This window comes from Ailuropoda melanoleuca, chromosome 10, assembly GCF_002007445.2.
Source record: "Ailuropoda melanoleuca isolate Jingjing chromosome 10, ASM200744v2, whole genome shotgun sequence".
NCBI classification, from domain to species: Eukaryota; Metazoa; Chordata; class Mammalia; order Carnivora; family Ursidae; genus Ailuropoda; species Ailuropoda melanoleuca.
The window spans coordinates 3,676,363-3,740,005 of NC_048227.1; the positions used below are offsets into that span (position 1 = coordinate 3,676,363).

Consider the following 63,643-nt stretch of genomic DNA (forward strand, 5'->3'; position numbering starts at 1 on the left):
TTTCCCTCCTCCATACTGCTGGCCTGCATTCACCTCACTCCATCTCCTCTATGCCTGGGCCCGGGCCAGCCACCCCTCACCTGGGCGGCTGTCACCCCTCACCTGGGCGGCTGTCACCCCTCACCTGGGCAGCAGTCACCCTTCACCTGGGCGGCTGTCACCCCTCACCTGGGCAGCTGTCACCCCTCACCTGGGCGGCTGTCACCCCTCACCTGGGTGCCTGTCACCCCTCACCTGGGCGGCTGTCACACCCCAGCCCCGGGCCCTTGCTCTTCTGTGGCCTCCAAAGCCACATGTGTGTGTGCCCCATAGGGAAAGTCCCAGAGCCTCCCTCAGGCCAGCCACACAGGCCTGCTTTTCCCACCTGGGGGCTCTGAGCAGCCTATCCCCCTTCCCAGAATGTTTTCCCCAGTTCCCTCTATTTCTATTCAGCAAAGCCTTCCAGGACATTCCACCAGCTGTGACCTCACTGGGCCCTGCCGTTACCTGAGGACTGTGTCTCCCCCTCACCATGGTGCCCCAGTGGCGCTGCCATGATTGTGGGGTCCCCATGGTCCCGGGCTGAGGCCAGTGCCGGCACTGGCAAGTGTTTGCTGACTTGGTGGCCTCCTGGCCTCTCCCGCCCCTGCTGGCTATGCCGTATGGGATAACACAAGCCTGACACCACATGCACAGCACATCCTACCCGGGGCTGCCTGCCCCCAGGGCCTTGCACTGGACCTCAGTACATAGAAATGGGGAGCTGCAGCGACCCTTCTGGAGGCCTTCTGAGACGGCCACTCCATGGTGGGGGCTGGTGATGGACATTGGGCCACCTTCTTTATTGGTCCCTTAGGATGGGGCAGTGGGCCAGAAGGACAAAGATAAAGAGCCCTGGTCTTGCCCCAAGGTGGCCTGGGGTCTTGGGTTGGTCCCCACCTCCAGGGCCTCAGTCTCCCCATCTGTATTCAACAGATTGGGCCCATCTGGTTCTGACAACTTGGTGATGCCTGGGCAGACCGTGGTGGCCGAGGGGGAAACCAGCCCTTCTCAGATGCCCACCATGCCCTGGGTACCACTCAGACCCTGCAGGCCTGGTCCAGTGCCTGCTCCCAGTCCTGCACCCAGAAAGCTGATGGCAGCCCCTGCACCGGTGCCCAGAAGGTCCCTAAAGCTCAGCTGGGCCTAAAGGGGAGGCTGGGGCCGCCTCGCATGCCCCTCCAACGGCAGCACTGAGTGCCTCCTGGCCCTCCTGACCCAGAAAGACAGCCAGGATGTCAGGGCATCTTGGCCAAGTCTGGCCATAGCCATGGCCATGGTGACCAGAAGCCACGTGTCAGGGCCGGGGAGGGCCCACGGACTGCTCAGCAGACCAACCTAGCCTCCTAACACACTGTGGGCCTCTCTTCCTCCTCTCTCCACCCCGTTCATCTGTTTGGTTTGGGTTTGTTTTAAAGATTTTAAGTCATCTCTCCACCCAACATGGGGCTCAAACTTCCAAGTCCAAGATCAAGAGTGGAGCGCTCTACTGACTGAGCTGGCCAGCCGCCCTGCCCCTGTTCATCTGTTCGTCTGATTTCTCTCTGCTTCTCTGTCTCTCTCCGTCTCTGGCACCCCAGGCAGAAAGAGCAAACTGTGCAAAGGCCCTGTGGTAGACCGAGCACAGCGCAACAGAGGACTTGAAGGGAGACAGGTGTGGCAGAGGATATACAGAGGCAAGGGTGTGAGATGCGGAAGGGACAGCACTGGATGCTGAGACCTAGAACAGGGTCAGCCCCTCTAAGAACAAAGACTTGCAACTCAGACCAGATCAGATCAGCTCAGGTAAGATCCACAATAGTCATCATACCTGTGGGTCAGAAAAGGATCTAGTGGACACCATGTGCTCCATAAAATCCAATCTGTCCCACCCCCATTCTGTAGTAGCCCCCATGGTTTGGGTGGGCCCTAACTGGTCTAAGCAAATCAGGGTGTTCTCATCTTCCTGGTCATCATAATTGGTTCAGGGGTAGGAATAAACAAGGAATCCCACAGCCCAGTTGGCCAGTCACCATCCTAAACTGAGTCCTTGGAGACACTACTAAGCTGCTAGATCAAGCCTGACCTGAAGTCTACCCATACCGTTTCTTTACTGAAATAAATTCCCTTTATTATGAAGCCATTTTGCACTAGGTTTTCTATTATTTTCTAGTATCTGCTACTAAAATACATCCTGGGAATGTGTCCTCCCAGAGACTCAATGTAGCAATGAGGCCACCTCAGAAGCCAGACAGAACAGTTTCCAGATGGCAATAAACCAAGGAATGCCTCTCCAGTGTCAAGGAGGACCAAGCTATATTTTAAAAAGCAACAGAAGGTCTGGGAAATTTAACCCTTGGAGAGCAAAGCCCTGTAATGCTCTGAGTGGGCGGGGGGAGGGGGGAGGTGGCTGGTTTAGCGATGGGGTCCAGGACCCCGTGCTCAGCGGATCTCCAAGTCATGTCCCGGTGAAATGCCACCCCAGCCACCACGCCTGGCTGGCCTGTGCCCACAGTCCGCCGTCCAATTCTCCGGCGACTGTGCCACCAGCCTCCACACCACCCCAGCCATGCTGGAAAATTGCCCACAAGTTAAAAGAGATTTCTTTCCAGCAACATCGCTCTGGCGGATCTGAGCCTTATCTTCCGCTTCCAGAATGAGTGTTGTTCATTTCACTTCCTAAAATAAAATAAAAAAACCCTAAACCACAAACTGAAAAACAGGTGGGGCCGTTTCAGGATTTGGCTGGAGCTTGTCTGGGAGCTGATAAGGAGCAGCCAGTTGCCCGGCAACACGGCAGCGAGCCGAAGGGGAGAAGTGCACGGCATTTCCGGGGCACCCCCACTGCCCCCCACAAAGATAGCTGGGCATGAGCAGGCCCAGGGCTTGGTAAGGCCTTTCTCATTCTAGAGAGGTTTCATCCCTAAGTATTCAGGAGCCCAGACGGACGAGGACCAGAAGAGAGGAGCCTGCCTGTGCGGAAATGGTGGGAAACAATGTGTTCTTGGGACAGAACGGCCAGCAGCAACTGCCCCGGGGGTCGGGGCCGGGCACCCTGAAAGCAGTCAGAGGCAAATGCACATCTGACCTGGGAACCCCGACTGGCTGATGGATCTCCTGGAGGCAGGTCTGCAGAGGTAGGCTACAGGGCTCTGCCTTGACCCAGCTCTGGTCCACGAATTCAACGGTAATTGGCACAAAGTACAGAAATTGCCTGATGAATGGGGCGCCTGGGTGGCACAGCGGTTAAGCGTCTGCCTTCGGCTCAGGGCGTGATCCCGGCATTATGGGATCGAGCCCCACATCAGGCTCCTCTGCTATGAGCCTGCTTCTTCCTCTCCCACTCCCCCTGCATGTGTTCCCTCTCTCGCTGGCTGTCTCTATCTCTGTCGAATAAATAAAAATAAAAATCTTTAAAAAAAAAAAAAAGAAAAAANTTGGCCAAGTCTGGCCATAGCCATGGCCATGGTGACCAGAAGCCACGTGTCAGGGCCGGGGAGGGCCCACGGACTGCTCAGCAGACCAACCTAGCCTCCTAACACACTGTGGGCCTCTCTTCCTCCTCTCTCCACCCCGTTCATCTGTTTGGTTTGGGTTTGTTTTAAAGATTTTAAGTCATCTCTCCACCCAACATGGGGCTCAAACTTCCAAGTCCAAGATCAAGAGTGGAGCGCTCTACTGACTGAGCTGGCCAGCCGCCCTGCCCCTGTTCATCTGTTCGTCTGATTTCTCTCTGCTTCTCTGTCTCTCTCCGTCTCTGGCACCCCAGGCAGAAAGAGCAAACTGTGCAAAGGCCCTGTGGTAGACCGAGCACAGCGCAACAGAGGACTTGAAGGGAGACAGGTGTGGCAGAGGATATACAGAGGCAAGGGTGTGAGATGCGGAAGGGACAGCACTGGATGCTGAGACCTAGAACAGGGTCAGCCCCTCTAAGAACAAAGACTTGCAACTCAGACCAGATCAGATCAGCTCAGGTAAGATCCACAATAGTCATCATACCTGTGGGTCAGAAAAGGATCTAGTGGACACCATGTGCTCCATAAAATCCAATCTGTCCCACCCCCATTCTGTAGTAGCCCCCATGGTTTGGGTGGGCCCTAACTGGTCTAAGCAAATCAGGGTGTTCTCATCTTCCTGGTCATCATAATTGGTTCAGGGGTAGGAATAAACAAGGAATCCCACAGCCCAGTTGGCCAGTCACCATCCTAAACTGAGTCCTTGGAGACACTACTAAGCTGCTAGATCAAGCCTGACCTGAAGTCTACCCATACCGTTTCTTTACTGAAATAAATTCCCTTTATTATGAAGCCATTTTGCACTAGGTTTTCTATTATTTTCTAGTATCTGCTACTAAAATACATCCTGGGAATGTGTCCTCCCAGAGACTCAATGTAGCAATGAGGCCACCTCAGAAGCCAGACAGAACAGTTTCCAGATGGCAATAAACCAAGGAATGCCTCTCCAGTGTCAAGGAGGACCAAGCTATATTTTAAAAAGCAACAGAAGGTCTGGGAAATTTAACCCTTGGAGAGCAAAGCCCTGTAATGCTCTGAGTGGGCGGGGGGAGGGGGGAGGTGGCTGGTTTAGCGATGGGGTCCAGGACCCCGTGCTCAGCGGATCTCCAAGTCATGTCCCGGTGAAATGCCACCCCAGCCACCACGCCTGGCTGGCCTGTGCCCACAGTCCGCCGTCCAATTCTCCGGCGACTGTGCCACCAGCCTCCACACCACCCCAGCCATGCTGGAAAATTGCCCACAAGTTAAAAGAGATTTCTTTCCAGCAACATCGCTCTGGCGGATCTGAGCCTTATCTTCCGCTTCCAGAATGAGTGTTGTTCATTTCACTTCCTAAAATAAAATAAAAAAACCCTAAACCACAAACTGAAAAACAGGTGGGGCCGTTTCAGGATTTGGCTGGAGCTTGTCTGGGAGCTGATAAGGAGCAGCCAGTTGCCCGGCAACACGGCAGCGAGCCGAAGGGGAGAAGTGCACGGCATTTCCGGGGCACCCCCACTGCCCCCCACAAAGATAGCTGGGCATGAGCAGGCCCAGGGCTTGGTAAGGCCTTTCTCATTCTAGAGAGGTTTCATCCCTAAGTATTCAGGAGCCCAGACGGACGAGGACCAGAAGAGAGGAGCCTGCCTGTGCGGAAATGGTGGGAAACAATGTGTTCTTGGGACAGAACGGCCAGCAGCAACTGCCCCGGGGGTCGGGGCCGGGCACCCTGAAAGCAGTCAGAGGCAAATGCACATCTGACCTGGGAACCCCGACTGGCTGATGGATCTCCTGGAGGCAGGTCTGCAGAGGTAGGCTACAGGGCTCTGCCTTGACCCAGCTCTGGTCCACGAATTCAACGGTAATTGGCACAAAGTACAGAAATTGCCTGATGAATGGGGCGCCTGGGTGGCACAGCGGTTAAGCGTCTGCCTTCGGCTCAGGGCGTGATCCCGGCATTATGGGATCGAGCCCCACATCAGGCTCCTCTGCTATGAGCCTGCTTCTTCCTCTCCCACTCCCCCTGCATGTGTTCCCTCTCGCTGGCTGTCTCTATCTCTGTCGAATAAATAAAAATAAAAATCTTTAAAAAAAAAAAAAAGAAAAAAGAAATTGCCTGATGAAATGTACAGCCAATCCAAAAAGCCAGGGGAGACAGAAAAACAAAAAAATTCGTTTTGCCACCACCCCCAACCCAACCCAACCCAAAGAAACCCGCTAGGGATTTCTTGGTGTCAGGTGGGGGTCCACCGTCCCGCTGTGGGTTGTGTGACCGCGCAGGCTGGTGGTCAGCTGGTTAGACTGGGGAATATGACACCACCCACTTCACAGGTCGTGTGGTTGTGTTAAAACAGTTCATGGAGAGAGGGCTTCAAACGGCACCCGATTCACAGTGAGGAACCCACAAACACAAGCTACTGCTACCATATTTACGATACCAGCTTCATGAATGTAATAGAATCATAAGAACATTCCTAAAATAAAAAGGCCGAGAGCTGAAGACACACGCGCAATGACATCTGTCCCTGGCACGCCTCTGTCCTACCCTCTGTCCCAGCCCACCCTCATCCCCCCTCCCAGTGACCCTGCCGTCCTTGGCTTTAGGGCGGTTAGTGATCTCCCCTCTGTCATGAAGCCTCCCCTGATTCCTGCGCGTGGAAATCACTGCCTCTCCACTCAGATCCTATAAGGACTTCCTTGCCCGTCTCCACTGGCCTTCATCATTGCCTCCCTGGGGATGGATATTTCCGTAGACACCTGCCCGAGTTCCTTGTTAAATTCAGCAGCTCCACACAGGAAACATGGATGATCTCACACTGTTCCGGTGGGGGGAGGCAGCCAGAAGCCCCTTAACCCAGTGGCCCTCCCACAAGATGGCAGTCGAGTTGTTGGCTGGGGCTTCGGTCATCAAAAGGCTCAACTAGACCGGAGGCTCTCCCCTTCCAAGAGGGGTCGCTCACATGGCACTCGGTGGAGACGATTTCGGGGAGCCAGACAGCTGGAAGCTGTGAGGAATGGGACTAAGAAAGGATCGTCACCCCGACAACAAGACATCTTGATTCAAAAACTGACAAAAACCTTGCATGGACATTTCTCCAGAGAAACATACCAATGGCCAATAAGCACGTGAAAAGAAGCTCAGCATCGCTCAGCATCAGGGAAATTCAAACTGAATGGGTAGCACTTCACACCCAAGCGCAGCTAAGGATGTGGAGAAATCGGAACCCCGTGCACTGCTGGGGGGAATGCAAATGGTGCATTCGCTGTGGGAGACAGTATGGCGGGTCCTGAAAAATTCAACACACAGGGGCGCCTGGCTGGCTGTCAGTAGAGGTTACGACTCTTGACCTCGAGGTCATGAGTTCGAGCCCCACGTTGGGTATGGGGTGTACTTAGAAAAATGTTTTTCAACATGAAATTACCCAATGATCCAGCAAAGAAGATGCCCAAAGGAATTGAAAGAAAGGACTCAAAGAGAGATTTGTACGCTTGTGTTCATAGCAGACACAGACACACACACACACACACACACACACACACACACGCCAATGGCTAAAACGAAAGACTGACCCTACCAAGTGTTGACGAGGATGTGGACAACCTTAGTTTACCCAACATACCCCCCGAGGAGCCTGAGGATGGGCAGCTGACTTTCTGCTCAGGGGGTCAGGGGCGATACCACACCCGGGGGGATCTGGAAATGTTTGGGGGCTTTGGTTTTCCTGGCACGTGGTGCATCCCTGGCACTGAGCAGGGGCAGGGGGGCAGGGAAGCTAACATCCCAAGGGCATAAGATGTCACCCCCCGTGGTAAACCGTCCTTCCCAAAAGCCAATGTGGAAAATTCACCAGGAAGCCATGAAATGAACTTAGTGGGTTCCATCCAGCCAAAGTTTAGTTTTTCGTGAAAGACAAAATAATAGGACAAGAGACGACAAGATAAAACATGAGCGTGCGTCCCTCGTGCTCAGGGTGAGTCCTGCCTCCCGACGATCTAGTCCGGGTTACTAGTCTCTGCTCTCCGGCCCAGGTTATGATGTCAAATACAGTCTTACCGGGGATCCAGGAGAAGAAAAGTGTGACAAACACGAGGTGCTCTCACAGGCTCCTGGGGGTGAGACACCCACAGTGCTGCCCCCCACAACCCCCACGGTGCCGAGTGAGGTCTGAAGGGACAGTCCGGGGGTGCCCGAGTGACCGGGAGCTTGGCTGAGGGGCGCACAAGAGTCCACACGAGGAGGCCGCAGCCCTGGGGCATGCAGTGTGGGCTTTGGTCGGCCCAGAGAATGTGTGGTGCACACTAGGGGCCCCACAGGCCCTGCCTGCACTGGGACCGACCATGGGACTGAGCAGGGCAAGAACCCACACACCCACCCCCAGCAAGGCCTTTCACGGGCAGCCTGGAGACCCTCCTCAGTGTGGGGGACCCAGCACTGCCCCCGTCCCCCAAGTCGTCCAGAGGTGCAGGACTGTCTTTGCTGCATGGACTCGGCTTCTGGAAAGAGGGCTCAAGACCCCAGCTGTAGGGCCTGGAGACCCTGAAGTCCACCCTGCCCAGCCCTGGGCTCACTGTCATTTTACCTCCCTGAGCCTCATCTGAAAAGTGGGGGTCACGGGGTGTCCCTGTGGGTCTGCCAGGAGCAGGAGATGAACATGTGTGACCATGCCCCAGTGGGTGTCCCCAGTCCGACCCCCACAGTTGTCCTGCATCCCTCGGGGCCCACAGCTGCCCGGCAGTAAAGGAGACCCTAGGCTGGGACTTGAAGGGCACACCTTCGAAGGGACGGTGCCCCTGAGCTCAGTGGGAGTAGTGTCTCCGTTAGGCTCTCCCAGAATCCCGCTGCCTACCTGGAGGAGGGGGCTGTGGGCTGGGCCAGGCTGGTCCCCACATGCTGAACGGGGGCAAGCAGAGGAGGTAAGGCCTGGGAGGTATCCAGCCACAGGCTGAGGACCAAGATGGCAGAGCCCCAGTGAGGACCCAGGGGGGCGCGCACAGCACCCGGCGGCGGGCAGGTGAACACACCTGATCGGGGGTGTGACCTCTGAGCAGACAGAGGTCAGGACTGGGACCCTCAGAGGCTCTGCCTCAGGCTTGCTGAGCCCCCTGCCATCCATCAGACTCTGGGGGCCACATACACGAATGGAAGGGACGGACACCTGGGAAGAGAGCCCAGACCTACCCGTGTCTCCTCCAGAGCTGGTCCCGTGGGGAGGGAGGGCCTCACCCTGACCCACCATGCCCAGCCGAGTCACCAGAGGCCACTGCCAGGAACCTAGAGCAGAGAGCAGGGCACACTCGAGTCCCTGCACAGTGGTGGCTGTCCTCATATGCCAGGCACCGTGCCCAGCTCAGGGGACACGGCAGACCCCACCTGTCTTCACGAGGGGTGGGGACACGTGGGACCAACAGGGCTGCAGCCTGGGGGGGAGCTGACCGGATGGTGAGTGTGGCCAGCGGGGCGCACAGGGCACGTGTGGGGCTCACAGAGGCCTGTGGCACCATAGCCAACAAGTCAGGGAGGTGACGGGAGGCCAGGCGAGGAGGGGGGCTTTTACTCCTGTGGGTGTGTGTTAGGACGGTTACGGACATAACTCTGCGTGCGCACGCGTGCGTTGTGTGTGTGTGTGTGTGTGTGTGTGTATGTGTTTACTAGGTTTTTTGGGGGAGGGTATGTCTGTTTCTGCTTCAAAACAGCCTGTCCTGCCAGAGTGGCAGATGCCGATCAGCATCCCTGGCCTGGTCCCCGTCAGCAGATGTGTCTGTGAGGGGCTCGAAGCCCCCGCAGCAGGGCATGGCCCAGTCTGACGGCGGAGGCAGGGGCCGCAGCCTGCCGTTCCATGCCAGCCCTGCCCTCTGCCCCTGCGTCCCCCTCCCCACAGCCCCCAGCCCCGAAGCAGCCCCAGAACAACTGGTCAGCCGCTGAAAGGCTTTTTCTTCTCCCTCGCCTATTTTTTCTTTCTTTATTGGGAGCAGTGATGCTCTGAGCTGTGGCGCTTCTGGAACCAGAGCCGAGAGTCTTGCTGGTGCAAAGAAACTGTCCTTACTCCACGCACGAGTGCTGTGTTTATGTATGAATCGCCCCTCATGCACAGTTGTCCTCAGCCCAGCTCTCTCCCGGTGACCATCCTGTCCCGGCGGGAGTTTGGTCCAGGAAGGGGTAGGTGGGAGAGATGGGGAAGCTGGACTGGGCTTGGGGCCCAGGAGGGGTCGGGGAAGGGGCCGCTCTGCATGCTCACCTGGGCTGCCGAGGCCCCGGGGGCTAGACATGCAGCCCCAGGCCCCCTCGGCCTGCTCCAGGCCTCGGTTTCATCAGCCCGAAGTGGGGGTCACAGACGTGGCTGGGGAGCTGTTCAGGGGAAACCACACATGTACGGTTACCAGCCCCAGCCTCACGTGGTCACTGACGACCCACCCTGGGCTGGGCCCCCGGGGCCATAAAAGGAGCTCAGAATGCTTCCGAGGCCAAGGGCAAGTGGAGGAGAGGGGCCTAGGGGGGGGCCTCAGGTCCCCACAGTGGTGGGAGCCTGGAAATCATGCTGCCCAGCCCAGCGGCCACACCCGGCCCTGCACCAGCCCTATCCTTGCTGAGGGGGTTAGCACTGCTGGGTCTGGACCCTTTCTTCTCTCGGCTGCCCCACGGGTCTGTGACTCACAGCTGACCTGGGCTTCTCCGCCCAGAAGGACCCACAGCTGTGTCAAGACAGGCGGTGGTGCATAAGGACAACTGCCTTACCGCGTCTAGAGTTCGCTGCCGCTCTTGGTTGTTGGTTGGTGTTTTTTTTTTTTAACATTTAGGGCTTTAAACACATTTTACGAACAAAAATCCTTAGCCTCAGATTTTTTTTTCCCCCAGACACAAGTGTTCCACGGAGACCGACTTGAACCAAACCAGACAGTATAGTCTCTACCTTCTCTCTCTCTCTGGACTGAATGCACGTCACCAAACATTCAACAGAGGGTCTAAGCCCGTGCCCAGACCGGGTGCTTGCACAGGGCAGACAGGCCAGCATCTTCCCTGGGGAATGTCCTCCCCCATGGAGGGAACACGTGAGCCACAAGATAGGAAGCCACACTCCTATTCGCTGCTGGGGGGCCAGTCCCTGTTCCTCCTGGAGCTGTACAGACACCTCAACTTCTAAACACCTCAGACCCTGAAATTTTATTTCTAGGAATGCCTTCTGTTCTAAAAAAAAAAAAAAAAAAAGACATACACATATTCCATTTACAAGAACACTCACTGCAGGTCTGTTTATAAAAACAAAAAATTGGGGTGCCCGGGTGGCTCAGTCATTAAGCATCTGCCTTCGGCTCAGGGCGTGATCCCAGAGTCCTGGGATTGAGCCCCGCATCAGGCTCCTCTGCTGGGAGCCTGGTTCTTCTCCCACTCCCCCTGCTTGTGTTCCCTCTCTCACTGGCTGTCTGTCAAATAAATAAATAAAATCTTTAAAAAATAAAAATAAAAAATAAAAACAAAAAAATCTAGAAGCAACCTAACTGCCCAATCATGGGGGAACAGTTAAATAACTCAGGTAAATAAAGCTGTCACGAGTCGTGTAGCAGATTACAGGGGGCAGGAATGCGTGCACCGCATACACGAGAAGCAAAAGGCACACTGGGCAAAGTCGTTTGTGGAATATAATCCCATTTTAACCTCTTTGATACCTATGTCCACATCTCCGCAGCCTGAAGACAAAGGCTGAAAATATGTACTCTGAAATATTAATGTTGGGATTACATTATTGTTCCTTTATTTATATTGGCTGTTTCTCAAATGAGCTTTATTTTATTAGGGGAGAAAGACTGCTTGCAAAAACGAAGGCAGGACAATAATGGCAATTAACAGGGACATCTGCACAAGATAACAGAGTCACAGGACGAGAGGGGGTTGCTTCTGTTTGGAAGGGCCGGGGCCAGTCGGAGAGGGCCCCCCAGGAGGCTAACGTCAAAGGTGGCTGGATGTTGAGGGACACGGGGGAGTCTCCGCAGTCACGGGCAGAGCAGGGCTACAGTAGCGGAGGGAACAGCACAGGGACAGGCAGGAGACACCTGGTGGGTCCCTGAGGCTAGCTCATCAGACAGCCGAGGCCCTCAAGAGGGCCCAGGGCCCTGGTCTTGCCCCCAGAGGGCAGGAACTGCTTACGGAATCTATGCTTCCATGGTCTCCAGGTCCCCTGAGAGCAAGACATGGGTGCAGTGAGAAGTGGGGCAAAACACTCCTTTTTTTTTTTTTTTAAAGATTTTATTTATTTGATTGAGACAGACAGCCAGTGAGAGAGGGAACACAAGTAGGGGGAGTGGGAGAGGAAGAAGCAGGCTCCCAGTGGAAGAGCCTGATGTGGGGCTCGATCCCAGAAAGCCGGGATCACGCCCTGAGCCAAAGGCAGACGCTTAACGACTGTGCCACCCAGGCGCCCCAGGGGTGAAGCACTTCTTAAGGATATAGAGTCTCTCATCTCCCTTATAGACAGGGTGTCTATAAACCAGTAAGAAAAAAATAACATAGGGGTGGCAAGGGGGCACAATCGGCTGGGCAGCCGACTCTTGGTTTTGGCTCAGGTCATGATCTCAGGGTCGTGGGATCAAGCCCCGCGTGGGGCTGCGCGCTTGGCGTGGAATCTGCTTGAGATTCTCTCTTTCTCCTTCCGCCCCTCCACCCCTGCTCGTGCGAGCGTGGCNGGTCATGATCTCAGGGTCGTGGGATCAAGCCCCGCGTGGGGCTGCGCGCTTGGCGTGGAATCTGCTTGAGATTCTCTCTTTCTCCTTCCGCCCCTCCACCCCTGCTCGTGCGAGCGTGTGCTCTCTCTCAAACAAATAAAATCTTTAAAGAAAAAACAACATAGAAAGGAGACTCTCAATGGCCTTTAAAATATATAAAAAGATGCTCAACTTCCCTCATAAAAGAAATGCTCGGTGAGATCACACTTAGATACTGTTTTGCACCACCCAACTGGCAAAATTCAAAAGTTAGAAAACAGGGGCGCCTGGGTGGCACAGCGGTTGGGCGTCTGCCTTTGGCTCAGGGCGTGATCCCGGCGTTATGGGATCGAGCCCCACATCAGGCTCCTCTGCTGTGAGCCTGCTTCTTCCTCTCCCACTCCCCCTGCTGTGTTCCCTCTCTCGCTGGCTGTCTCTGTCTCTGTCAAATAAATAAATAAAATCTTTATAAAAAAAAATAAATGGAATTGTTTAAAAAAAAAAAAAGTTAGAGAACACCCTCTATTGGCAAGACGGTGGAAGCAAAGACTGTCGGACATCGTTAGTGGGAATGTAAATTGGTTTAACCCACCCCTGTGGAGAACAACGCGGGCAGTACCTTTCTAATGACAAGTGCATATGCTCTCTGAGCCTGCGGTTCCTTCCCGGGAATTTGTTACAGACCCCTGCACATGCGTAAAGTGATAGTCAAGCGATATTATTAATATGCAGCACCGTATGGAAGAGCAGAAGACGGAAAACCATCAAAAATTCAGCCACGGGGGATGGGCTGAAGAAGTCCTAACACGGCACCAGTGGAATATTACCCAGCTGTCAAAAGTGACAGGAGGTGACAGGAGGAATAATGGCCAAGTGGGGACCTTTGAAAACTCACCCCTCACAGAAACAATGGAAAAAACTGGCCAAAAAAATGATCAGAATCCACTTTTTCAGAACTCTGGAAATCAGCCAGAGGCCTGCAGCAATCTGGGGAATGTTTATTCCGGTAGGAACAGCATTTTGTGGGGTTTTGACTGCCCCGTCCCATCTCTTGCTCGGCAGCTCAGCAGCGGCCTTGAACACCAACGGCCCGGGTTCCCAGTCCCGGAGGAGCCGGGAGGAGCAGAGGGGCTCCAAAGCCTCGTTCTCCAAGAACCGGCAACCTCGGACACGGCTGCTGGGTCCCTGGAGCCCCCATTGGAGAAATTCTCTTTATCTGACCTGACTCAGAGCTCACTTCCTGCTAAAAGCCTCTCGGGGCGGGGGGGGGGAGTCTGTTGAAAATATTCACAAACAAGTGTTTTAGTGTAGCGGTGGCCTGAGGCAATCAATTCACAGTCAGGGCAAACAATAGACTAACCAAAATTATAGATAAATAAATAGTAGACCAATCCAAAAGGAAAAGCTGGGGGCTGAGAGGTCCATAGGGGCTTTGAAAAGCGCCTACAGAGTTGGATCTTTCATCTTTGGTGGGGAAGGGTCTCTGGGGTCCCTTTACTAGGGCACTAAGGGTTCCCCCCTCAGCTAATCACCTCGTTGTACCATCACAGTAGGGGGCAGGATTTCAACACATGAATTTCGGGGGACGCAAACATTTAGACCATTGCACCGAATCGTTCCTCTTCTAGGAGGTCCCAGGAGCAGATTACAGACAGAGTAGAAAACCCAGCTGGTGCCTTCAAAGGGTTTCCTCAAAGCCCACCAAGGCTTTGTGAATGGCTCCCACCTCCTGGACTCAGACAGGGATTCCTGGGCCCACCCCAAGGGCTGGCTCTGGGCTCCCCTCATCCCATCCTCAGGAGAGCCCATTTCCACCTCAGGCGGGTCTGAAGGGCCCAAACTGCCTCTCACCAGCTCCCAGGACCCTGGACCCGACCTCACAGTGGGTCACCCACTCCCCACCAAGACCCCTCCACCGAAGGCCAGTGTGTACCTGTGTGGGTCCCGGTTTTGCTCTGCACAAACTAATCCTGATCTGGTTATCACAGCTGTGCAGTACCCCGCAACTTGCCTTCGGGGTCAATGATCTGTGAACAACCTTTCGTCCTACCGCACAGGGCTGTGATCTGTTCTTGTTAAGAGCTCCATACTATGTTTCTCATGAAATTATTTTTATTCACTGTTTCCCTGTGTGTGTCTTGTTTTGTTTACATATCAGAATTAAGTTCCTCCATGACCATTGTAGAAAATCTGGAAAAGCACCGAAAAGAATTAAAAGAAACAAAGTCACCAGAAATCCTTCCCTTTGGCGGACATGCCTTGGCCGGCCACTCTGCGCGCAGGGAGGACGGGTCAGGGGTCGGGGCGGGGGAGAGAGGCAGTGGGGACTTCCTTGCCCATTGCCAACGCTGTGGTCAAGGCCAGGAGTTAATGTTCGTATGGTTCTGGAGGTCAGAAGTCTGACCCGAATCTCACTGGCTCAATTCCAGGTGTCACGGGGGCTGCCTTGTCCCAGACGCTCTAGGGCAGAACCCGTCTCCTTGGCTTTCCCAGCGACAGGAGGCCACCCGCAGTCCTCGGGTCCTGGTCCCTTCCTCCAGCGATGCCGGAGGCTCTTCCACTTCCACTTTCTGGGACCCTCGAGATTACACAGTCTCCCCGTCCCAAAGCCCGCCGATGGGTGAACTTACCTCCCCTTTGCCATGGACCCTAACATGGTCACAGGATCTGGGGATTCGGGCATGGACACCATTGGGACCCCTTACTCTACGTCCACAGATGGCCTGGTGGGACGCTGCCAGGCCCCGGGCCCAGCCCTGCGCAGGCGGTCCATGGGAGGGAGGGACCACACCCCTCAATTTGGGAACGGCCAGCTGGATGGTACTGCTCCCCTGGACACAAAAACAAAGCTGGTGGGTGGGGGGTGGAACACGACTTGGGAGCACTGACATCCTCTGACATTTATTCATTTCAGTTTATCTGCATTTGCTACTTTATATGCCTTAATAATCATCAACGTCCTGGGTAATTAGTACATTTGGAATCAGGGAACTTGGCATTTGGAGGTGACCTCGGAGTCGGAAGCCAGGGACTGACACGCGAGCCACACCATCCTGTGGAAAGAGGCTCAGCCCGCACCCAAAATACCACTCCACTTCCACAGCCCCCTAAAGGCGCCTCCCAGCCTTAAAAAATTCATATGTAGACCCAGAAATTTCACTAACGAGAGTCTCTCCTAAGGAAAGAATTCTAAATATAGAGAAACACTCCAGCGCAAGGGTATCAGGGCAGCTTTCTGTGGAAGAGTGGCTAATTAGAGACAACCTAATTGTCCAACGACGGGGGACCAGCGAACATGTGACAGCAAACCGCGTCGTTAGACTGACGAGCCTGGAAGGACACAGGATCCTTTCATCGTCGTGAGTGTAAAGCAGAATCCTAAGTCGCATGATCGCAGCCAAAGGACATTTTTTAAAAGCACGGAACAAGGACTCCAAGGACGTGAACTAAAATATCAACAGAAGTTCTCTGCGGCTGCTGAGAATGTGGGTCGCTGCTTTTCCCCTCTGTTCTACTTCCCCGAATTCTTCAAATTTTCTGGGATAACAGAGTAGGAAAGTTTACCTTGAATTGAATTGGTTCTATTAAGTCACCGGGGTGTCAAAGCAGCCCCGCCCTTTGTGCGAGCGTGAGCTTACGTGTCCGCAATCGTGCGTCAGGGTGTGAACGGGAATGTGTATGAGTGTGGCTGTGAGCACGACACCGTGAAATACAGTGTGCGTGTGGGCGGGTGTGAGGGTGTGAGTGCTGGTGTGACACGCAGGTGTGTTGGCTGGGGGGTGGGCTGTGATGCAGGTATGCGAGCATGTGTGTGTAGGAATGCGTGTGTGCGTGTGTGAGCGTGAATCACAATGTATGGGGGTATCTGTGCGTGAGTGGCCGTGTGTGTGGATGTCACTGTGACTCTGTGCTTGTGCTCCTCAGGGGGTGGAAGTGTGAGCAGGTGGGGGTGGGGGGAGTGAGGGCAGTGATCTGTGGGCCACGCCCAGCGAGCCCAGGGGTTTCTGAGGCTGCACCCCTCCTGCAGAGCCCCCGTCTCCTTCCTCACTGGGGTGGCTGGTCCTCAGGGCTTCGCCGAGGCCCTGCTCCTGGCTTGGCCCACCTCCATATGTGCTGCTGTGTGCGGCCTCTACGGCTGGGGAGAAGGGGCAACTCATTCCCAGCAACTTCACGCGGCTCAGGTGCCAGACGGGACGGGAAAGGTCCAAGGGAGAGCAGCTTCCCTGACACCAGGGACCCCCTGGCCTGGGATCTGCGGCAGGAGACTCACTCACTCACTCACTCGCCACCTGACCGCTGCGGGGGCACTGGGCGGCCACAGAAGCTCCCAGAAGACCCTCCGCCCTGCAAGGTCAGGGTTCCGCAACGCTTTCCTTCACCACCAGGAAAGGTAAATGCTGGAGGCTCAGCCTATCGACACAGTCAATTCCAAGTCAACTCCAAGGGCACGCCCAGGCCTTTCCAGGGCAGTGCCGAGCCCTTCACATTTCTCTGCGCGCTGATGCTCTTCCCTGACCACGAGGCCCTGGCTAGAAACGCCACAACGCCAGTTCCCATTCCACATGCTCTCCACAATGGGACCTCCCTCAACAGGACCCCCAGCGGGGGCTGGGAGTGGAGGGCGGGCAGGCCTGTGTCCCCTTCCCTTGAACATGGCTGACCTGTGACTGTCCCAATCAACAAAGTGTGTGGAGGTGACGCTACAGGATGTTGAAGGCTAGGGCACATCCTCCAGGTTTTCTTGGGACCCGGCCACCATGCTGTACAGAAACCCAACTAGCCCACGTGGACAGACCACTAGGAGAGGCCACATGTAGGCATTCTGGCCACAGGCCCGGCTGAGGTCCTGGTGGAGAGCCAGCACCAACCACCGTCACCTGAATGAAGATGCTTCCAGAAGATTCCAGGCCCCAGAAGAGGCTCTAGACACCAGGGAGCTGAAGCAAACCACCACACTTTGCTCTTTCCAAACACCTGCCTCGTGGAAGCCAGGAGCATCTCCTAATCGCTCGTCTACACCCTGATGTTGGGGGTGGCTTGTCATATAGCAGCAGTGGTCTCTTCCCTGTGGTTTCCCAGCCCTGGCTCCACCCCCCGCCACTTACCTGTCACCCGGACGACCGGGTCACAAGGGTGTCTGAAGCACAGGCTGCTGGGACTTCTCGCTCCTATGCTCCCAGTCTAGTCTGGCTCCGGCGGCACAGAGGGTCGGTCCTGTCCCTCCTGGGTAGGTCACTGCTGGCCCCTCAGGCACCGTCTCCTCAGTTTCTCAGTGGTTCTGGGCAGAAGCAGACCATCGTGGGGAGTCCTGTAGGTACGTGTGTGCCAAGCTTGGGTGACTGGCTCGGACAGTTGGGAAGGATGGAGGCCCCTGCCCACTGATCGCCATTTTGCCTCAGGCGACTCTCCTCCGGGGGACCAGGCGGGGAGCTCAGGAGCTGCAGCGGAGCCCTCTTCGGCCCCTTGTCCCTCTGTCCCGCAGCCTCCTGGGGCCCTGGCCCCTCCCAAATCCAGGTCCCCGCTCCTACCCAGACGCCTGCCCCCCGCCCCAGTCTCTCTGGCTCAGCTGTCACCTTCTCCCCTCTCCACGCTGCACCAGAGTGCCTTCCCAGAGCCCAGGTCTGGTGAAGGACACTTCTGCCTAAAGCAGATGCTGCAGGGGCGCCTGGGTGGCTCAGCCAGTGAAGCATCTGCCTTCAGCTCAGGTCGTGATCCCGGAGCACCAGGATCAAGCCCCGCATCGGGCTCCCTGCTCAGTGGGGAGTCTGCTTCTCCTTCTGCTCCTCCCCCTGCTCATGCTCTCTCTCTCTCCCCCCCAAATAAATAAATTAAATTAAATTAAATTAAATATAAAAAAAATAAAAGAGATGTTGCAAATAAGCCCATCCCAGAAGGATGAATCCTACATGAATTCACCCCTTCAAGGTTCCCAGAGTCGTCAGGTTCACAGAGACAGAGAACAGATGGTGGTGCCGGGGACTGGGGAGGGGGTGGGGGTCAGTGTGTCATGGGGACAGAGTCTCAGTGTGGGGGGATGGAAGGTTCTGGATGGTGGTGGCTGTACAGCAGTGTGAATGTGCTCCAGTGGTCCACGGCCTCCCTCCCGGGCCCGCACAGGCTGACCCAGCAGCTGCCTCCTGGGGGCCCCTGGCAGCCTCCGGATCCCCCCCGGGTCTCACGTCTCCAAGCAGGTAATCCCAATGTCAGAACAGCCATGGGTTATGAGTGTCCCCTACCCCGCCACCGCCTTGGCCCACCCCCAGGGCTGGAGAGGGTCACTGGGGAAATGTCACAGGGGAAAGGTCAGGGAGTGTCCCTTCCGGAAGGACTGCATGACCACCTGGTTTTCTAAATCAAGTCCACTTTATTTGAAACTTTCCACATGCCACAAGTTTACATGAAAATACCCATTCAAAATGTCATTTGAACACAAAATTCAGGAGTGGGTATCACCAGACGGAAAAGGAGGTCTGTGTGGAAAGGCAGGTGACACGTATTTGGTCACTTAGCACCTGGTCACCACATACCATGAGCCCCCTGGCCGACTCACCCCCCCACCCCCTTTAAAAACAAGCTGAGCTCAACTGCTTCTGGTCGGCCACATACGGACAGGCAGTGGCCTGAGCGGGCCCCCGCCAGGGCCCGACGCGCCACCTGCACCACGGCCGTCGCGTGGCCGCCTCTCCCGCCCCCTCGCCCTCCAACCCCCCCACCCCACTCCAGTGAGCACACCAGAGAACCTCTGGCCCGCACTGTTACGGTTCCACAGAAAACCATCCCATCAGGTCCAGCCGAGCAGCTGCTTCTGCTGCAGACCAAGCCTCCCAGGCCGTGCACGTGGCTCCCTGACCTCACGGCCATGAGCAGCCCTGGGGCCCCCCCATTCCCCGGCCCGGTGCGGCAGGTCCCCGGACCCCGTGACATGAATGCAACCTCCCCCTCCCACCCCCACCCGCCCACGGTTTCTGAAAGAGTTCTAGAAAGTAATTGAGACATTCAGGAGACACCGTCCAGCCTGTGTCAGCGAACTTAAGAGACTCCCCACGAGAAACCCGAGCCCCCAGCGCCAACAAGGCCAGTGAGCACAACAAGGGCACCTGAGCCCCTGCCACACAATCTCGTCCCCACCTGTTGAAGTGTCGGGGAGGAGGCTAAGGACCAATGCCAAGAAACTGTAGGCGCCTATGTCCCCTTCCAAGTCTCCATCGGAAATCTGGGGTCTCCGCTGAAATCTGCCACCACCAGCCACACTGCGTTATCCTTGCCCACTAATTTCTCATTTCTTATTCTTCTTTTGTAAGAGTCCCCGGCAATTCTCAAACCCTCCCGGAGCAGATGATGAGGGCCGGAGGGAGCAGGAGACTGCCCACTGGCCCTGCGCCACTCAGAGGAGGTCGTGACGGTGGGTCCCCGGCGGGTTCCCTTCCTGCAAGGTGGGGGGAGGCTGCGGGATCGTCGCCTTCTTGGCACAGACTCCGGGAGGGCCGCTGGCACAACCAGGATGGCACAGGCTGGTTTCAGACCCTCGAGGGCCAACAGACATCCGGCTCCTGCGGCTCCGCTCCCCTGGCCCAGCTCTCCCAGCCAGGCCTCCGCCAACCTTCGTCCTCTCAGCCAGGCGGCCTGCAGCCATGGATCCTGGTACAGGGGTGGTTAAGGGAGCCTCGCCCTCAACACCTAGCCTTGTAGAGCTGCCCGAGGTCTATGTGGGGGGCATCACCCCGGGGCCCGTCCTGGGCCACAGCCGCAGGCCCGAGCACAGCACCCTCCAGGCTGGTGTCGGACACAGGCGCCCAGACACGTGAATCCTTGGGTCTTCAGAGGACAGCTGCCAGCAGAGATAAGATCTGTCCCCCGGGGAAACAACAGAGTGAAGGGTCCCTAATCCAGCCTCCTTGGGCTGGGAAGTAAAAATACTTGCACGTGAGAATGAAAAGCCACCGACAGGGAAGGGAGGCGGCAGGCCTCTGCTCTCCTCAGGCTCCAGAGGCTGCCCCCAGGAAAGCACCTTCACACCCTCCGGCTGGCTTGTGTGGCGGCTTGTGTGGCGGCGTGGCAGCCAAGTCAGAGCCCCGGCGGCAGGCACGCCCGGCGGACCAGAGCGGAGGGGAGCGAGCCACAGGGTCAAGGGGCAGGGTGGGCGCAGGCGGGAGGGGTGGCCTCAGGAGGGCAGGGGGCTTCTACTTTAACAAAGGGATAAATGCCCTGATCTCGTCTCTCCTCTCCCCTCATCATTCCCACCTCCCCCAGTCTCTCTTCTCCCTCTCCCTCCCTCTCTCCCTCCCTCTCTCTCATACACGCACACACGCGATCACATGCAGAAACGTGCACACACACGCATCTGTACACAGCAGACGACACTCATGTGTGTGCACGCACACATACACACACGCATGCACACGCACACACACGCAGCCAGCAGTGCTGACCAGGCCCCTCTCAGCAGGCAGCATATGGCCCACACTTAACAGCCCAGTTCTGCCAATTGGGGACCATTAGGGTGGGTTCTTTTCCCAGCATAAAACGTTGCAGAATAGAAATTGCAATTAACACCGCTGCCAAAATAGCACTTAGCGAGAATAAGCACATTATTAGCATCTGGTGCGTCCCGTCTCGGGGGCAGAAGCGGCGGAAGTTCTTACTCTAGTAGCAGGATGGTTACGGGGACGCTAAAAATACAAGGTCTGCTGTGTGGGAGCGGCTCTCCGCGGCAGCTCACGCCGCCAGCCCCGGGTGGACGCCTCCCCCCACCCCCAGGCCCTGTTTGTTGGCATAAATGATGCTGCTGGTTAAAACTGCTTGCTCGTGAGAACAGGCCGCCCAGGCAAGTGCATGAACACACAATCACAGCCTAGTGGAGAGCTCATTCTCCAGCCTGAGCCCGGGCTGCTCTGGAGGAGACACCCCTCTGCCAGTCAGGCTGCGGCCAGCCACATGCTTGCTTGGAGGATAAGAAGTGGTCAGTCCCCATACCACCCCCCTCCTGACCACCCTTGCCTGGGGGGGAGGTCTCTGGGCACCACCTGAAAGAAATACTCCAAAACTGGGGAGGAGAGGTGCGCCCACCAACTCTCAGACCCTCATCTACAGCCATGGGGCCCTAAAGGGACCTCAGCCTGGCTCTCTGGGGCCCAGGGCAGCCTGTCCCTTGGCTTACAAGGCCAGGCAGGGCTCTCAGACCACATCAGGCCCTCCAAGGTGAAGGCTGTAGGCATTCACCTGTGGGCGGCCTGCAGACCAGTCCCTCTGCCAAGCCCGAGGCAGGGAGAGGGCATGAAAAGCACAGCAAGGAGGGAGGCGACTCACCCCACGCCACCCATGCAGACCCCCATCCACTCAGGAGGGGGGAGGGCAGAGCAGAGCCCCTGGGATGGGCAGATGCTGCCAGACTGTGCCTCCCATGGCCCTGACCCCAGGACTGCTAGATTCCTGCAGCTGCTGTTTGGCCTCCTGGACCCCCTCAGCCCTGCGGGGTTGGGCTTGCTGAATTGTTTGTCCCTCAAGAACCCAGGGAAGGAGAGGCAAATGAAAAGCCCCAGGGCCATGGACCTAGTCTTTTAGTAGGTAAGCTGCAGGACACACTACACGGAATGAGGGGAGGGGGACCATCACCACAGACACAAAGTGGGAAGATGGCCGGGCTGGGGGCCCCAGAACAGATGGCAGCCACAATGGGCACCAGCAGCGTGAGCAGGGCCTGGTGGGCTCTGCACCCCCAACCCAGAGAGAGAGGGAGGCTGGGGATGCCGGAGAGGCAGCCTCTGCAGGACTGACGTGCCCCTGGCTGGAAGCCACGCAACAGTGCCCCGCACCCCTAGCAAGCCTCCAAGAGCAACACCGAGAGTGGTCAGGGCCAGACCCGTGGCGGAGGGACCCGATCGCAGCCCCTCGGAAGCCATCAGCCGAAGGGCCACCGGCTCTGGGGAGAGTCTTGCGGTCGAGAAGGCAGCCGGCTCAGCACGGAGCGGGAGGCCCTGGACACTGGGAGGTCACTCCCCATTTTTGGAATAGCTGCACTGAATTTTTTAAAGTGCTAAATAAAGCTATATGAAACAGGATAGTTTGATCACTACTCTGGCCTTAAATGTCCTTTCTAAGTTTTAATATTTCAAGTTTTCTTAAATGAAGCCAGGTACGTATTTCCCCAGAAACACAGATCTTCACGGAGAACAGGTCCTAAAGCTGAGTGCCGTGCTGGCTGCATGGCGGGCCTGCCCCAGGCCTCGCCCCACAATCCCAGCCCCAGGGGGGTCCCTGCCCAGCCAGTCAGTGGCCCTGAACTTGTCTGATGCCATCTGGCTGGAAACACACTGGAGACATAATTGGGTTAAAACGTGTGTTACTGGGAAAGAGAGCCCCCAATCCAGAGCTCCCCACTGCGTCGTGCTTCCAGCTGGCCCGAGGGAAGGGGCACTTGGGCACGTGGTCACCAGCAATGCCATCGTGTCACTGTGTGAGCACCTCCACACCACACCTCCACCCCCAGCCCCGGGCCCAAGGCCACCCCTCCACAGAGCCTGATGGCAGGTGGCCAGACACACGAGACACTCCGGAGGGTTGAAGCAGCGGTGGGGGGCAGCCCCGTGCTGCTCTGGAGACCTGGTCAGGGCCCCAGGGAGTCAGCGCTCCGTGACGGATGTGTCTCAGTTTAGAAACACACACACCAGGCCCCGCAGGTCACCCAGACAGCCAGCTCTTCTTCCTCATCCTCACGGATGAGACCCACGTTTCACTGAGCGCCGAGAGAAAGCAAGAGGAAGCTTCGGGAGACCCTGGGAGACGATGGGTGTGCGGGATGGCCGGGCAGAGGGGGCGTCCTTCCTCCTGGGACCTGACGGGCCCCGGTGTCCGGCAGGGGCAGGCGGTGAGCAGCAGCAGCAGGCCACATGGCCATCAGGGCCGTCCTGCTTCCAGGCCCGGGAGACTGACAGGCGACAGTGGCAGGAGGAAGGCTTGGCTGCCGGAAGCAGCTTCGCCTGGTGCTGGCTGTCCCTGTCACCACCACAGGTTTGGCGGCTCCTCAGCCACTCTGCTTTTAAATAAGGTGATCTCATCCAGGTGCACCATGGGGACGTCCCGGATGACATTGGTCAGGCCCTCGTGCAGCAGAGGGAAGATGACGACATTCAGCGCGGGCCGTTCAGCCTGGAAACTGAACCAGAGGCAAGCCGTTAGCGGAGGGGCCCTGGCGGTGCGGAGGGAGGGGCAGCCTGCAGGGTGCAAGGCCAGCCCAGACCTCCCGCCGGCAGACACGCGCCTCCGGGCCTCAACCTGCGGCTCCAGGAGAGGCGGGCAGAGGGAGATGCGCCTGCTTGGGGGTGGGGCTGCTTCTAGGGGGCACTCAGGAGGCACCCATCAGGAGGCACCCATCCGGAGACACCCATCGGGCGGCCTCAGGAGTTCGCCGGCCCAGGGAGAGAGCAGGAGAGCAGCCTGTCCAAACAGGCTGCCGCGTTCCTGCGTAGCAGGGGCTCCTGGGAGCCACCCAAGCCATGCAAAGCCACACCTCTGTCCACAGCCAGGACAACACCCTCAAGGAGTGGAGGGAAGGGACAGACAGCCAAACCCGCGTGGGCACAGGCCACCCTCAAGGGGCATGAACTCCCACGGCAGCGAGGCGGTAACCCTGCCAGATCCTGCTGCTGGGAGCCACGAGCCTCCATCAGAACGCGAGACAAATGGCTGCCCGGTGACCTCCCCACCCTTCGCACCCCACAGGGGGACAGTCTCCCCGATGTAGCACAGAAGCGTACAGTGGCCATGGAGTGTCTCAGATCACCCTCCCCAGGGCCCCACGTGGAAAGCCGGGGAGGTGACCAGCCCCCTTCCCGCCTGGGAAGGGCATGCCCTGGCCACAGTCCCTCAGGCGCTCAGCGGCCGGTCCTGGTGTGGAGCAGCAAAGAGACGAAACAGAAGTGCCGGCTGCAGGGGTCCAGGAAAAGGGAGACACACGGGTTCCCACAGAGTGCGACAGCAGACATCCAGACCCCGGAGTAACTTCTGTCCCTCAGGCTCGAAGGGCAGGAGATGGGAAGGTGCCCACAGGGTAAGGAACCTGGGCACTTGCCAAAACTAAGGCAAGTCCCCTCCAGCCCTGCACCCACTGGAAGGGACAAGAGAGCCGTAGCCCGGCCCGCCCCATGGCCTGCAGAGGAGGCACTGATGGATTTATGACACATGTAAAGTAAATGCCAAAAAGGTACTCACAAAGCTAGATGTTTTGGCAATAAAGGCGCCAAGGAAATGCCTCCCAGTTCTAAGCTCAGTGCTCTGCTCGCGGGCAGCAGCATCTGTGACCATGAACCTTGCCGGCAAGTCCTTGCCTGCAAACCCGCCGTGTGATTTACTTGAAACAAAATATTCTCGGATGTGGGATGTGCGTGCAAAGACTCCTCCGCCCGCCTGCCCTTCCTGAGGCCAGCGGCACCCCAGAATCTTCACAAGCTGCTGTCAAGATGCTAAAGGGGGATTGATTTCTCACCAAAGCCAGGAATGCAGGCTGCGCTGCCTGGCTCCGCTCCCTCCGCGGTGCCCCGGGCGGCTCCGGGTGGCGGAGGCGGGCCAGGGAGCCACCCCAACAGCACTTGGGACCTCGCACAGAAGGTCACCGGGGCAACAAGTGGAGGTGCCCCCCCCAACACAACCCCACTTCCTGCTTGCTCTCGGTTCACACCTGGATTCACCTGGACTTGGACAGAGCTCCGGAAAGCAGACTCAGTCACTTTCTTTGCAAACCCCCTCCCTGGGCCTCAAGGAACCTGTGCACACACTCAGCTGCAGCCTCCCGGCCCCCACCGGCCCGGATGGCCAGCGACATCACCAAAGACATCACACAGCTGGGCGGGCCTCGCCCAGAGTGGAGACGAGAAGCGGTGACAAGGGGGAAGACGGCAATCATTCGAGTGCAAGTACAGGGCTGGGACTCCCTTTGGGAGGGAAGGGGCCCCACAGGGGGAGGCAAGTTCTTGGCGGGGTGGGCAGGGGGTGTATCCTGCCTCATAACTTATGAACGTGTCACAATGTTCTTTTGATTTCAGATATAGTTTGAGATTTAAGTAAACAGCCCCAATGAAATAAAACTTCTGGCTACCCATGTTTAGAAGTCATTGTAGGCTAGTGACTAACGGCAGGACGGGTCACCTCTCAGGACCTCTCCCCTGACCAGGGCCAATGGCATTGCCAAGGCAAAGACTCAAGGCTGCGCTTCTGGCCGTGAGTTCGGAGGACAAGAACGAGGCCTAGGAGGTCAAGAGGCTCACCCCCAGACCCCAGACTGAGGCACCCCAAGGAGGTCTCCTGCTATGCTCCTCAGGCTAGGTTACACCCCGTGCTGTCCTGGGCAGCAATGCAGACATGGGACATGCGTCGGGCAGAGCACGAGGCAGGCACCCCGGCCTTCCCGGAACTGCCAGCCAGGGACCTCACCGAGGAGCAGAGGAGCCCCACGCACAGGGCCCCGCTCGCTTTTCTAAAACCCGGCACCTGTGAGTTGGGCCGCCTGGCTCCCACCAGAGGCAGCAAGAGGTGACAGCAGAGGCGGGGAGGAGACCCCATGAGAAGCAGGTCAACCAGGGGTCTCCGTGGATGGGGCAGAAGGCCTGCCCTTCCCGGAGGGCCTGAGGATAGCATTTAAGAAAAGTTCAACCATGCTTACACTCCGCCATTTGTAACGGCTGGAAGGGAAGTACTGCATCAGACAAGAATCTCTACCTGAGCCGTTGCAAACTGACCCCGGGCATCTAACGTGTGCCTTCAGCTATCCGAAAACCTCAGGACCCCAAATACCTTCTCTGAACGCTCCCGGAAGCAGAAAGGAGGGTTTGCTTATTTCTAAACTATTGTTTTGTTTAAAGAGAAAAGATGACAGGGGCGCCTGGGTGCTTAGTCGGTTAAGCGTCTGCCTCTGGCTCAGGTCACGATCTTGGGGTCATGGGATCAAGTCCCGCGTCGGGCTCCCTGCTCAGCGGGGAGTCAGCTTCTCCTTCTCCCTCTGCCTCTGTGCTCGCTCACTCTCTCTCTCTCAAATAAATAAATTTTAAACATCTTAAAAAGAGAAAATATGGCAGAAAATGTGTGCAGGAGTGCAGAGCCAGGGCCCCGCTCTCGGGACAGAGCCCCTGGCCCTCCTCAGCTGGGCCAGCCACCCGCCCCGCCCGCTTCCTCATCGGAGTCCTGCTGTCGCACGTTATCCTGCGGTACTGAACACACTTGTTCTAGATGTGGCTTCGGTGATGGATCGAAACATACACAATGGGAGTCAGGTTTGTTGCACTGCCTTCCAGTCCTTGATGTCTTCATGTTAGACAAAGACCGTGTCCATCCCGGCCTGACAGAGACAGGGCACCCAGCACTGCCCAGCCTCGGGCCGGCCTCCCCGGACCTCCCGCTCGGCACTCGGGGGCAGCACACCTGCTCAGGCATCATCCCCGATGGACACGTGTGGAGGCTTCTCTCTTACTATGATGCTGTTAAACATCATTTAATACAGCATCTTGAATTGTATCCTCAGAATAAATCCCAGAAATAGGGTTACTGGGTCAAAACGTATGAACATTTTTATATCTCAGAAGACAAGCCTTCAACAAACTCAGATACCACTTAAGGGCCATAGTGAGAAGCTGGCTGACCCACCCACCCTAACTGGGTCAAGAGAATACAGTTCTGGAGCAATCAAAAGGGAGAATGGCTAGGAAAAGACTCCCCCGATCTCCTAGGGCCCCTTCATCTTCTAAGTCCACTTTGCAGCTGCCTGTAGGCCTTTCAGAGAAGCAGAGAGAACCAGCCTGGGCTCCATGCTCATCACCAGCACAAGCAGACGACACGGGGGCTCAGGAAAGGTACATCCTGCGGTTACCATGCCGGAACCAGTCTGGGCCCAACTCCACAGCGAGGGTGGGACCCCGGGACCTCAAGGCCTGCGGGTGTCACGGAACCAGAAAGGGGTCTTGGAGGGGCAGGCTAGGAAGCAGCCCAGAGGCAGAACGGGTTCAATCAGCTTCGAAACACCTGCTGGGTGTGCTTCTTTGCCAGAGAACGAGAAACAACACTGAAGCCCACAGCCTCTTCCCCCCAAGATAAAGGTCTTAAAGAAAAGCCAAAGTAGTGAGATAAGTGAGAAGAACCACTCAGGCGTGCCCTAACAACGGTCTTCAAGCAACACAAAGGCAGACAGTGGCCAGGAATAAAACAACCTGGAGGTGATAAGCGGACGTCTGTCAAAGCGCACAGACCTCAGATGCTGCTCTGGGGAGGAGCGCAGGGAGCACCTTCCGGGCTCACCGATAATCCTGCGGATGCCCAGAGCCAACATGAGAGCAGCCTGGAATCAGCCCAGACCCTGCTTCTGTCTAGCGATCCTGCCCTCACGGCCTCAGAGGACCCTAGGAGAGACTCCTTGGGGGTGGGAAAGGTCTCTAGCCCACTAGCAGATGCAGGCAGCCACAGCCCACCATGGGGCCACTGGACCTCATCCCTCCACTCGGGTGGCCAGACAATCTGGACCACAGATTTCATCACTGAACGTCTTCCACGCCGGTCAGTAGCCGGGGCTACAGTCTGGCTCCTGACGTTCCTCTCCACCCCCACCAGTGGGCGGCCGCCATGGCTCCCATAGCACCAGGCCCAAGGCCTGTCCGCTCCCAGATCCAGCCCCGTGGGCCTCTGCACAAACCGAGCCAGAACTCACCAGCCTCCAAGCTCTGAGGCGAGGCCGAGGGTCCCCCCCACCCGGAACCTGCAGCAAAGCCCAGTCGGCCTGGTCCTTTTCCGGGTCACATGCGGCTCGGCGTTCCAGGTAGGAATGACGAAATGCTCCCAGAAACCTGCCACGAAAACGTGGCAAGCCGATGCGATTCATGATGGAGCTCAACTGCCCCTTTAACAGCAATTAAGGCCGTAAAACTGCGCTAAGTCTGTATTTTAAAATCCACTTTCCATTCTAGAGCTCCCAGGGTTCCCCAGACTTAAACAATTAATTGCTCCATCTGTAAACTTTACTCGTTTCTAGACACGTTTACAAAACACAAACACAGACGGAGCCCTGCGCGTTTTTGGGGCATGAAGCGGCACATTGGAACAGAAGGGTCGGGGCCGCGGCCCCGGCCCAGGGGCTCAGCCTTGCGCTTGCCAGCACAGAGCAGGGCGGCAGGGCAGGGGCGGGAGCCGGGCACGGTGGCTCGGGCGGCTTGGGACTTGCAGCAAACCGCCTGCCAGCCTCGCAGGCCCACATTCCTCACCAGCACAGCCTAGGCTGAGAAACATACTCCGGGACGCCTGGGGGAAGGAATTTCCACGGGGCCTCAGGCTGAGACCTGACCCAGACTGGCGGAATGTCCGACCCCGCCAACCCGAGTCTCGCCTGCTCCCGCCCAGGAACAGGGTTCCTGCCATTCCTGGAAAAGGAGGCTACACTGCTCCAAGCCGCGACCCCCTCAGGGTGACAACCGACAGAGGTCAGTGACAAGTAAACACACATGGCCTGGAAGGACCAGGAATGGACGTGGCCCCCGAGGACACTGGCCCAAGAAGGCCAGCACCTTCTGGAGAGCACTCCGCCAAGGTTCAGAACCCGCACGTCCTCATCTCAGACAGCGCCAGCAACAGACACGGGACGCGTCAGGGCACAAGCCTCTTCTGCCCATCACCTTGCTCCCCCGACCGTCCCTGCCATTCACACAGGGCCCTGCGGGATATCACGGGAGCAGCAGAGAGCCGTTCCCTTGCAGAGTGACCACGGCAATCCGCGAACCTCACACAGCCAGGCTGCCCCATCTGCAGAGCAGAAGGCCCTGCCACCACCCCAGTAACACGCATTGGGGTGGGCACAGAGTGGCCGGTGACGCCATCACCAGAAGGTTAGAGCAGCACGGGAGGCAGGGACCATGACTGCTACTTCCACCAGGAGCGGCACCTCGGACAGGAAATGACCGGCTCAAAGTCACACAGCCAGAAAGTGTAGAGGCCGCCGCCGCGCAAGCCCCGCTCATGGGATCCAAGGGAGAAGGTGGGGCTGACCTCAGCAGGAGGCCACACAGACCAAAGCGAGTTGCTATCACTCTGCATAGGACACCACGAAGACTGGAGTGCGGGCACTGGCCTTGCCCAACTCCCCCCACAAAACGCCTGCAGGCAGCTTCCAGGAAGGGCAGCATCAAAGAAAATCAGAGAGGCCACAGCCCCTGGAAAGGGCCCTCCCTACCCGGTGCCAGGCCGGGGAATGTGGACAGCAGAGATGTGGCTCCGTGCACAGCTCGGACAGGAAGAAGCAAAGGGCAGTCCCACCGCAGAGGGCCACGTGCAGCCCAGCTCCTCGCCTCGGACGCTGCCCATACTGCAGTCTGACCAGGGCCCAATGGAGGGCAGCCCAGCGGGGCGGTTGTGCGGCACTCACTCGGCCAGGACAGGACGACTCTGGGTTTCTAGAGAGACAGCAAAGGGAACAGATAGAGGCTGGCTCCAGGCAAGGTGTCTGAGGCCACAAGAGAAGGGGGGCAAACGCCTGACCCGATGAACTGGGGTGTTTTCACGGTGGGGGTGGGAGCAGGGGGGTGGCAGGTGGAAAGCTTCATCTTGCTCCCCCGAGGGGCCCCGAGAGCTCCCAGGCCTACAGGTGTCCCTGCCCCACAGCACTGTCCCACCTCTAGACCTGAAGTGGGGAAACACGCAGAAGAAGCCCCTCCAAACCTAGCGGGGGTGATGCCAGAGAGGGCAGAGAAGGGCGCAAATGTTTAATGTTTCAAACTTGAAAAAGCAAAGAACAGGAAATAAGAGCACGAATGCCTGTCAGGATGCCCTGCCTGGTGCTGGACACACATGGCCGCCACCAACTCCCCTCCCAGCTGAGGAAACAGGCAGCCCGCCTAAGGGCTAGGCTGCAAAGCCAGGTCCCAGAAGGGCCAGAGCGGCTGGCACCGCAGCACGACCTCTGACACAAAGCCACTTGGAGGTCAGACACATGAGCCAGCGGGAAGGTGCTGGCCCTGGAGAGAGGCGCCAGGACGGCAGATGTCACAGCAGCCCCGTGGCTGAGTCACAGCCGAGTCAGGGAGAAACCAGACCTCCATACTCCGGCCAGGGAGTAGCACAACAGCCTGGGGCCAGGAGCTCCTCTCGCTCAATAATTTTCTGAGCCTGAGGCAGGGAAGGAGATAAGAAAAAAAGAAAGGCCTCAGAAAAGTGAGAACAGATTCCAGCCTTTCCCTTTTCAAGTTCTCCCCTCGGTGGAATGCAGGCCTCCAGGAGAGAAACCAGGGCTCTCCGCAGGGACACGCTGGTTACCGTGAGCCGCGGCGCCATCTGCTGGGTATGTCGCAGAAAAGCAGCCAGGGCCCCTGCTCAGCCGCAAGACCCGGTTGCAAGGCCAGCAGGTCTCCGGTGCGCAGCCCGAGCTGCCTGGAGCCACCCTGTGCTGCTTCCCAGCCAGGAAAGACCTCTGCAGGCTGTGCTGGACAGCCCAGACACACAGGCAATTCTAAGCAGCAGAGGCCATCAGAAGGATATGTGCACACCAGTGCCTGTCCCGTCGGGCTGCATCTCAGCCCGGCCCCCAGCAGCACGGCTGGAGGAGAAAGGCTTCCAGTAGACCTGGATCAGGATGCAGCCCTGACAAGCACAGAAGAGTCTCCAGCCCTGTGAGCCTCCCTCAGGCCTTGGGGGCTCAGGGTGAGATGCCCACATGGCTCTGGAGAGCCCCACACAGCACCCGGCACAGCCCTCTGGAGGGGGCGGGTGCCCTTCTTCCCTCTGGACACAACCTCCCATTCTGTCCATGCTGGGGTCCAGGCTACACTCCTCAGCTGCACCTCCCAGAGCCTCAGTTTCCCCATCTGTACACTGGAGCTAATAGCATGTATCTCGCAGGAATTCTGGGAGGCTTGAACAACAGAGGAGTAACAGGGTTCTGGCATGCAAACGGGGTGCTTGCACAGCACACAGCGTCCAAGACGGGGGCCCAGAGCAGAGACTTGAAGGAGGTGTGCTGGAGGAGCGCACAAGGACAGCCACACGTACAGGGTTCTCAGCACAGTGGGCCGGAGCATGCCCTTAACGCCCCATAGCCAGCGCCAGGCACTCAGTGGGCCCCACCACGGCCAGGGGCTGTGCCAGGTGCTGGGACACGGGGACAGAGGACTGGTGCAGCTTCTGCCCAGGAAGTCCAATGACCCAAGGCCGACTGCTCTCAGGTACCGTGCTCCAGGCGTCAGCGCCGTGACCAGAGCCCCCTGGGGCCGCCGGTGAGCCCAAGCCTGCACCTGACTTGTGTTCAGAGCAGAGCACAAAGATACGCTGGGAAAGCAGAGCTATCACACGCCAGTCCCCAAACCTCATTGTCTGATGGGGCTCCAAAACACATAATTGTGTGTGCTACGTGGCCTAAGAAAGGGGCCGGTGGGTACAGTCCGTGAGGCCAGAGGAGGGAGCTCACAGCCCGGCAGGCGCTGCACGTGGGCAGGCCACCAGCACCGGCCGGGAAGACGCACGTAGGCTCCAGGCAGAGAAGGGGTGCAGACAGGGACCTTGTGCACAGAACCAAGAGCGAGAAAGAGAAGCTCAGAGCAGGGACTGGCATCTCAGCGCCAATCTGACCAGCTGGCCGGGAGCACTGTGTTGGGGAGGAGTCTGAAGATCAGGAAGACAAAGCAGCTTCACCAGCTAGTGATGCCTACACGGGAGGCAGATGTCCAGATCCTCTCTTGTCACAGCACAATCTCTCAACGGCGTGGTGACCTCAGACATTTATTCTGGGTTTCTGAGAAGGCTCGCGTGTACGTGGTGGGAAAACCCAAAGCTGGTTCCCGTCTCCGCAGGAAGCTGCCCTCCAGGGGTGAGAAGTGGCAGAGCCGCTGGCTCTTGGCAACAGGAAGGAGCTGACAGGCCAATCCAAGCCCCTTTGGGCAGAACATGTCTAGCAGGGAGGTGTCAGCTCCCCCAAGCTGGAGCCCCCAGGAGTGCGATGACCTAATGCGAGCCAGCGAGGGTGACAAGAGCACCGACGGCTCTTCCCGGAGGCTAAAAGGGCAGAGCTGGCCCAACGTCTTCATCACTGCACCCGAGAAAATCAGCCTTCGCCTCCTCCTACTCCAGCCGCCAGCCCAGCGGACAGAGAGCAGGTGGGTGGGGAGAGCACCTGCCCTGCACCCCGCTTCCCAGACAGCTATGGTCCATCCCAAAGCTCACGCGCCTGGGTGCTGGACAGCCAGCATCGGATTGACCCCTCTGAAAACCGAGCATGCCAACAGGCATGGGCTCTATTTTACACAACGAGGATGCTGAGTGTGCAGACACGACAGTAAGCGTGCCCTGGCCAACACCCGGGCCTCTCCCCGGGTTCCAGAGCCGGAAAACTCGAGGTGTAAAGTGAAGAGAAGTCAATAACACACATAGTTAGCTACGACAGCCAGCCCAGAAACCACGACGACACCTGTATAATGGGATACGAAACAATTAAAAATAGTCATTTACGGATTCATCGATACAAAAACAATCCATGACGTGTTAAATTTTTTAAAAATCAGGGTAGGGGCGCCGGGCTGGCTTAGTCGGTAGAGCACGCAGCTCCTGATTTGTGGCTGTGAGTTCGAGCCCCACACTGGGAGGAGAGATTACTTAAAAATAAAATTTAGGGGCACCCGGGTGGCTCAGTCATTAAGCATCTGCCATCGGCTCAGGTCACGATCCCAGGTCAAGATCCTGGGATCGAGCCCCGCAACAGGCTCCCTGCTCCGCTGGGAGCCTGCCTCTTCCTCTCCCACTCCCCCTGCTTGTGTTCCCTCTCTCGCTGGCTATCTCTCTCTCTGTCAAATAAATAAAATCTTTTAAGAAAAAATAAAACAAAAAATTAAATTAAATTAAAAAAAAAAATCAGAGGGGGTGCCTGGGTGGCTCAGTCAGTTAAGCATCTGCCTTCGGTTCAGGTCATGCTCCCAGGGTCCTGGGATCGAGCCCCACACAGGGCTCCCTACTCAGCGGGGAGTCTGCTTCTCCCTCTCCCTCTGCCGCTCCCCCTGCTTGTGCTTTTTCTCGCTCTCTCTCCCGCGCTCTCACTCTCAAATAAATAAATAAAATCTTTTAAAAAAAAATCGAGTACAAAACCATATAATAAGGTCTGCCATCCATGACGACCTCTGCTTGGTGGAACCATGGGGGGCTTTCACTTAAAAGTAGCTTGATGTATGGTCCCAATGTTTAGAAATATTATAAACACATACTATTTTAACAACCAGAGATGGAGAAACCTTAGCTAATAAGATTTCTCCTGAGAAGTTCAGCAACAAACCACAAAGACAACAGACTGACATGAAGTCTGTCCGGCAAGGCCACCGGAGCCTTAGAATTCAGGAGACCTCCAGGCTCATGGCTCTTCTCAGAATTTTGTGAGCAGCTGGGGCCTCCTTGTCATCAACTCTGACCATCAGGACACAAAACCGGGGGAGGAAGCAGCGACCGTCTTGGCCATGCTGAAACGAGGCACCCATGCTCAGCTCTCGGGAGCACCGCACTCCCACGGCCAGTGGCGTTTCCTCATGAGAGGTCTCTAAATGGCCACTGCCCAAACGACCTGCTTGGGTCAAAGTCTCTCCATGAAGCATTCCTCTCGACTTTTCAAATTCTGCAAGCGTCCCTGTGTTCCAGCTTCACCTCCAGGAATGCCACACTCACTAGGGGACCAGGGGGCCCTGCTCTGCAGAGAGCTGCACGCAAGGGCACGTACGCCTTCTACGGAGGCCCCTAGCAGAGGGCAGGAGGGGAAACGCTACCCCAACAGGAGCAGGAAGTGTTTTAAACTCACTGCCTTTGCCCACGACTGTCCAAGTAACTGCCGCTTCAAAGTCTGAATGAAGTGCAAAGACAGAAAGAATTTCAGAGTTAAAAGATCTTAGCATCAGGGCACTGGGCTGGCTCAGGCAGCGGAATGTGTGACTCTCGATCTCAGGGTTGTGAGTTCGAGCCCCATGTTGGGTGTAGAGATGACTGAAAAATAAAATCTTAAAAAAAAAAAAAAAAGAGGGGCGCCTGGGTGGCATAGTGGTTAAGCGTCTGCCTTCAGCTCAGGGCATGATCCCGGCGTTATGGGATCGAGTCCCACATCAGGCTCTTCTGCTGTGAGCCTGCTTCTTCCTCTCCCACTCCCCCTGCTTGTGTTCCCTCTCTCTCTGGCTGTCTCTATCTCTGTCGAATAAATAAATCAAAATCTAAAAAAAAAAAAAAAAAAAAAAAATTAAAAAAAAAAAAAAAAAAAAAAAAAAAAAAAAAGTTTAAAAAAAAAAAAAAAAAGAAAGAAAGAAAAAGATCTTAGCATCAATTCACAGAAATAGAAAGTGAAATAGAGGCCCCCAGGGGCCAGGAGGGGAGGCACGGGGGTTAGTGTTCCATGGGGACACTGTCAGTCTGGGAAGATGGAAAAATCCAGAGCTGATGGTGCCGATGGACACTATACAAACCTACCTCAGAGATACCGCGGACCCCGTTCCAGACGCCACACTACAGCAAGTACCGAGATGCAGTGAGGATCGCAACAGAGCCACGTGAGCCATTCGGTTCCCCAGTGCGCGTAAGTTACGTTTACTCTGTACTGGGGTCCAGTCAGAGTGCAATGGCATCGTCACAAACAATCTTCGTGCCTTAATTTAAAAATACTTGACCGCTAAACAATGCTAACCATTACCTGAGCTTCCATGGAGTCATACCCACTGATCATGGGTCACCAGAACAAATATGACAATAAAAAAGTCTGAAATGTTGCAAGAACTGCCAAAATGTGACACAGAGACGCACAGTGAGAAAAGGTGTTGGAAAAACAACACTAAACTTCCTCAATGCAGAGTTGTCACAAACATTCAATTTTTAAAAAAAGAAACAAAACAAAAAACAAAATAGTGTATACGAATAAAGGACAATAAAGTGAGGTATGCCTCTACATTTAAAAACGGTCAAGATGGTAAAGTTTATGTTATACGTATAAAAAATCCTCACGGGGCACCTGAGGGGCTCGGTTACGCATCTGCCTTTGGTTCAGGTCCTGATCTCGGGGTCCCGGGACTGAGCCCCACTTGGGCTCCCTGCTCGGTGGGGAGCCTGCTTCTCCCTCTCCCTCTGCCTGCTGCTCCCCCTGCTTGTGCTCACTCTCTCTCTCTGCTAAATAAATAAATAAAATCTTTTATTTTTTTATTTTTTTTTTAAAGATTTTATTTATTTATTTGACAGAGAGAGACAGCCAGCGAGAGAGGGAACACAAGCAGGGGGAGTGGGAGAGGAAGAAGCAGGCTCATAGCGGAGGAGCCTGATGTGGGGCTCGATCCCATAATGCTGGGATCACGCCCTGAGCTGAAGGCAGACGCTTAACCGCTGTGCCACCCAGGCGCCCCTAAATAAAATCTTTTAAAAAATAATAAAAAGTAAAAAAGTCTTCAAAATTAAAAAATATCTTCCTGGGAGGCAGGGAAGAAGGGAGAATGGAAGGGAGGAAGGGAGGCAGGGAAGGAGGGAGGGAGGGAGAGAGGACTGAATCCTTGCACCTCAAAGGGCTTCAGCCCAGAGAAGAAAAGTAGAGACTGATGATTTGGAATTTCTTCTCACGCTGGCTGCAGAGACGGCCACTGCCCGTCGGCCCGCAGGACAGCTCCCCCCGATAAGCTGTCTTAGGTCAAGCTAAGACGAAGGTGAGTAATCTGACAGCGATCATCGGAGCCTTCCATGCAGCCCCTCGCCTGACTTTCCCAGCGTGAGCTGGGAGCGCAGGAATCCCAAGAGCCTGCACGTGATAGTCACCACCATCACACAGCCCAGGGGGACCCGGAGGATCCATGGGGCGCTGCAGACGTGCACACAGGCCTCACAGGCCATGGCATCCGGAGCGTGCCTCCGAAGGGGAGCCTACGAACACCACCGCCCTCAAGTGCTTCCCCACCAACCTGAGCTGACCCAAGCTCACCATCGCCTGCTGGAGGGACAGGAAATACTTACCTGGCCAAAGGTGTATCTGGCCACTTGTTTAGTTAACACAACCCCCAGTGCGATCTGGGTTTACACAGAGTCTTTGAGCTTCCAGCACGAGCAGCAAAGCACTCGGGCTGACATGTAGCAGTCCCTGGGGGCCCTGAAGCTACTGCTTTTCTCCTCCTGGGAGAACAGTGCAAAGGACAAGTGGCAGGTTTAAACTGAAGCTCTGGGAGGACAGGGGCAGGGGAGGAGGTCACTGAACTCATGACATCAATCTGAAGCGACAATGAACATAGCAAGCAGGAAAAACCAGGAGAAAAGCAGGAGCTTTGGGACCCCCGATACTGTGGGCCCACTGACTAGGAGCAGCAGCCTGACCTCTCACCACTCAGCACCCCACCCGAGACACAGTGAAGGCACACTGGTCCCGAGCTCTCCTCTTCCCCTCCCCAGAGAAACCCAACAGAAAAGTAAGGGATCTGCAGAGCTGATCACAGATGAGGATACAGCCTGGTGATAAACACAGCAGACAATGCTCGCTGGGAACAGACGAGACCCAAGTGTGGACAGCAGGAGGGCCATCTGCACCCGGGAGACCGGGAAAATCTGAAAGTCCAGCGATATCAAGGACTGGGACAAGGACGTGGGGCAGGGACTCTCACAGCCCATGAGCGGAAGCATGGCTTGGGAGAGCATTAGGGCATCTTCTCGAACACACCCGAGTGAACACACTCCCTTCTAGAAATCCGCAGACCTGCCCATGGGGGAGCCTGCACAAGGACCCTCCCGGGGACAGAGGAAACACGGGACACAACCCGAATCCCCATCAGCACAACAGACATGTCAAATGTGACGAATCCACTGCTCTCAGCAGGAATGAAGCAGCCCCAGTGAAGAGTAACAAGAAATCGCGACTCCACGTCAGAGGAAAAGCATAGGTCGCATAGCCACGTGCAGGGTTACACGTCTGTGGGTGTGACAAACGTGCAGAAACAAAGCCCCATGCCCTTGCGTGCCCTTGGGGATTTGAAGAGCAAAGTATCCCAGGAGGTTCAGCAAGTCAGAGGAGCTTGACCTCGATCAATACATGATAATCTTGTATTTCTATTTTTTTAAGCTTCTTAAAATATATTCCCAAGGGAATGCAGAAAAAGCCAGAGCTGAGGTTCCACGTCTATGAGGTCCCCGGAGCCGTCAGACTCGCAGAGACAGAAAGTAAAGGGTGGGAGCCGGGGCTGGGCAGGGGCTGGGCAGGGGCTGGGAGGTCAGCGTTCATGCAGACAGAGCCTCCGTGGGGAAGATGAAGTCTGTGGATGGAGGGGGTGCTGCACAAGAGCGAGCGTGTGCTCAATGCCCCTGGACTACACGCTTACAAACAGTTACAATGGGAAACCGTGTTACGTATATTTTACCACAATGAAGGAAGAATGCAGGACTGTAAGAAGAATGAGCAGGAGCCAGACAAACTGACTTCCAACATACACAACATTAAGCAAAAAAGCAAAGCACACATAAGAAAGAAGGCAGTAGGAGAAAATACTATGTGTTCATTTGTGCAAAAAAATACGGAAAGAATAACCGAGAGGTACAAGGCCAGTTGTCGCAGGGGCTTGGTGGCGAGGTGGAGGGACGGGGCCATGGGGCGCTGCTTCTCCAAGGACGCCACTTGATAGAGCACTGAATCTGAGCCACAGTGAGGCTTCACACACCGACACCCCGGACAAATAAAACCTACCAGCATGTGGTGTGAATGCCAAATGCAATACAGTGCAGTAATAAAGGAACCTGACTGCATTACAAATGAGTGACATGACCACACTGAAGAGGGTGGGAAGCAGAGAACGATCCCGAGCAACTCTGGAGGCAGGATACCACGAAGGTCGGACAAGAGCGCGAACACACCCTCCAGGCGGTGAGCTGGAGATCCCAAAACGGCCTTCTGTGTGCAGGAGGGCGGAATGAACCAGCAAACACACTGCGGATGGTGAGAGCCAGGCTGTTCACCAACAGGGAGGAAAGTCAAGAGGAAGGAGGGGAGTCTGCAGGAACCCTGGGACGCTGGGCTGGGATGCGAGGCGTCGGTATGAACTCGTTTTTAATGTCAATGCACATGGGTGATATGGAAATGCAGGGTGTGTGTGTGTGTGTGTGTGTGTGTGTGTGTGTGTGTAAGAACACACGTAGATGAAACTCCTATTGTCCAAGAGGGGGCCTGGAGGCGATGACACCCCAGCAGCAGTGAGCACACCCAACACCCGACCTTGGTTTCTAATTCCACCCTCCGATAAACGGAGCCAGGCTCCATGAAGAAATGGTTGATTCCAGGGCTGGGGCTGGAATGTGTGGTAGTGAGAGAAAGGAAGCAAGTGCCCAGAAAAGGAAGGGGCATGTTGCAAGGGCACAGGACCCGGTCTGAAAGAAACCCCCCCACGGCCAAATCTGGAACCATGTGTGCAACCACAGGAATAGCGTGAGCGTGATGAAAACCCACCAAAGATAAAGGTCCTGAGTCTGTACTGATACAAAGAAATACTAAGTAAATGCGGAGAAGGGACAGGTTCCTCCTCACAGCACAGTTCCCAGTAACAAATCGAGGAGGAACAAAGTAAACAGAAAAAAACAGAAAACCGCCCCCCCTGCCCCCCACCCAGCCCGCCCTCCGCCACTCACCTTCGGAGCAGGGACTGCTGCAGGCTCTTGCAGGTGGCCAGGGACTCCCCGGTGAACATGTGGCACACGACAACGTGCAGGCAGCGGGCCATGAAGGCCAGCACGGCCTCAGGCTGGAGCGTGCCGCTGCGGGACACTAGGCACAGGCGCTGCAGCGCGGAGCACTGGCTGAGCGCCTGGAAGAACTGCGCATTGGCGCTGAAGTAGGGCTGCTCCAGCCTGCGGGGGGAGAGCACAGTGAGCGCCGTGTTGCTGTCGGGCGCGCCGGCCGCAGGGGCCTCTCGGTCTAGGACCCCCCCCAAGCTGTCTTTGGGAGCTAAAGAGGGCCTACACCAGCTGTCCCCACGCTGGTCTAGGCCACAATCCCCTGGAGTGCTGGGAGGGGACTCCAACCCCAGGGTCTTTGCAGAAGATCCCAAGTTGGGGGGAAACCCCGCAGGCCTGATGCAAGCAGCCAGCTGCTGTACAGACCCCAGCCAAGTCCCAGCTGGGAGCCTAGAGACCACCAGTTTACTGTCCTGCCCGTGCAGCACCCCACCCACCTCAAACGCTGACCTGCTGGGCAGGGGGCAGGGAGATGTTCTTGATACGGTCCCTGTCACACATCACTGCTCGTCTGTCACACACAAAGAAACTCCAAGGGACAGGGAGGGGATCTGGAGGTTGGGGCGGAAGAGGTGCCCGAGCCAGGCGGGGCCGCTGGAGCCATGGAGGGAAGGGTAGGGCAGTACCGGGCAGATCCACAGTCCTCTAGAAGGGAGGGAAAAAGAGCCAAGCTACAAAGCCAGGACTGCAGGTGCAGACAACAGAAGAAAGACTGGAGACCCACCCAGGTCAGCCCTGCTTTAGAGAGACAGACAGGAAGAGATGGCAAGAGCCACGCCGGCCGCCGGGCAGGGCCTCGGCATGGGCAGGAAGGAGTGCTGGAGTTGGCACTAACACTCTGGCCACAGGGACCAGAGCAGGACCCGGGAACGTGAAGGACGACACTCCAAATCCTTCCAGACCTTTCTGCACACCCAGGCGAAAAGCCTAGAGGGCAGAGCAGTTCTGAGGGCAGAGCGATGTGATGGGGACACACCGTTGGAAACGCTGAGGAAAACTGACAGGGCAGCTCAGCACCAGCTGGGAACACGGCTGTGGAACCTGCAGATGTCCCGATTTGTGGCAGGACACAGGGCCACGGGCCACAAGAGCCCTCCAGAATGAGAGCCGTGGGAGATGGGAGGGTTGGGAGAAGCTAACAGGATTCCAGGAGCCGCCAGGAGGAGGGCCAAGAACTAGAAGGGAGAAGGGAGCTGGTGGGAGTTGTGCCCCCCTCAGATATGTGACAGTCCTGACCCCTGGCACCCATGAATAAGCCTCACTTGGAAACAGGGTCGTGGCGGATGCAATGGCAGATGCAATGAAGCCTCACGTTCACTCTCCCACCATCAGTGGAAACTCAGAGCATATGAGGGCTAAGAGCTGCACCCAGCACCAGGATAAGGTCATGCGAGACTAAGGGCTCTAATCCAGCGGCCCGTTCCTTACAAGAAGGCCACGCAGAGGCACAGCACCGTAGGGACATGCAGGGAGAGTGCCACGTGACAACGCAGTGCTCATAAAAGGAGAAGTTTCTAGGAGGAGCAAGAAATGCCCACACCCACGCCCACAAGGCAGCGGGTCTGCGCTGGGGACAGCCTGTCCCAACCCCCAAGGGGAGAGAGACCGCAAATGCTCTGAATGCAGCAACATCCCGAGAGAGGCTGATCTGACCGGGACTGGGTGTAGGGCAGAGGACGGCCCCCCAGTCCTCAAAGCCAAACAAGACCCAAACGGGCCACACACTAGATCCCCAGCACCCAAACACCCAGGGACACTAACAAGTCACAGGACAAAGGGAGAGAGGATTTTAAAATGGGGTCTTTGAGGGGCACCTGGGGGGCTCAGTCAGTTGAGCATCCACTCTTAATTTCAGCTCAGGTCATGTTCTCAGGGTCGTGAGAGCGAGCCCCACATCAGGCTCCAGGCTCAGTGCAGCGTCTGCTCGAGATTCTCTTTCCCTCTCCTTCTGTCCCTCCCCCTGATCGTGCTCTCTCTAAAAATAAATAAAATATTTAATAAATAGATAAATAAATAAAATGGGGTCTTTGAGGAAAAAAGAGCGATGCCAGCCACGTAATAGAGCAGCCACCGGACAGAACGTCCCCCAACAAGGTATGTTCCATCCTGAGCTGTCCAGTGGGGGAGCCACCACTCACTGAAATGTGGCTAGTGAGACTGGTTTTTAATTTTATTTCATATATATATATATTTTAAAGTACTCTCTATGCCCAAAATGGGGCTCAAACTCATAACCCCAAGATCAAGAGTTACATGGTCTACGGAATGAGCAAGCCTGGTGCCCCTTAATTTTAATTAAATGTAAGTGGAGTGTGATCTCCAGGTCATGAGTTCAAGCCCCACATGGGGTGTAGTGATTACTAAAAAAAATAATAATAATAAACAAACAAATAAATGCAAGTAGAAATCCTAGTAAGCTTCTGACACTAATACTGTTAGAGGAACTGTGGGTCCTTCTGGGGTAAGATTTCAAAAAGCCTCACGTTCACTCTCCCACCACCAGTGGAAACTCAGAGCATATGAGGGCTAAGAGCTGCACCCAGCACCAGGCAGGAGGGAGGCTGCTGGCAGGGCCGTTCTGGGCACCAACGCTAGGGCAAGAATCCCCCGGGGCGGCCACGGCCGTCAGAGACACAATGCAAGCGGGTGTCCCTCACCAGAGATGTGGAGCCGGGCCTTACCCCCGGACCCCGCTGAATGAATTCCATCCTCACAGAAAGAGCTCAGAGAGCCAACAGCAGAGAGCAGCGCCCCTCAGAGACGCGAAGGTGGCTGTGTGCAGTCCTAATGCCCTCCCAGCAAGGATAAGGTGACAACCTAAGCCACGCAGGGCCCAGACAGCAAGCAAATGTCATCCAAGTTAGGAATGTGAATTTTTTGAAAAGTTGCCTTTTCTTGAGAAAATGTTTGCACACACTCTTTGATTCTCTCTTTCAAAAACAAATTATTCTTTTAAAAGTCCTAAGATAAGCATCCCTTTGCAGACCTGAAAGTGGGAAAATGGGAGGGCGGAAGCCCAGAAGCAGGCCTCCGGGCTCTGGCTTGTTCCTGGGGCGGCCAGCAGGAAAGGAAGCACAGGCCTGGGGCGCCTCGGTCACTAGGTGGCGCTGTGGGTCCACGCTAAGGGATGAAGATCTCTGTTACAAACCCAGTAAGCACAGGGTGAGTGTGCTGTGTTCACACACGCTTTTAAACGGTTTTCAACTAGCCAACCACTTGCAGGCTCTCCCACTCCGAAGGAAAACGCCTGCAACAGGTGTCTGGGGTGGGGGCAGGCCTGTCCACTCCACCGGCTGCCTGGACAGGCGGGGCCCACGTGTTCAAACCTCTCTTCCGCTCCCAGCACAGCAGGGCTGGGGATGACGAAAATGATCCATCACAATCACCTTTGCCTTGGGGAGCTGTAGTCCTGCTCCCTCCCAGCCAGTGAGCATCTGGCCTCCAGAGCCTGCTCCCCGAGAGGCAGCCTGGTCTCCCCAAGGTTTTGTGGGCACAGGAAGATGCTCGGGGAGCACCCCTCATCTGCCCACCCACCTCCAGCAGGGGCTAGGCCTCTAGGCCAGTCTTGGGACAGCCTCCAGGGCCTGGCTCCAAACCAGCCCTCTCGCTTCCGCCCAGACGCTGCCCTGTATCTGAGGTCATGAGTAGCCCAGGGTGACTCAGGGTAATGCTTTCCCCTCCCTCCCCTGTGAGGCAGGGCTTAATTAGTCCTGGGAAAGAAGGTGCCCTTCTCTGTCCAGCTTGTAATTCTCTCTGCCGAGGTGCGCCTCTGGAACGACGTGTTCCTGCACCACCTCCCCGTAGGAGCGGCCCTGGCTGCACGGACACAGCTCCCGGCCAGGAGTCCCAGTGGGCACAAAGCTCCAACTGATGGGGCTTGCTGATGGGGACAGTGGTGACAGCAGCTGGCCGGCCAGGGACCCCAAGGGCTGCCGTCTCAGGGACATTTCCACCGGGAAGAGCAGGAGCTGCCCAGGGAAGCTCTAACAGCAGCGTGCCAGCCTCTCCCGGGCTTGAAGCACCACTTCCTCTCTGCGGCTCCTGCCCACGGCAGGCGGGCAAGTACCACCTGCTCCTTTCACTCCAGCCTCCCTGGGCTCGGCTTGCCGCAGAAGGCAGGAATCCAGAGGAACGGGGCCATTTGGCCGCATTTTAGAAAGTGGTGTTTGTTCTGAACAGGCAGTACCCAGCTCTGATCAGACATGGTTCTCAGCAGCCGGCGTGCACAGAGAGTCCATTATGAGCGGCAGTCAAGTTCTCGGGCTGACCTACAAAACCCATTTATCCCAGGTCCTGCAGGCCTCCCCAGCCACAAAACCCACCACGCATGCACGGCCCTGCTCCGGGGGAGGACCTCGCCACAAGGATCACGTTCCGGCCCCCGAAGCCACTCGGTGACCACTAAATGCTGCTGTGTTACGAGGTCCGATGTTCAACGGCCCCATGAGGCAGGAAGTGTTTCCAGCAGCCCACAGACCAGCTGCATCACCTAGGCAAGCTCCTCAATCCTCTGGGCCTCACTTTCCTCGTCTGCAAAATGGGACAAGAGCTCTACTCCTGGGGTGATTCAAAACGTCAAAGGAGTCAAACCTGGACGCACAGGAAAAGCACCTGGCAGCCGTGACAAGCACACCAGCAAAATCCAACCCAGTTGGCACCCCCAGCCCTTCCTGTAGCTCCTGGGACACATTCCGGCTCCATCTGCCACCCACCCGCCCGCCGGCTCCTGCTCGGTCGGCTCTCTGATTCTTCCTCCACCTCGTGACTCTGGCTGAGTGACCCCAGGCCCAGTCTGTGGTCTGCTCACTTCCGCACGCTGCCTGGGGTCCACGGCCTCACACACTCCGGCGTGCACGTGCGCAGTCGAGCCACACAGCCTCCCCCTCTCCGCTGATGGCAGCCGCGGCAGTTCAACTACTTGGGCCAAAAGCCTTAGCACCATCTGGACCCACCTAGACCCCCACCTGCCCCATGGACCAGATCGATCAGCAGACTCCGGGTCTCTCCCTGAGTGTCAGACACAGCGTCCTGACAGTGGCCCTGCTCGCGCCCTGGCCCATCTGTTTCTACACAGCAGTATGACCTGCCCCTCTGCTCCCCTCTAGCTACAAGGGCCCCTGGCTGCTCCTGAAACACCCGGCACAGCCCATCTCAGGGCCCTGGCATGAACTCGGCTCTGTCCAACAAAACCCTCCGGGCAGAGGGGAACGTTCCACACATGCGCCCTGTCCACCACGGCAGCCAGGAGCACACAAGCTCACCGAGCACCTGAAATGTGACTTGTACCACTGAGAAACTGCATGCCTGACTGTACTTCACGTTAACTCATTTAAATGTAAGTCGCCTGTGATTCACGGACACTAGCGGCTCCTGCCGCTCCACCTGCCTGGCTGGGAATGTTCCTCCCAGGTTCTACTTTGCTAACTCAACTTTGTGAAGAAATCTTTTCTCACATCTCACCTTCATGACGTCCACCCCCTGCCCTCTAGCATCCCTCAGCCCGCTCTGCTTCTTTCTTCCCAGCATCCTTTGTTCTCTCATAAACCACATTCTTTCCTCTGTGCACTGTTGGCCCACTTTCCCCACTGGAATTTAAGCTCCCCAGGAACAAGGATCTCTCTGCTTAGGACAGAACCCAGAGTAACAGGTGTTCAGGTATTTGCTAGATGGAGAAAGAACCATCACGGGGACCTCAGGTACCAAGCCCTGTTCCACAGGCCTTACAGGTACAAATTCCTTTGGTCTTACCAGCCCCACTTTACAGGTAGAGTACCTGGGAGTGCCTGGGGCGGGGGGGGGGGGGGGGGCCAACCCCCCCCCCCACTCCCCTCTCCCCCAAGCAGAGCGGCCAGCAGCCCAGGGAGCCAGGAGCATCTGCGTCTCCAGGGGGCCCTGCAGGCAGCAGACACTGAATGCTCTGGACGTGAGGCAGGTGTTTGAGGGAGAGATTTTAACTACTCTGACTTGTTAAATCACGTGACTGTATTACTTTATTTTACCTTCATCAATTTGTTTTTATCCAACACTCCCCGATGATGACCAAATGGTGTGACCACAGTCCAGTCAGGAAAGGTACACGGTTTAAAGGGCTGGCAGGAAGGCAAAAAAGACTGATGACAAAGACGAGAGACCCAAAAATACTTTGACTCGGAATTTGGTGAAATTCGACCTCAAATGCTCACTCGACCTCCCCTTGATAAGGAACATTCACTTCCTAATCACAGACTCTGGTAGGTTAGCAGGGTCGCAGACCGGCAGAGTCTTTCTTCTGTCTGTTAATATAGGGAATCGTCTGCACCTTCCAGCGACATGTGGCCTGCTGAACACGCAGCCACCACCACTTCTTCCAGAAAGGCCAGTGACGTGACAGCAAAGGCACAGGGAGAAGCAAGGCGGGACAAGGCGCTGGACAGAAAAGAACCAGTGAAAAGAGAGGGTCCGGATTTCTGGTATCAGACACACAAGGCAGGTGTGGGCATCTCAGAAGTCGGAAAGGCCCGTCCATGCAGGGGGTGGTGGAGGGGGCTGCCCGCTGCAGTCAGGGCCTCTCCTCCACCCCACCCTGGCAGGAGAGGTGCCCAAGCCGGAGAAAGTAACACAGAGGACCTGATGTGGGCCACGAGGCAGAGGCGGGCAGGAAAAGGGACACTGGGTGGGCGGGGGGCGGGGGAGTCAGGAAGCAAAGAGCAGGTCTGCAGTCCTCACTCCCACGAGCCCTGGGAAGCCAGAGCCAGGAGTGCCCAGCCCACCTGGAGCAGGACAGAGGGTCCCAAAGGCCCTGCAACAGAAACAGCAATTCTGCCCACTTCGCGTCCCTAACCCTCTCATGACCTCTCGTATGACCTGCGGGCAAGCTACGGAAGTGGCTGGGGAGGCACAGGAGCCCAGTGCACGGGGCTCTGCACACGCTACACAGCCTCACGGACACTGGACAACAAAACTCGCACGAAGTTCACTTTGACTCAGATTTCCAAATCAGGGGCTTCTAAAAACAGCATTACGGATCTCAAAGCAAGTGCAACCGGAACGTGCAGGACACAGCATAAACGACTCCCAGATACGGGGCTCTGTGGACACTCAGGCTGAGGACCCAGCTGCGAATCCAGGGAGTGTGGACCCAACATGGCAGAAAACACCTGCTCTGCCACACGGAAGGCCAGGCTTGGACGCTGGGCCTCTCACCCCCCGATGAGCAGGGCCTTAGGGAGCCGCACTGTTCGTGTTGTGCTTGGAGGGGAAAGTGGAAGGAGGGCAGACACGGTCAGCAGTGGAGGTCTGGAAGGCTCCAGGGTGTGAGCGGCAAGCACTCTGCCAGCTCCAACTCAAATCTGGTCCATTTCCTGTCACATGTGGACACTTTTTTTTTTAAAGATGTTATTTATTTATGTGACAGAGAGACAGCCAGCGAGAGAGGGAACACAAGCAGGGGGAATGGGAGAGGAAGAAGCAGGCTCCCAGCGGAGGAGCCCGATGTGGGGCTTGATCCCGGAACGCCGGGATCATGCCCTGAGCCGAAGGCAGACGCTTAATGACTGCACTACCCAGGCGCCCCACATGTGGACACTTTCTGACGGGAGAGTGGAGGTCTGCAAAGGACACAGATGTCTCCATTTTGCACGGCCACAGGGCCACGGTCAAGCTCAGTTAGACTGAGCTGGGTGACCCTCAGCTCCTCCCTCAAGCTTCCACTGCCTTATCTGTGAAATGGGAACCATGAAGGGCTGTCACCGGGATTAAACCAGACGGTGCCCGAAAGCCCTTGGCTGAGCACCTGGCCCTCACCAAGAGCACAAAGTGCGGGCTGTTGTGGGGACAATGACACACGCGTCTCAGGGCCCCTGGTGCCGCCCCCACACCCCACCCCTCAGCTCCAGCCTGACAGAGAGACCAGCTAATGATCTACGCCCCGCCACCACTTCCTCCCCACCTTGAAGCCCTGCTAGAGCTGGGGTCTGCTGCCACCATACCTTTCGAGCAGTTTCTGGGAAACTGCAATTTTGCAAGATCATATCTGTCAAGATTTTCAAACAGGTCTCGAGTCAACAAAGGTCCCCTTTAAATGCTGGGTCCTCACGAGAGCCCCCCTCATTCCATGGTTCGACTCAGGAGTCCATTTCATGTCTGGGCTCTTACAGCAACAGCCTGGGTGGGCTCTGCCCCCACTCTCTCAGATCAGCCTGCCTCCTGCTCCAGGCCACCGCCACCTCCCAACCACGTGTGGCCTCCGCTTCGGCGCCCCTCTCTCCAGCTCCTCCATCCTGGCCCCTCCTGTCCAGGTGGGGTGCCGGTGGGGGTGGGGGCCTTCTCCAACTGGAAATCGGCCCACTCCGTCCGCCGGCTGAAGGCCTGCAGCACTTCCACCTCACCTGGCTCCCAGCCCCACCTCGTCGCCTGTGTTCTGGGACAGCCGTGTTTTTGTGAGCCCAGGGGGCTGTAGCACAGGCGGCCTACTTTCCCAGAAAGCCTCGGCCTCGAGTCTCCCAGCTCCCGGACTCGTAGCTCCGAGAATCAGAGTCGGACAGAAAGCTGTGAGTTCGGCCCCGGCTCCCCAGCTTCCCAGGTCTGCTGTGAGGGAGCACCTTCCAGCAGCACCTTCCAGCGCATCCCTGCCTCCTGCCTGCCCCCTGGGCTCCGCCCACTGCTGCCGCCCCGCCCGGACTCTCAGCCACTAGAGGCCAGCCCGCCCCTCGCCCCTCAGCTCGGCAGGCAGGCAATAGGTGAGCAAACATCTGAGCGGCCGCGCTACCCACGTTCCCGCGTCGCTTCTAACCCTCCCAGGGGCCCGCAGGGGTCACAGAGGAGCTGCCAGGGCCCCCTCACCTGAGGTCCTTCAGCCGCTTGCAGTGCTTCAGCATGTCCGAGAGGGCGGACATGTAGACCACCTTCCCCATCATGCCCAGGTTGGCCAGCGAGAGGGACTGCAGCTGCTGGCACTGCAGGCCGATGCTGACCAGCCCGGAGCCCGTCAGGATGCTGGGCAGCTGGGCCAGCGTCAGGTGCCGCAGGAACGCCAGCTGGCCGATGGCGGCCACCTCCGAGTCCCCGACGTTCTGCGCCCGGCCACAGGGCGGGAGGGAGTTGCGGATGGCGGGCTCGTTGCGCGGCATGGCGGAGGAGAAGTTGGACCCAATCAACTCGAGGCGCTCCAGAAAGGGCACATTCTTCAGCAGAGACCAGAACACGGAGGAGGGCTGAGGGCCTGCCTGCCCCGAGAAGGGGTTGGGGCAGGACTGCACGCCGATGCGCACCTTCTTGCCGAAGCCGCGGGGCACGGCGTGCATGGCGCTGGGCCGGCGCGCGGTCGGCCCGCGGCGCCGAGTCGGCGACGGAGCAGACGGGCAGGGACAGGGAGCGCAGGTGGTGCAGCCGGGCCAGCAGCTGGCAGAGGTGGCGGCCCGGGCCCTCGGAGCTGTGGTGGTGGGCGGCCGAGAGGTTGAGGTGCCGCAGGTTGCGGCAGGATGCCACGAGCGTCTCTAGGATGCCGCTGTCGATATCGTCCTCCGCCTTGCGGAGCAGGGAGTCCGGGGACAGGCAGTGCACGCAGCCGCTAAGGTTCAGGCTGGCCAGGCTGCGGAGCTCCTTCCCGCCGTTGATGACCCGCTGGATCAGGTGGCCGCCGGACAGGGTGCAGCGGCTGAAGCTGAAGTAAAAGGGGTTGTTGAACTTCATGTGCTGCAGCAGGGACGAGCCGTTGAGCCAGGACCTGGGCAGCTGCAGGGCGTCCAGCGCCACGTTGCGGGCCATGGAGTCCAAGAGGTTCTTGGTGGCCCCGCTCTCGGCGAAGCTGCCGGGCACAGAGATGAGGAAGGCGTGGAGGTTCTCGGGCGTGCGGTCGCTGAGCACGGCCAGGTAGAGCCGCACCACCTCCTGGTTGATGTAGCCTGGGGCCAGGCGCGCGTAGAAGACGCGCAGGTTCTGGTAGTGCGGCACGTTGCTCTGGCCCACCATCAGCTGGCCCGAGAGGATGGCACCCTCGCGCGTGCGGTCGAGGATCTCGAAGTAGAGCAGCAGCTTCTCCAGGCTGGTGCAGCAGGGCACGACGCCATAGGACGGCGTGTACAGCGTCTGCTTGAGCTCGCGCACGCGGCTCAGCGTGGCCTTGCACTCGCCGCTCAGCTGGCCGGCGTCGAAGCCGGGGCTCACGTCGATGGCCAAGGAGCGCAGGTGCTGCAGGGCCGAGAGCATCTTGGAGAGGCGCAGGGAGGTCAGGTGGCAGCCCGAGAGGTTCACCTTCACCAGGCTGCGGCAGCGGGCCACATGCTCGATGGTGGCACCCGAGAGCCAGTAGCAGCCGGCCATGTTGAGCTGCTGGATCTCCCGGCCGATCTCCTTCACCAGCTGCTTCACCTTGTCCTCGCTCGCCTGCGGGGGGCGAGGGGGGTGGCAGTCAAGGAAGGAAAGGGGATGAAGGCACCCAGCTGACTCCTTCACCTTCATCCTCAGGTCGCACCCTCCCCCACGACCATCAGGGAGCCCCGAGGGGCCCCGCAGGGGCTCACTGCTCCAGCGGAGGAGGGACGCTGGAGGGGAGAGCTGGCCCCTCCTTGTCCGCCCCACATGCTTACCTACCACCAACAGTCAAGAGTCCCCAGCTAGGCAGGAACGTAAAAATGGTGCAGCCGGTGTGGAAAAGTGGGGTGGTTCCTCAAAAAGCTCAACACAGAGTGACCATGGGACCCGGCAATTCCCGTCCTCGGCGTGCGCCCAACGGAATGGGAAAAACAGGGATTCACTCCACGCTCCCCGATGCTCACAGCAGCACTAGTCACAGGAGATGGAAACAACCCAACGTCCACCAACAGACGGATGGATAAACACAACGTGGTCTGCACGTACAAGGGAAGGAGCAAAGCTCTGACACACGACACACGTGGGTGAACCCTGAGGACATCGCACAAGTGGAAATAAGCCATTCCTAAAAGATCCATGTTGTGTGGTTCCACTTGTGAATTATCCAGAAGAGGCAAATTCAAAAGCAGAAGCAGAACAGAGGGGGCGCATGGGTAGCACAGTCGCTAAGCATCTGCCTTCGGCTCAGGGCATGATCCCGGCGTTCCGGGATGGAGTCCCACATCGGGCTCCTCCGTTGGGAGCCTGCTTCTTCCTCTCCCACTCCCCCTGCTGTGTTCCCTCTCTCGCTGGCTGTCTCTCTGTCACATAAATAAATAAAATCTTTAAAAAAAAAAAAAAGAAGCAGCAGCAGAACAGAGGTTCCCAGGGTCTGGGGAAAAGGGGAATACGGAGTCACTGCTCGAAGGATCCAGAGTTTCTGTTCAGGGTGATGGAAAAGTTCTGGAAACGCCGATGACGGGGGCACAACACCACAAATGGACGTACCGCGTAACATACAGCAGCATGCACTTAAAAACGGTGAAGGTGGTAAATGTTATGTGACGTGGGGTTTTCTGAATCACACAATGGAATCGTGCCCTGGAAATTTGATCCTTTCCATCATCTGCATTTTCACATCACTAAACATTCCTCAAAAACCTGCTGTGGACTGCTTATGTGAGCCACAGGACGTCTAGTGAGGGAACCCGGGGGCCGACGAACGGCTGGACATCCTGGCTGCCGCCAAGGAGGCCTTCAGAAGCAACACTGCCTTGAGCGCCCATACATGTGATGTCCCTGCATCCTGATCATTCTCTGAGGTGGACTCGCGCACACACTGCTGTGCAGGCACAGGACACGCGCATCAGTGCTCCAGGTGCACGGTGCTGCAGCATTGCGCCGGGGGCACCTGCCCCTCCCTCTCCAGGAAAGAACCCTGCCAGGCAGAAAGCCTGACCTCGGCTCTGGGGGCTCAGCTCAGCCTCCCCGCACACCCACACTCCCCCAGCAGAGAGGAGCACAGCACGCTCGCACAGAGAGAACCAAGCTCTGGAGGGGCCTCACTCGGGGATCAAATGCATAGCTTCACAAGCAGTGACAAAGGTTAGGAACCCCTCCCACAGTCTCCTAAAATTTGGGTTCTGGTCAAGACCTCTATTGTTATCTTTAAGATATGTCATCAGTTGACTTTCAACAAAAGTTGCAAGGCAATCATAAAAAAGAATGAAATCATGCCATTTGCGACAACACGGATAGAGCTAGAGAGTATAATGTTAAGTGAAATAAGTCAGAGAAAGACAAACACCGTATGATTTCACTCGTACGTGAACTTAAGAAACAAAAGAGCAAAGGTAAAAAGAGAGAGACAAACCAAGAAACAGACTTAACTACAGAGAACAAAGTGATGGTGATCAGAGGGGAGACGGGGGCAGGGGGGTGGGGAGAGAATAGGTGATGGGGATTGAGGAGTGCACTTGTGGTGAACACCAGGTGGTAAACACCTAAAACTAATATAGCAGTGTATGTGAACTATACTGGAATTAAAATTAAAAAACATAATAAAAAAATTCACAAGGCAACTATTGAGGAAAGGACAACCTTGTCCATAAGTGATGGTGGAACAACTGAAGAGCCATATGCAAAGAAAGAAACACTCGATCCTTACCTCACACCACATATAGAGATTAACACAACAGGGATCGTACAACTTGTATAAGACAACGTAGCAGAAAATCTTCACACCTCAGGTTCAACAGTTTTCTTCAAGAGATTACAAAAAACATGAACTCAAAACAAATCAATCAACTGGATTTCAACTTAAACACTTACTCTCTTCAAAAGATACGGTTAAAAAAAAAAAACAAAACAGAAAGGCAAGCCACAGAATCTGAAAGAAAATACTCACAATACGGGTATCCAAGAAAGGACCCAGAGTACAAGAGAAGTCTTAGAACCCCACAAGAAAAACCCCTATGCAGTAGCTTCTGGAAAGAAGATATACGAACGACCCAGGACTGGATGGAAACAGCATCACGGGCACCCCAGCCTCCTACCTAGACCAGGTAAAAGCACAAGGTGACACCTGCCCGGCCTATCAGAAGAGTGGACATTTAGGGGGCGCCTGGGTGGCACAGCGGTTAAGCGTCTGCCTTCGGCTCAGGGCGTTGATCCCGGCGTTATGGGATCGAGCCCCACATGGCTCCTCTGCTATGAGCCTGCTTCCTCCTCTCCCACTCCCCCTGCTTGTGTTCCCTCTCTCGCTGGCTGTCTCTCTCTCTCTCTGTGAAATAAATAAATAAATAAAATCTTTAAAAAAAAAAAAAAGAAGAAGAGTGGACATTTAGAAGCCTGGCCTGGTGGGTGCAAGGCAGCTGAAGGCCCACACGCAGCTGCCGAGGGGTGGGGTAAGACGGTGCATGCCTGCACCACGAAAGTTCTGGAACCCACTCCTGGGCATCTGCCAGGAAGTCCGGCTCCCTCCCAGCCATTGAGCCCACGCCCTCCTGACGGGTGGCACGCTACCCGCACCTCTCGGCCTCTAGCTTTCCTCACCTCATGTGTCTCGGAAGCTGAGCCGGTCAGGACTCTGAGCACCCGCCCCCCTCGTCACCAGCCTCACGGCGCCCCACTGCCCAGCTGCGCTAGCCCCCAGGTGGGCTGTCCCCAGCCCTGCGACCCGCGCTCACCTCATAGTCCTTCTGCAGCAGCACGGTGTGGGTGAGGCTCTTGTCCAGGCAGAGCACCGCGAGCTTCCGGCAGGTGCGCCGGACGTTCAGGACCAGGTCTGTACTGGGCACGTGGCTCAGGATGTGCAGCAGGATCTCATCCGAGAAGCCGAGGAGGTGGGCGCCCACCGCCACGGCGGCTGCCGCAGGGGGCACATCGTCATCGTTGGATGTGTCCTGAAAAGAAGGGCAACACCGAATTCCTATGGGATCCCGAGGGTGGCCTTCAGCACGGCCTCCTCAGCCAAGGACAGATGTCAAGGGCAGCCCTCGCCATGGTCTGTGGGAAAGAAGGTGATTTTACCAAAAATCTCAACTGCAGAGCAAGAAGCCATGATAGTCTTCAAAAGCCCCTTCTAGATGCGTGTACGAGGATCTCACTTCAGAAGTTAAGAGATTCAAAAATGAAACTTGAATTCTCTTCCAAATTTAAGGGGTTTTCCTACAAAAGGTCTCCTATTAAGTCTGGCATGTTTCAGGCTCCACTTAACGACCACCGGCCAGGGCCGTCTGCGTGTGAAAGCTGCTGTCCTCCCGCTGTCCCATCGTCATGCTGTATTCTTAAAACGCTCGGGGGGGGGGGGAATTCTCTCAAGTAACAGTAAGAACCGGGGCTGACATCAGTGACTTCACCTCTCAGGGTTGCTGTGATGGATCTCAAGCCCTCTGCCAGCCGCGGGGCAGCTCTTCCCAGCACTGGCATGAAGGGCAAGAAAAGCCAGAGAACAAAACCATCACGTCCTTATGAATAAGAATCAGCACTTACTTATGACATTTTTACATCTTAAGATCAGTACAAGCTAAGGGGAAGCGCACAATGTATCCCCTCCCTTATCACACTTTCTGGCTAGGAACTTGTGTTGGTATCTCCCAGAAGATGTCTACACATTTCAGTTTGTTCTGGTAGCTATCTGCAAAAGGTTTTCTTCCCTAATGTGGGCCTTCCACCATTCCCGGGTTGATGGGTACAACCGAGAGGGAGGGGGTTCAATCCACGTTGGTGGGACATGAAATCCCCAAATCAAGGACAAAGGAACTGGAGGCTCTCAGGGGAGCCCATGGTGGGGAGGGATCCCAGCATCTTCCCAGCACTCCCCAAAAGGGATCTGCCCCCCGCTAAACAGTCCTAAGGGGGTGCCTGTCTGACCGCCCCCAGGAGAGAGCACCCAGGATTATTTCTCCTTTCATTTCCAGCGATTCTGTCTGCAAGCTCTCTTCCTTCGGCTGACTTTTCTTCTGCACATATTTGCATGGATGGAAGAGTGGAGGCCTGGAAAGCCCTGCTGCTGCCATGGCAACCGTACACCGGTGCGCAGCCCCCACCCCACGGCCTCCAGGGGTTTCCCCGGGCCCTCAGACTGCAGCACCCCTCTACTCCATCCTGACAAGCTCCACAGCCTGCCAAGCCCTCCCCAGGCCTGAGAAAGGGTCTCCACAAATATTTCCCACCTGTTTAACAGCACCGGCCCTTCCCACGTTCCCTTCTCCATAAGAGGCAGCAGCCAGACGTGCCGTCACTGCTCCCCTTTCCATCTGAGGTGCCTTCAGTCCTGTCTCCCTACTCCCAAGGTCTGCGAGGGCACCCAAGTCCGCAGTGCTCTGGGGCGCGATATTCTGGGGTTAGTGTTCTCAACCATTAGTGACTTCCCTAAGCTCAGTGCTTCCCAGAACCAGTCAGGGGGATCAGATTCCCAGACCCCACCCCAGACCTAGGGACTCCGTCTGCAGGGAGAGGCTCAAACCAGAGGGATCCTTATCAGGCAAGGTTAGCAATGGGGCTCCAGGGCTCCAGCAGGGAGAGGGCCTGTGGGCAAGAGGAGAGGGACGACTTAAATCCGTTGAGCAGCCTGAGGCAAACCGCTCCTCATCCCCTATCTGCAGATTTATCAAAGTAGGAATGCCTTCTGGGAGGCGCCTGGGGGGCTCTGCCTTTGGCTCGGGGCGTGATCCCGGGTCCCTGGGATCCAGCCCCACATCGAGCCCCGCATGGGGCTCCTCCGCTGGGAGCCTGCTTCTTCCTCTCCCACTCCCCCTGCTTGTGTTCCCTCTCTCGCGGGCTGTCTCTCTGTCAAACAAATGGATAAAATCTTTTAAAAAAAAAAAAAAAAGAAGAATGCCTTCTGGGAGCAATGAGAACATAGGGCAAAACACCGTACGAATCTCCAGCACCCTATAATGTCCACATTATACGATTAATACTGAATTTCTCTTAAAACCACCCAGAAGTTACAGGGGCACCTAGCTGGCTCAGACAGTAGAGCATGTGACTCCTTACCTCAGGGTTGTGAGTTTGAGCCCCACATTGGGCATGGAACTCACATTTTTTTTTTAAAGACACCATTAAAACCACCTAGAAGTTACATTAAAAAGAAAAAAAAAACAGGAACTCAGTTCCAGCCCCCTCTGTCCAGTCTCAGCACACCCCGCACGATGATTTTGCCACATTCTGTGCTCCCAAATGTTGCCCCGAGGCCAGCCCCCTGCAGGCACTCGCCCTGGTCTCCAATGGCCGATCCTGGGAGGGGGCTGCCCAGTTTGCAACAGTCAAGTCTTTTGCCTGGAGCCCAGACTTTCCAAACCAAAGTCCTGTGGTTTCTAAATCCACACACACCCTTTCCCCGGGAAAGGCCGAAGCTCTGCAGAGGTCAGCAGCAAACAAGGCGTGCTCCCTGGGAGGGAGTGAAACAAAACCATGGTCCGGAGAATGCCCACCCCCACACACACCCATATATACTGGCACTTGCTTCCCTCTGCCTCTAAGAACGATGTGTTCTCAGCCTACGGGGAACTAAGCAGACCCATTCTCCATCTCCAAACTGTTAGGCAAGGGGCTCCCGGCTGACTCAGTTGGTAGGTAGAGCACATGACTCTCAATCTTGGGGTCATGAATTCAAGCTCCACACTGGGCATAGAGCTTACTTCAAAAATAAAAAATTAGGGCAACCCTCTTGGGTTCCCTCCCTCTTTGGGAGCTTTGTACTATCGCTCAATAAACTTTACTATCACTCAATCCATCACTCAATAAACTGTTTTGCTGCCCACCAAAAGAAAAAAAAAAAATTGGTAAGGAGCCTGAGGTCAGACTCAAGCTGGACCTGATCAGCCGAAACTGATTCTCCACAAGAAAAGGCCCGCTGGGGCTTCCTGACAGGTCCAGCACAGGCATCCCCTGCGGTCTGCGCAAAATCAATCCAGGGACGAGGACGGACACGTGATCTTCCTCAGGCGTGTCTGGGAACCGTATGGCTAGAACCAGATAACGACCACTTCTGAGTGGTTTGAAGCGTGAGGGTTAAAAAGAGTTTAACGCACTTTTCAGAATGTAACATTTCAGTTTTTTTTAAGGAACAGAAGAAGAAAGAAAGAAAGAAGAAAGAAAGAAAGAAAGAAAGAAAGAAAGAAAGAGGAAGGAAGGAAGGAAGGAAGGAAGGAAGGAAGGAAGGAAGAAAGAAAGAAAGAAAGAAAGAAAGAAAGAAAGAAAGAAAGAAAGAAAGAGAGAAAGGAAGGAAGGAAGGAAGGAAGGAAGGAAGGAAGGAAGGAAGAAAGAAAGAAAGAAAGAAAGAAAGGAAGAAAGAAAGAAAGAAAGAAAAAGAAAGAAAAAAAGAAAAGCAACATTAAGTAACTGCCCAAAAAACATCCCCCCTCCCAGAGGTTTACCAGTCAGGCACCCAAAGAAATCACAGGATTCACAAACCAACTGATGAGATGTCTGGAATGATGTAAATAAGCCAAAGGAAGAGACAGAGACGAAACAAGATTGGTCATGTGTTAACTATGAAAACTGGGCACTGGTTGTGGCGGGTGGGGGGGCGCCTGGCTGGCTCAGGCAGTGGGGCAGGTGACTCCTGATGTCAGGGTTCTAAGTTCAGGCCCCACGTTTGACATAAAGCTTACTGAAAAAAACAAACAAAAAAGAATAAACACTAAAGGGAAAAATAATATCTTTTAAACAACTGGGCAGTGGGTACAACAGAAAGGCTCCTCACATTTCATGACATGAAACTGTTATACCCCGCATATTTTGCATTATAAAACCTTTGTGAGGGGCGCCTGGGTGGCACAGCGGTTAAGCGTCTGCCTTCGGCTCAGGGCGTGATCCCGGCGTTGTGGGATCGAGCCCCCACATCAGGCCCTTCCGCTATGAGCCTGCTTCTTCCTCTCCCACTCCCCCTGCTTGTGTTCCCTCTCTCGCTGGCTGTCTCTATCTCTGTCAAGTAAATAAATAAATCTTAAAAAAATAAAAAAAATAAAAAAAAATAAAACCTTTGTGAATCACAGGATCAGTCGGAAGAGGTGCACAATGCTCTGGGTTTTCACTCTGCACTCTGCCCCACTTCCTAGGACTCCACTTCTCCAGGGGGCAATGTCTGGAACGTGCCGTGCGTCATGCCACAAGCCGTTGCCTCCACCAGACATGCCACCACACAGGAAAACTGTTACTTTCAGAACTTGGGCTCAAACACAGTGAAGGCCTCCCAGCATCAGCCAGACAGGCCTAACCCCCCCAACCCTGCCCCGCCCCTGCCCTACCACGTACCCTCCGCCCCCTCCAGCCTCCTCTGATGAACTGTCACCGTTTGCCTGCTTGCTTATCTCCTCACTTGGCCAAGAATGGCTCCTCCAGAACAGGGATTGCTTTTTCATTTCCAAGAGAAAGAAGCACAGAACCAGGTAAGTCAACAGACCACCGCTTCAGAATGATCTGAAGCATTACAAGAAACAGACCCCAGGGGCGCCTGGGTGGCACAGCAGTTAAGCGTCTGCCTCGGGCTCAGGGCGTGATCCCCGCGTTATGGGATCGAGTCCCACATCGGGCTCCTCCGCTGGGAGCCTGCTTCTCCCTCTCCCACTCCCCTGCTTGTGTTCCCTCTCTCGCTGGCTGTCTCTCTGTCACATAGATAAATAAAATCTTAAAAAAAAAAAAAAGAAAGAAAGAAACAGACCCCAGAGGCACCTGGGTGGCTCAGTTGGTTGAGCGTCTGCCTTCGGCTCAGGTCATAATCCCAGGGTCCTGGGATCGAGCCCCACGTCAGGCTCCCTCCTCAGCAGGGAGCCTGCTTCTCCCTCTCCCTCTGCCGCTCCCCCTGCTTGAGCTCTCACTCTCTCTCTGTCAAATAAATAAATAAAATGTTAAAAGAAAGAAAGAAACACAGACCCGACTCCCAGAAACTCCAGGAGTAATCCTGGGCATTTACCTTTTAAAACCAGTAATGACTTTCAGAATCAGACCACCTCATTCTGGAATCCTGTAGTGGGGAGAGTTGTACAATCTTGTGAATATATTCTTTAAAACTGCTCTGGGGCACCTGGCTGCCTCAGTCGATGAAGCATGCAACTCTTGATCTCAGGGTTGTGAGTTCAAGCCCCATGTAGGGGGTAAAGCTTACTTTAAACACACATACACTTTAAAACTGTGAATTCTATGGTGTGCAAACTACGTATCAATAAATAATAAATTGAACATCCCAGAACGGACCTTGATCTCCACATCCACGGTAGAACAAGAAATCCACAAAGTTACAAGAGGCCTCACTGGCCAGGTCGCTCATATGTGCTTCAAGGAACAAAGGGCCCTTTAGCAGGGGTACCAGGACCCCCTAAAACCCCGTAAGACTAAGGTACCAGCCGTACACACAACTACCTGGAATCAGCTAACACAGCCAGGCTACCCCACAACTATTCCTCGAAGCGCTGTGGTTTTCTGGCCCTTCAATCCCACCACAGTCTACAGGCCCCTCAATCAAGGGGCCCCTTCTAAGCCAAACTCACTTCAAATGAAGAGGAGCTGCCAGCAACCCCAGCCCCATCCATTTCAAAGAAAACATTTGAACCTCTGACTCCTGTACCCCAGAGCACAGGTAAGCCCCTAAGACTAGAAGTGCACTCAAGGGTCCAAGTCCCAGATGATAAATAGACACACAGGTGTGCACAAGTACACATAAAGATAGGGAGGAAGCAACAAATGAAAAGACGCCAGTCAGAGTCCAGATCCCCCATACCCTGGTCTACAGATAAAATACCTTGCACCACATTACAGGGACTCAGACCCAGACTTGTGGAGAACTAGGGAAAGTAAGCCAGAAGTGCACTCAAGGGTCCAAGTCCCAGATGATAAATAGACACACAGGTGTGCACAAGTACACATAAAGATAGGGAGGAAGCAACAAATGAAAAGACGCCAGTCAGAGTCCAGATCCCCCATACCCTGGTCTACAGATAAAATACCTTGCACCACATTACAGAGACTCAGACCCAGACTTGTGGAGAACTAGGGAAAAGAATTCCAGGGTAAGCCAGAAGTCTCCCAGGTAAAATGGGTTTCCTCCATTACCCCCCAAGTCACACAACAAGCAGGCGTAGAGAAAAGCGGCCTAAAACTGAGCATTCAGAGATAGTGGACGGGTTGCAGAGAGGACGTGGAAGACGAACGTCTCATAGCTCCAAGGGCTGAGCCCAGGTACAGGGGCATGGGAAAAGGGCCTGAGAGGCCTACTGAGCACGGAACTGTGGGGGCGCAGAGGCGGCTAACAATTCTGGCGAGCACGACTGTGAGAATGGGAAAGGGATGGAAAACCCAAGGGGGAGAGAGCTTGTGCCTTCGCAACAGGGTGAGGGCCTGAGGGACGGCGCGAGGCAAGGATGGGGCAGGGGGCATCCCTATGGGAAGGACCGGGCGAGGCCAGGGTCGGGGCAGGAAGGACCAAAACCGGCCGACGCCAGGGCTGGGGTGGAAAGGGCCAAGCGCAACCGGGGTAGGGGTCGAGGTCAGGGCGGGAAGCACAGAGCCGGGCCGCAGTTGGGACGGGAAGGAGGGAGCGGGTTAGGGGGCTGGATGGAAAGGACGCAAAGGAGACCGGGGCGGGATGGGAAGGCCCGAGCGGAGCCAAGGCCGCGGGGCAGCAAGGAGAGCGGAGAGAGGCGCCGGCCGTACCTCTCCGGAGCTGGCCATGTCGAAGGCGGGCGGGGCCGCGGCCGCCGGAGCCGCAGCCCCAGGGCCTTCCCCTGGCCCGCCAGGGATGCTCAAAGCCGGCGCGTCCGCGGCTCTACAGAGACCCCGGTAGGGGGCGGGGCCTCCCGCCACTTCCGGCGCCTGCCTAACGCACTTCCGCTCGGCAGCCGGCGTACCCCGCACGGCCGCCATGTTGGGTGCGGCGCTGTTGCCAGGGGCCCTACTAAGGCGCGGGGTGAGGCTGGGAGGACCCTGTCCCCCGCAGCTGCCTCTTTGACCTGGGCTCCCCCTCCTCTGCTCCTGCCTGCTCCTTTCCAGGCACACTGGTCTCCCCCTGCCGGCCCAGTCCTCTCCTGCCTCCAGGCCTTGGCATTTGCGTCCCCGTGCCGGCAAGGGTGCAAGAGCTACATGTCGGACCACCTCGCAGCAAACGGCGTCGGCTCCTCCCTGCAGTCCACACCCACCCTAAACTTGCCCGGTCTCTTGTATTTTTCTCCATAGCTCTTTGCACTATCTGACCCACTGTGTCTTTTCTTTTTTCTTTATTTCTGTTTTGTTTTGTTCTCTCCCTGTACTCAGCGGCAGGATTGCGGGGACCTAGGATGCTCCCTGACATGTGCTCGGCACTGAATAAATCCTTGCTGGGTAGCTGAACGTGTGGATGACGTGCCCTCACCCCTAACGCTTTGCATGTAAAAAGCATTTACGAATAAAAATCCGTGGGGAACACTGTCCCGAGTGACCCCAAGCATGTATATGTGTCCTGCAGTTGCTGGAACAAAGCGCCACCACCGTGCGGGAAGGGGGGGGGTCTTAAACCACAGAAATGTATTCTCTCACAGTTGTGGAGGCCAGAAGGAGGAAATGAACTGTCGACTGGGCGGTGCTCCAACAGCTCTAAGGAAGCATCCCTTCTTGCTCTTCCTAGCTTTGGGTGGTGGCCAGCAATCCTTGGAGTCCCTTGGCTTGCCTCGGCATCACTCCAAGTTCTGCCTCTGTCTTTGCAGGGCCATCTTCCTTTCTGCGCGCGCAAGGGTATCCTCTCTTGTAAAGACACCACTTGTGTCGAATTTAGGGTCCACCTTAATCCAACATGACCTTATCCTAACTAGGGACATACGCAAGGAGCTTATTTCCAAATAAGGCCGCATTCTGAGGTTCTGGGCGGACACGAATCTTTGGGGGACACGTTCAACCTAGTACATCAGGTTTCATATGTTCTCCCGGGCCTCATTTACCTCCCACCTCATTGGGTTGAGCCTGTTAGTATCAAGAGGCCTTTGATGAGGTCCTTCTGTGGGTGGACCATCCTGGGGGCAGGCACAGGCCTTGCCTCAAAGAGTTCATGGTTTAGTCAACAGTTAAATACCACTTCAGGCATAATAAATGTGAGTGTTAATGGAGGCGCCATTGTTTACGATGGAAGGCTTGACAATGAAGCCCAACTATGACCTAGGCAGGCGTCTGGAGTTCAGAGGCCCACGGTTCTCCTCCAGTCCTAATTCCTGACCCATTCCTTCTTTTCCCCCCACAATCTGTAATCAGGTATGTTTTTCATCGTGGGGAGGTGTTTATTTTCTGTCCCCCGGGGAAGAGGCCGCTGTTAGGCAAACAGGCTTTAGCGATGGAATGTAGAAAGGGCCTACAGCGACCCCCTGGCTGAATACGGACAGGCCCCTCACGTGACACACCTCGGACTCTCCCTAGGCCCTAACTCGCCAATGGACTACTTACAACCGGGCACAGTTACCAAAAAAGGGAAAATGCCCTATGTCACCATACCTCCTCACCTTCCCCCTTTAAAAACAGCCCCCACCCACTGCCTCCTGGCAGACAGTCTGCTTTGCTGTCCTGCCTGCCACTCCCTTGCAGGTGTATTCAATACACTTCTGTCTCCTTTGTTCTGCCTCAGGGGAATTCTTTCATGGCCTGTGCCACTGGCTTCTGCGATCTTGGCCCCACATCTGGGGGCCCCCATCCGATCAGGAAAGACACCATATTTAGACACCGCACCCCACCAGAACAGAGCTTCCCAATAACAGGCCCTCGATAAACCATGGTCAACTAAATGACTGATGACACAAGATGATCCACGTAAGTGTCCGACACAGAGGAGCGATTCACTAACTACTGAGAGTCCCACATTTCCCAGGCGATCCAGGTCTGAAGAGCATTTCGTTGGAGACCACTGAGCGTGGGCTCCCAGCAACCAAGCTGGGGAGTCGGTTCCAGCGGTCTCACTGTTCTTACGCCCTCAGGGGTGGTTTCCAGGTTTGGATGACACTTCCTCACAGTCGCTCCAAGAGGCCACCCCTGCAGTGCCTGGCTGGCCCCCGGCCGTGGGTCCCCCAAAAACCTGGAGTAGAGGCTGGAAAGGATGCAGGGAAGGTGTGATCTCTGTTATCTCTCAGCCCCTCCAATTCACCTAGATGTGGGGTCTGGGGAAAAGCTCTTTCCTAATCTCAATGACAAAGGCCAGCATTTCCCACACCAGCGCCTATCACTCACGCTTTCCACATGGGACCCTATTAGAAACATCACTGAAGCCTGGTGGGTAAACCCTATTATTACCCCATCTTGCAGAAGAGGACGCAGGTCCAAGTGAGTAGCAACATTGGGACTGGAGCCTGCATTGTCTCTACTCCGGAACCCAGGGGCTGGGAGAGGCAGAGCCAGTCCTCCAGTTCTAACTCCATAGGTGTGTTGCAGGGAGCACAACCTCTGAGCCCCAGAATGCTTCAGTGAGGGGGTGAATGGAGCTGCAGAAGGTGGTCAAGGCGGGAGAGGCCCACCGGGAGAGCCTCCACGCCTGCTGCAGCGCCAAACCTTTAAGAGGACCTCATCCGACCAGAAGAGTTTTTGAAGGGGCCAAACCTTCCCTAAGCTCCTCCCACTGTAGCCAGAATGACCTTTTATTTTATTTTTAAAGATTTTATTTATTTGAGAAAGAGGGAGAGAGAGCACAAGTGGGGCCGTGGGGGGTGGGAAGAAGAGGGAGACGCGGACTCTCCGCCGAGCAGGGAGCCCGACACGTGGCTCGATCCCAGGACCCCGAGATCATGACCTGAGCTGAAGTCAGATGCTTAACCAACTGAGCCCCTCAGGGGCTCCCAGAATGACCTTTTAAAACTGTGTGTGTAGAGATGAAAAGTGAGTTTTGCAGATGGGAGCACACGGATGCTTATTGTAGCTTTATTCATAATTTCCAAAACTTAGAAGCAACCACGATGACCTTTGGGAAGTGATGGATAAATAAACGGCAGTCCATCCAGACAATGGAATTTTTTTTTTTTTAGATTTTATTATTAAGCAATCTCTATGCTCAACATGGGGCTCAAACCCACAACCCCCAGATCAAGAGTTGCACGCTCCACTGACTGAGCCAGCCAGGCGCCCCCAGACAGTGGAAAATTACTCAGCACTAAAAATAAGTGATCTATCAAGACATGAAAAGACACGGAGGAACCTTAAATGCACGTAAGCGAAAGAAGCCCGTCTGAAAAGGTTGCATATGGTATGATTCGAACTACACGGCACTTTGGAAAAGTCAAAACTTTGGAGTCACAAAAAGAATCCGTGGTTTCCAGAGGTCAGGGAAAGAGAGAGATGGACAGAGGAAAACATCAAATCCAGGGCGCTTCAGTGGCTCAGTGGGTTGAGGGTCCGACTCTTGATTTCAGCTCAGGTCTTGATCTCAGGGTCGTGAGTTCAAGCCCCACCTCGGGCCCCAGCATGGCGTCTACTTAAAAAAAAGTAAAAGTAAAAACACCAAAAGAACACCAGACTCATATGGCATAAGCAGCAAGAGTGACCCCAACATCGACTATGGATTCTGGGTGACAGTGGTGTGTCCGTGTAGGTTCATCGGTGGTAACAAACGCATCACGTTGGGGGGCCGTTGATGGTGGGGGAGGCTGTGCACATGTGGGGGCAGGACGCACATGAGAAATCTCTGTACCTTCCTCTCAATTTTGCTGTGAACCTTAAACCGCTCTAAAAATTAAAGACTATTCATATTTGTGTATTGAGTATAGTTGACACACAGTGAAGTTCCATTACTTTCAGATGTAAAAAAAACTCTCTTCATCTTAAAAATATTTTCTTTTTAAGTAATCTCTACACCCAATGTGGGGCTCGAACTTACAACCCCGAGATCAAGAGTCGCACGTTGGGGCGCCTGGGTGGCACAGCGGTTGAGCGTCTGCCTTTGGCTCAGGGCGTGGTCCCGGCGTTGTGGGATC

The 63,643-nt window shown here is 55.9% G+C and overlaps 1 protein-coding gene across 1 annotated transcript; it reads right to left on the reverse strand.

Annotated features, from left to right (window-relative positions):
- Positions 1 to 18,529: 18,529 nt before the first annotated feature.
- Positions 18,530 to 59,541, reverse strand: FBXL18 (F-box and leucine rich repeat protein 18). Its single transcript, XM_034669764.1, is given in 6 exon segments — positions 18,530 to 23,337; positions 38,793 to 39,011; positions 47,718 to 48,182; positions 48,184 to 49,259; positions 52,415 to 52,630; positions 59,385 to 59,541. Coding segments are annotated over 6 exon segments (2,151 nt in total). The 5' UTR covers positions 59,403 to 59,541; the 3' UTR covers positions 18,530 to 23,180.
- Between the last annotated feature and the right edge of the window lie 4,102 nt (positions 59,542 to 63,643).